The 70793-nt window shown below is 36.8% G+C and overlaps 2 protein-coding genes across 6 annotated transcripts; one reads left to right on the top strand and one right to left on the bottom strand.

The window, feature by feature from the left end:
* Nucleotides 1–10319: 10319 nt before the first annotated feature.
* On the top strand, nucleotides 10320–49848 carry LOC149848062 (DNA-directed RNA polymerase 1B, mitochondrial-like). The gene is made up of 19 exons (XM_090017242.1): nucleotides 10320–11904; nucleotides 12110–12319; nucleotides 12396–12529; nucleotides 12625–12691; nucleotides 13407–13465; nucleotides 13790–13907; nucleotides 30576–30689; nucleotides 31084–31215; nucleotides 31299–31715; nucleotides 39244–39294; nucleotides 41437–41507; nucleotides 43846–43930; nucleotides 44944–45093; nucleotides 45271–45345; nucleotides 47995–48084; nucleotides 48360–48407; nucleotides 48518–48632; nucleotides 48707–48810; nucleotides 49265–49848. Exons 1-19 carry the CDS (start codon nucleotides 10957–10959, stop codon nucleotides 49373–49375), a joined length of 3099 nt encoding a protein of 1032 aa, XP_089873368.1. The 5' UTR covers nucleotides 10320–10956; the 3' UTR covers nucleotides 49376–49848.
* A 7660-nt stretch (nucleotides 49849–57508) lies between these two features.
* LOC149848061 (amino acid transporter AVT6A-like) lies at nucleotides 57509–63505 on the bottom strand. Of its 5 annotated transcripts, none has more exons than XM_090010310.1 (6): nucleotides 63098–63505; nucleotides 62084–62540; nucleotides 61131–61283; nucleotides 59966–60169; nucleotides 58930–59413; nucleotides 57509–57876 (listed from the first exon to the last, which is right to left on the bottom strand). In XM_090010310.1, exons 2-6 carry the CDS (start codon nucleotides 62511–62513, stop codon nucleotides 57735–57737), a joined length of 1413 nt encoding a protein of 470 aa, XP_089866436.1. In that variant the 5' UTR covers nucleotides 62514–62540; nucleotides 63098–63505; the 3' UTR covers nucleotides 57509–57734. The 5 variants fall into 5 exon arrangements, with proteins under 5 accessions (XP_089866436.1, XP_089866465.1, XP_089866444.1 ...); XM_090010339.1 differs by having other exon boundaries at nucleotides 58948–59413; XM_090010318.1 differs by having other exon boundaries at nucleotides 62084–62532.
* Nucleotides 63506–70793: the final 7288 nt, after the last annotated feature.

Genomic DNA, 70793 nt, shown 5'->3' with positions numbered 1-70793 from the left:
ACAGCTGAATAGTGGTTCAACTATTTGGTTTAATGGCTTGAGGCACTTGCTTCTACAGTGAGACAACGAGTTAACCATACCTTCGTGATGCCTATAAGCACTTTCATCTTCTAAATCCTAGAGGCATTGCAAATTTTATTTTCTTAGCTAATACAATTAAACATTGTTTAATGATTTTTAAGCAGATTTTTTTAATTTAGCTTTTCAGGACTACATACAAACATTGTTTGATGGCTATGTGTACTTTTATCTTCTAAATCCTAGAGGCTTGAGGCTCATGTGTTTAGTTTAGTTCACTGCTTAATTTTCTTTAAGTTGTTTTGTATGTTGTGGTGTCGTTGCTGGTGTGTAATGATAACTATGACTAATAATTTATTCTCATTGATAAATAAATTTTGTACTTCTTAGTACTGTGTATACTTTAATGTCAAGAGTTAAATTGTGTGCTTCTTAGTGTTGAGCTTTTAGAGTTTGACACAATGTGACAATTGAGAAGTCTGAGGTTATCATGACTGAGGAATCACATTGAGTGCAGCAAGACAAGGAGAATAAAGGAGAAACTATCATGTTGGAGTGAATGCCAATATCGGTAATATCTATTATAATGAACTAAGAGCATTTGTGTTGTACTTCTTTGACACGTGTATTCATCAACAGTGGTGAAAAATTGATCCATAGTTTGTATATTAATTAAATCAGTGAGAGACTTTGATGGCGTTGAGCAATTCGCATGGGGAGCAACCACATATGCACACCTCTATGCAGGTCTAAGTAGCAAAAAGACTGAAAGAATGAACATTACTGACATGTTGGTGTTGTTGGATGTAGTTATTCTTTTATTTGTACCTAAATAGTTTGTTTAAACTAAAATATTATTTAACATTATTTATTTAATAAATTATGTATTAATATGTGTTAATCTTTGTATTAATCTCTGCAGGTTTGAACATGAAATCACATAAGGTCACATTCTCCTTGAATTTTTGTTTGCTACAATTTGGAGTCGGTCAAACAATGAAGAGGAGATTGATCAAAGAGCAACCGGTTGTCACGTAGACAATGCCCATTGCTTAAAATTATTGCAAACAATGACCATGGCAAATGTAAGTATCCGCGATAATATTTTATACTTGTTTTTAAGTAATGCAATACAGAACTAACCATGAATAAAACTTTGTTATGTAGGTAAAGTGGTGCCCCTACAAAGATGCAGAGGATGGATAAGATGTGGTTGTGCAAGCAAAGACCATCACTAGGACAAACATTTGGCAAAAATGAAGTTGAGTGTCAAATGACCAACTGAGTGGTTTGGCAATTTGACTATATTCAACAATCAATTGCTTGCCTTGATGCAGTTAGCAAAATTGTTGCACTAACAATAAAGGATAAGACAAAGGATTACCCCCATCTTATTCTTCTCCAAACTTAAAAACTACTGAGACAACGAAAAACACATCTGCTTGTCCTCCATAGTACTTGTCAGTAATGCCGAGGATATATCCGCTCAATCTCAACATTTTGTAGGCAGACCCTCCAAAAAGTGGGTCATTGAGGAGGAGGAGGAAGAGCATGGGTTGATAAATAAAAAACACAGAAGGATTGTAAGTGAAGTTGATATAGAGTGAGCTATTGCACAGGATGAAATCCATGTGGTGAAGGATATGTTTGTGCAAAGGAGTCCATTATACATAATCAAGTTGAGCTTATCGATAACTATGTTAGGGTCATCCAGAAGCTACGAGTACGCTGGAAGCATCTATAAAAGTGAATTGTGTTTTTTTAATTAAAAATCATTATAATTAAGTAAACAATGCTTTGTAAATGTCTATAATGCAATTGTAATTGAATTTCTATTTCACAGTTTAACTTTGAATATCTATAACAGTCTAAATATATGTTGAGAAGAAATATATGTAGTTTTGAATATTGAAGGTGAATTGTATATAGTTTTTAATTTGAATGTTTGTTGAACTATAAGAATAAATGTTTGTTAAACTATAACAGAAAATGTCAATTGAATTACCACCAAAGTGGTATCTCATGTGGTAAGCCAAACATTTGCAACACATAAGTGTTTTTCCTCTTATATGATTTTAACACAAGATATGCAATTTTAACCTAAATGTTTTGCAACAAAGAGTTTTGAGGATGTGAAATTCCACAAAAAAGTTTTGCGAATATAATGAATTTCAAGATTTTTGCAAAATTATTTTGTGAACAAAGAGTTGTGATCATGCAAAAGTCTGGAAAAAGTTAAGAACAATGACGAATATATGCGATTTTAAAAAATATTTGGGACTTTTGCAATACAAAATAAACATTTTTCTTCATATGTGATTTCAACACAAGATATAGGATTTTGTGAGCATAAGGAATTTTAGAACTTTCACAAATTTTTTGTGAACAATAACGAATATGTGCAATTTTGTCCTAATTATGATAATTTATATGTTTTCCACATCTTTTTTAAACATACAAAATTTTCATAACAATAAACCTAAAATATTTAAAGAACAATGACAAACTCATAATTTAAATCCTTAAAGTTTGATAATTCATAAAGTATGATAAATTTAATCTCATTAAATATGAAAATTTTAATCAACTAAGGTATTTATGACTGAGCAATTCACACGGTATCCCATGACTTTGGTATAAATTATGCGATTTTACTAAGGTATTTATGATTTTATGATTAACAAAAAAGACTGCATAAATAACATAACTTTTTGCATGTTTCTTGAAGTTCGCAAAAAAAATGTGTGGATCTCATTTTAAGTGGGAGTTTGTGATACCCGATGAGCAAAGTAATGTATCAGGCAAACTTCATGAGTTTAGCACATGCAAAGGGTAAAAAGGTCCTAACAATTGACTATTTACAGTTTTGGTCATCGAACGAATTTTAACAAATTTGAAGGTTTTTAAGGAAAACATCTCATTTTTACTGTACAATCATTTTCCTAAAACAAATGCCTCATTGGATCCTTAGTGGGGTTGTCAACAAACAATTTTATTGCCAAACCTTTGGCTGTTGGTGGTTGTTAATATATGTTACTCAAGTCTGATTCAAACACTTGTTCTTGGTGTTTGGCTTGTAAGGCCAATTTCATGAGTTTGAATGAGCTATTTTCAAGCTAAACTATGAGCAAACTAATCTCATTCCTAGCCCTACTAGTTGTTAGCTCATGCAAAAGATCAGTGTTAGAAATGTCTTAGTGATGGTCACAACCAATGTTATAAATATTGGTGCGTATAGGCATAAAATCTATATGTGAATCAACTATTTTTTAATAAATATAAAAATACTAAAATTTATTTTTGAATAACTTTTTTTTATAGTTTTAACATGTGTCACATTATGATTGACACATAATACTTTTTTATTATTTTTTGGTGGATGCAGAATGATTTAGTTGAGTATCGGTATCTAGCTAATACTGTTGAATCAGTGGCCAACGATTTTGAGCTAATACCGATACTGACAACATTGGTCACAACTGTTGTTAAAGGGAAACAATAGATCAAACAATGCATGTTGATGAAATACTCATAAAAATACTAGGATAATCCCTCATTAGTTTTTCGAAAAAAGATTTTTGAAAATTGGCAGACTTCACATCTTATCCCTCTTAAAAGAATTTTGCCCTCAAAATTACAATTGCTAGTATTACTCGAAAAGGTCAGGGTATTTTTCTTTTATATTGGATTCTGGTTCCCAAGTACATTTTTTGATCTCATGATATTGCCATCAAATTTTGACCAGAGGAATGATATTTATTCTCAACACTTGTTTTCATCAATCCATGATTTTTAGTGATTTTTCTTCAATGGTGAGGTCTTCTCGAGCGTCCATGTCCTCATATTGAATGACCTACGATGTATCGCCGATATATTTTCTTAACATGGATATGTTAAAGACGTGAAGTTGTTTCACCGATCCGATATAGGATTTTGAAAGGTCCAACGAATATGAAACTTCGCTTTCCATTCTTCTTTAATCAAAAAATACTCTTGGTCAAAGATACTGTGACAAACACTCAAGCTCTGACTAAGAAAGTAAGCTATGCATGTCATTGATTTGCGTAGCTCTTTTGTCAACTTTAAGCAGTCTGCAACCTTTCTCGAATCATCTGAATTTGTTGTGTGTAGTATTGGAGTATAATTGACAAGTTTATCTTTTCCAGTCTATCATACATGCTTGTAGCATGTCCTCTAGAGTTTGTATTGCTCATTTTGATTGATCATCAGTTTGGGGATGAAAAGTCATACTAAACTTTAATTTTGTACTAGGGCTTGTTATAACGGTCCCCAGAACTGAGAAGTGAAATGAGGGTTATGATTAGAAATGATCAAGACCGGTTCTCTATGCAACCTAACAATCTCTCTGACATATAAGTCTGACAGACTTTTCAACCATTAATTGATACAAATCAACAGAAAATATGCAAATTCGGTGAGTTTCTCAATGATCATCCAAATCACGTCATGTTGATTTTGAGTTTTTGGTAAACCCACAATAAAGTCCATGGTAATATTCTCCCACTTACATTATGGAATTTTTATCTGTTGCATAACTCTGTCAGGCCTTTAATGTTCTATCTTGACTTGTAGGTAGGTTTAGCATTTTGAGACAAAAGTTGTCATTTTTTTCTTCACACCGTTTCACCAGTACTTTTGTTGAAGGTCCTTGAACATCTTCGTGCCTCCAGGATAAATTGCACATTTGGTCCTATGAGCTTCTTCCAATATTTCTTATTTCAACTTAGGATCATTTGGTACACAAAGTTGCTTCTTTATCTAAATTCTTTCATCCTCCTTAAAACAAAAGGAGGTATCTTCCTGTTGGGCTCTTGCTTTCATCTTCTGATACCATGTGTCATTTTCTGACTTGCAATAATCCTGGCGAGAATCTCAAGTTGGATAGTCAACTTCAACAATCTAATAGTATTGTGTTTGTTTGCAAAAGCCTTGTATGCAACAAAGTTTTCAACTAGCTTCTATCTTGTATATATAAGGCTAGTGAAAGTGCCTTGAGCCTTATGGCAGAGGCCATCAGCTACAACTTTCGCCGTTCCTAGGTAATAAGAGAGGGTGAACTCATAGTCTTTGAGAAACTTTAGCCAACATTGTTACCTCATATTCATTTCTTTTTACGAGAATAAGTACTTGAGGTTCTTGTAATCGGTAAATGCTTTGAATTGTTCTTCCTATAAGTAGTGTTGCCAAATTTTTAGTGCAAACACTACGACTGCTAATTCCAATTTATAAGTTAGATACTCTGAATCTTTAGTTTTCGCAAAGCATAAGTGATAATTGTACTATTTTGCTTCGGTGCACAACATAAGTCTCTTCCGGAGGCATTCTTATATATAACATAACCACTATAACCAAATGATAAGGCCAAAGTAGGGGCAATTGTGAGTTTTTTCTTCAGAATTTAGAAACTTTATTCACACTTGTCATTTCATTCAAACTAAAACTAAACTCTTTTTTTAGTAGCTTAGTCATACGCAAAGTGATCATTGAAAAGTCTTGGATAAATTTTTTGATAATATCCGGCCAAACCAAGGAAGCATCAGATATCTCGAACATTCATTGGTTGCTCTCAGCTTAGCACAACATCCACTTTGGCAAGATTTATGAACATTCCATCCTTTGAAATTATGTATCTAAGAAACATAACTTTCTTGACCCAAAACTTGCAATTATAGAACTTAGCAAAAAATTATTGTTTCTTCAGGACTTTTAGAATAATTCTCAAGTGCTCTTGATGTTGTTCTATATTTTCGGAATACACCAAGATATTACCAATAAAAACAATCATGAATGTGTATATGTATGGTTTAAATATTCAATTCATTAGATCCATGAAAGTTGCAGATGCATTAGTGAGTCCAAAAGGCATTATTACAAATTCATAATGCTCATATTTCATCCAAAAAACCATCCTAAAAATATTATCATAATTGATTCTTAGTTAATGATAACCAGATCTAATGTTGATCTTTAATAAAACATTAGCTTTTTACAATTGATTAAACAAATCCTTGATACGGGATAGTGGGTATTTATTTTTCACGGTGGCCTGGTTGAACATCTTGTAATCAATGCATAGTCTCATCGATACATCATTCTTTTTTACGAACAATATCAGTGCTCCCTATGGCAATATACTTTGATCCATCAACTCTTGCAACTGTTTCATGAGCTCCTTGAGCTCTGCTAGTGCCATCTGATTTGGTGCTTTAGAAATTAGTATGCTTCCTGATAATAGCTCGATGTTGAACTCCATTTCTCGAAGTAGAGGAATACCTGACAATTCATCCGGGAACACATCTAGGAAAATCAATGACTACCTCCAAGCCTTAGATTGGTACAAATATTGGTTATGTGAAAATGACACTAACTAGAAAGGCAATGCATCCTTTTCTTATAAAACTCTATGCTTAGAATGATGTGATTATCCAACCCTTTAGTGTGTGCCTAGATAATTTGAACTTCGTTTTAGAAGCTCAAGAATATGAAAATATTACCTTCCCTTCTCGACATAGAATTTGAGCATGATACTTGTATAACAAATCCATGCCCAAAATGACATGAAACTCGGTCTTGCCAAATAAAATTACATCAGTAGGCATATTCTGATCATCCAACACTATACTTATAATGGAGACATAATTTACATTTATTTCTCTATCCCTTAATGGCTTATAAACCTCTATATCTTGCTCAAGTGACTTTATGTATGCATTTAAGTTTTTTAAAAAAATTATGGCAAAAAATGAATGAACGACACCATAATAAAATAGAACGAGGCTCACTTGACCAACAACCAGAACCTTATCTTATACTAAGTCTCCCTTCATCAGTTGCTTGACAGAGGTGACATAGACATGCCCAACAATCTTCTTTTGAGCATTATGCGGCTATTGTTGCTACTAAGGTGGTAGAGTAGGCTAAGGTCCTCCTCAGTTTATCAACTGCCTTTTTGTGACACTCAAGGGCATAGTGGCCCATCTTATCGTAGTAAAGGCAGTCTCTCTTCTCATAAGGGCAAGGTTGCCTAATGTGAGACCTATTGCAACCAGGGCAAATAGAGTTTGGCTGCTGAGACTGAGGACCATCGTGTTGTCTCTACTTCTTTGTCTGAGGGGAAAATTTCTTTCCTCCATCGAGAAAAATAGTTACAACATATTTACATATATATAATATATATGTAAACACACACATATATATATACATATATGAATATATATACTTATTCAAGTATGTATACATATAAATACACACACACACACACATATATATATATATATATATATTATATAACCAAAAGTTTGCTAAGAAGAAAGTGAAATCTAGGAGCATCAAGAGGTTTGGTAAAAAAAAATTGCCAATTAAGTATTATGATGTTTCATAAGCATCAATAATCTAAGGTGAAAGTGATGTCGTGAACTAGCAAAATAAAATTGAAGAAAATGGACACCTGCTGTCTTAAGAAAGAAATATCATGGATTTTGCAAAATAGTGGATTGCATCAGTAATAGGTCTTCCTTTGAAAGAGCTACTTTAGTGGGAAAGTTCTTTCTCATAAGAGAAGGTATGATCCCAGATTGACAGAAAAGTTGTTTGCCCACCATGGAATAACATCTTGACGACCCCACCATTTTGAACTGGTTTCTTCTCTTGTTTTCTCTTGGAACATTCCTACTCTTTGCACAATAGGGTTGCTACTACAATGGCAACGGAGAAAATCGAGAGCATGTTGGTCATGACCTGGTAACAAAGCCCGTCTTTAAGTCTTTGTAAATACTTATTCACCTTTTTTCGATCGTCACCCTAAAGATCAGAGTAATATCACTCCAGATTCTAGAACTTGATGGTGTAGTCCACCAAACTCATATTTTCTTGACACAACTCTAAGAATTCAATAATTTTTTTGTTCTTGACATGCAGGGAAAAATAATTTTCCAAGAAGGCTCCCCGGAACGCTTTCCAAGGAACTACTCCTACACTAGGAAAATAGACTCATTGAGTCATGTTTCACCATTTTCGAGCATTGTCGTTAAGACGATATATGCCAAAATCAAATTTTTTCTCTTTAGGCATAGACAACACTCATAATGCTCATTCGGTTTCCTTGATCTAGCTCTTAGTCAACCTTTCCTACAAAGGTAGAGGGGTCTAGTTTTAGGGATTTCTTATAAGTGATCATGCTTTGGTGATGGTTTGTCTTCCTTGACGCAACAGGCTATTGCTGGTTCTGTACTTGGTTTTGTACAATTGAGGTCGAGCTGATGAGGGCATCTTGATGAACACTAGTTGATTTGCTCACTCGTTAAGTGATTCGCCATTCGTTTGTCGAGTCATCCTTGATTCGAGTCCGTAATTTGCAATCAAAGGGTGACCAAATCATGTTACAACATAACATTCAAAACATAGAAAGAAAATAGTTTTATTTTATTCATTTGTATGCATTACAAAAACTCATCACAACTAGTTCTTACAAAAGGGAAATCCAAAACAAAACTCTTTTTGCCCCCACACTCCTAAGAATGGTTCGAGTATTGTTTAACATAGTTATTTGTATTACCTGTGCACCTTGGTTTGCACTAAGGAGAAGGGGGCAAGGCTGAAGTGTAAATAGGTGAATCTGACGTGTAGAGGAGCATAGCTAGTTGTGATCATCGCAAAATTTTTTCTCTGGGGTGTTCAAACTAGTATAGATAGGTGAGTCCAATGCATAGAGGGGTGAAACTGGGGTATGGATAGGTGAGTCTGGCATATAGTTAGGTGATCCGTTGCTTCACACACCCAATGAGTTTGATGAGGTCTTAATTAGCTCATGTAAGTTGGGAGGACCACTAGTGTATGAGGTTTAAATTTTAAGGCTTTTGTGCGACCAATTGTCTCCTGTTGTGGCCTTGTTTAAGGTTTAAGATGACATTAATAAACAAAATGACCTATCTCATTGTAGAATAAGTGTTCTACTTCACATGAGCATATCGAATCTAGTTGGGCATGGTGACATCAACACCATTCAAGCCTGTTGCCTGATCGTCGATCATTTGTTATTGCTTAGTGGCCCAAGTCAAGGCATTCATCACCCCTAATATCTCATTGTATGTCATGTATTTCAAAAGTGATTTTTCTTATCAACGATAGATAAAAAAAGGTTTAAGCAAAATACTTATAGTGTGATGCAGATATGAGATGATCAAGAATCGTAATGGGTCTGTTGCAAAGAAATAGTAATTTGAAAAAACTAAGTTAACAAACTGCAAAATTTTTAACAAATGGATTTGGTCTTCAAATGTTTTGGATTTGGGCACGTATTTCTACATAATTATTCAAAACCAATAAAGATTTCAAAACCAGTGATTTAGATAGAGATATGCTTAGGAGCAAATAATAGAGAGATTGAGTTTTTGATATCGTTGTATTATTGCACCGTTACGTTAAGTAATAGTCTACTCGTCACCCGGATCCCATATAACATGTTAGATTCATAATTGTTAAATAACTTGTTAAAAATCTAAAATCTCATTGGTAATTAAGTGAGGATGAATTACTTATAAAATTATCAATATAATCCCTTATTATATTTTATAGAGAATGTTTTTGAAAAATTTGCAGAATGTTTGATGTCACGTTCCGCAGGATGAAGAGGCTAGTTTTCACCGACGACGGGCGGAGGAGGGGAGGCGAGGCCGGCGAAGGGTGGAGGGGAGAGGCGAGGCTAGTGGCCAAAGCTCCACCACCCACCTCCATATGTGAACCAATTTACGACATCGCCGGAGCCGACGACGGTGATAAAACTGGTGTTGGTTTTCTGGGGAAGAAATTGGGCAGTGACGTTAGTTTTCAATAAAATCAATGAGCGGATTGGCCATCCTGGCATTAAGAACTGGCTTTCTCTGAGCGCATTGGCCATCCTCCTAGCATTATTCATTGCGGACGACGTCGTCGTCCTCAACGAGGAGAATTTCAAGCAGGAGGTCGACAAAGAGAGAGGCGTCCTCATGGAGTTCTATTCCCCGTGATATGTTTCATCCGTCTTACTTTTCCCAATTCTAGGGGTTTTCACTGGAGTTTCCCCGTTTCTAGTGTTGATCCGTCGGATTTAGGGTGTTATGCATCTTTTTGTAGTGCGGTCCGCTTTTAGATCCTGACGTTATGTGCAATTGTGTATGTGTTTGCTTTGCTTGGGATTTTTGTGTAAAATGTGAGATCTGGAGCTCGACCAGGCTTGGTATTGGGGATACTCTGTTTCAAGCTGGTATGGAGCTTTGTTGTCAGGAAAAGAAGGCGGTGAAATGGGTCGGGATATTGCTTTTTTAGGGTTTTGCAGTCATCGGGGATGTTGGTGAATTCCTGAACCATTGCGGAAATTGGTGGTGTTCGTTGTGAGGACGATCGTCCGCGATGGCCTGGATAGCTTTTTGTCGCTCTTGGGGATGGCCAAAGCCCCCTTCCCTCCGTCACCGGGCCACTGTTACATGATCCCGACAGGATTGTGGTCGTTGAAGCTCGAGGTCTCCGGCGAAATCCCGATCCCTAATTGTCATCAAACAACTAACATTTGGAACACAACCTCCTAATACGATTCAAACAAACATTGGATACAACATAACCATTTTTTTTTTTCATTTTGTCCAATTCTCGACAAACCATCAAACATATCCTTAAGTCGGCATTTCGATGCCGTATCTCATCCATTTGCGCCTTTATGCCCATACCCGGATATTGGAGATCGGGTCAGGTCGATTACCTATACAAACCCGACCCGTTGATAACCCTACATAGAAAGGCAAAGACCAAGGTCTGAGGGGCTTAAGGAGGGTTTAAGCCGCCTCCTTCGTCTCTCTCGCTCAGTCTCTCTCATGGCTTCTATCTCCTCTGGCTTCGCTCCATTTCCATCTTATTCTTCTTCTCCTCTTTTTTCCCCGCATTTTGATGTATGATGGCCCATGTTCCGCTGCAAATTTTGGGAGTCGCTCTTCGCAGAATCTCTGGCCCAATCTACTTCGCTCAAGAGCCTTAGAAAACCCTAAAACGATGTGGAGGATTGCCAAAAAACACCACCCCCTTTCGCGGGTTTTGGGTCTAGCTCATCGATCTATTACTCTCCAAAGCAGCGTTTCGGATGATTTTTCGTCGTTAGCTTCATCTTCGCGTAGATATATTCATTCTCGGTTCGCTTTAGGGTTTAGGAATCGGTGTTCTGAAGTGGGTACCCGACGGTTTTTGGGATCGATAGAAGGATTAGGAGATAGAGGCGTCGGATTGTATAGAAGAAGTATCGAAGATCAAGCGAGTTTCTTGCGTTTTATGAATGCTAGTTTTAGGTGCAGGGTAGGATCGGTGCAAGGTTTTGCTAGTGTTGCAGAAGCGGTGGCTTCGACGGACGAGGATGATTCGGCGATAGAAGAAATTCAAGGGCTTTTGGAAGAGTTCTCTGAGGAGGTGGCCAGACAAAAAACAGGGGAATTTGACGCTAAAAACAAGCCGGATTTTGGTGATTTGGGCTTTGGGAAGTATAAAGCTCTGAAGAGGAGGCAAATTAAGATTGAGACGGAAGCGTGGGAGCAGGCAGCAAGGGAGTACAGGGAGCTCTTGGTGGATATGTGCAAGCAGAAACTGGCACCAAATTTGCCCTATATGAAGTCACTGTTCCTTGGTTGGTTTGAGCCTCTTCGCGATCGCATCGTTGCTGAGCAGGAGTCTTATAGGAAGGGGAAGAGCAGGGCAGCCTATGCCCGCTATATCGATCATTTACCCGCAGATATGATGGCAGTTATCACCATGCATAAGTTGATGGGGCTGATGATGACTTCGAATGACAATGGGTGCGCTCGAGTTGTCCAAGCAGCTTGCCAAATTGGTGAGGCGATTGAAAATGAGGTGGGTAAGCTCTAATTGTGTTTGCTTGGTTGGGAGTTCTGATCCTAATCTTCTGAATTTCATGCCTTTAATCTGCCACGATAATTAAGCATTTTGGAGTTGTCATTGATCATGAACAATTTGAATGCCTTTGAACAGTTATCTTAACTTCATTTGTCCACTTAAAGTGTAAGAATTGTAGCAATAACATCTTTTGCACTTTCAGGCTAGGATTCATAGGTTTCTTGAGAAAACGAAGAAGAAACCTGCTAATGCAAATAAGGCCGAAGCAGAACCTGAAGCTGTTACCAAGGAAAAAGAATTTCTAAGGAAAAAGGTGACAAGTTTGATAAAGAAACAAAAACTACGGCAGGTGACTAAGATAGTGAAGGGAAAGGATGATTCGGAGCCGTGGGGCACAGAGGGTCATGCTAAGGTATTGATCAGGTTACATAAATCAGGTCCATGTCAAATTGACATGAGTTTGTCTAAGCTGCATTTGTCTTTGGCAGGTTGGTTGTCGTCTTATTGAGCTACTGATGGAAACCGCTTATATTCAGCCTCCGCTCGATCAGACAGCAGATGGTCCACCTGATATTCGTCCTGCATTCAGGCACTCGCTGAGAAGTCCGTCAAACCATCAACAGTAAGATATATCTTTGACATTGATGGTTTGGATATTATTATAACTACTTTTATGTGATAGGTAAATATTCATGCTTCATACTTTTTGTTTCCCAGGAATAATTCGAGACGATATGGTGTTATTGAATGTGATCCTCTAGTTCGTAAAGGACTTGATAGAACTGTAAGTGCAAGAAAATTGTTGGTCCATTAATGGCTTATAACTTAATGACAGAATAATGATCAGTTGTTCTGGTGTTGCTAGCCTTCCAACTACTATTTCTATCTTATGATTTGCACTTTTCTCTCCACATAAAATTATTGTCTCTGTGCTATCTGATAACCTTGCATTTTTGCTTTTCAAAGTATTTAATACCCGGATATGACAAAGTTTCTTTTGAAATGCTAGTTAGTTGCGAGATCATGGATTGACCTTTTATAATTCTTTTAACTACTGGGGATTGAAGAAGCATCTTATAGTTGCCTGAACTTTCGACTATGGGAAAGTCTTTTTTGGATAGCCATTTGTTCCATGTTTGGAAGAAAATAGAATCAATCTATATTCTGTGAAACTCCCTGAATGTCATATCACAGGTGGACCATTGATCTTCCTGAGCTTTAGTAACAACTGAGACAAGTATTGCTTGTTATCATACAAATTCATGTAAAGCATCCATCGGTCGCTGGATTTGTTATTTTCTTCTATGTTTCAGTTATCCTCAGAATCCAGATAAAATATGTAACTTTACATAAGAATATGTTTCTATTCCATGTTGTTAGCTGTGATCCTTAAGATCTATTGGCAACTTGACGGAGCAGAGTATCAGTTGTGAAAATCATCTGATCAAGTGTACTTTTTTTTATACCTCTTCCCTTTAACATTGTATACTTTTTGACAGGCCAGGCACATGGTGATTCCTTACATGCCAATGTTGGTGCCTCCACTCGGTTGGACAGGGTATGATTGATTCCCGGTGCTTTATTTTATTTTATTTTTTCTCAAGAGGGTTATCCTTTGACCATAGGATAAGTTGGTTTACTTTCTGCTTGCAAAATGTACATGGGATTTACAATAAGCTGAACACACAATCTATATTTTGATTAACCTTTCTTGGAACCATAAGCCTCATCTTAAATTGCTGGCTGGTTGGAAGGTCTTGCTTTTATGGCTTATTCCCTGTTTTTTTTTTTTTAAATTTTCTGTAGGATCATTTGAAACTCTGAAATTTTTAACCTCGTCATTCTTTCCAATCGTCCTAAATGATCATATGCTTATCAACAGCTATGACAAAGGTGCACATCTATTTTTGCCATCTTACGTCATGCGCACACATGGAGCAAGACAACAGCGTGAAGCAGTGAAAAGTGCTCCAAGGAAACAGTTGCAATCTGTCTTTGAGGTCTGCATTTATAAGTTTACCTTTTGGCATCCTAAAGTTATGTGATTATATTATAAGTAATTGCATTTGAGGAGCTTTTCATCCCTTTATTAGTTTCTTGTAATTTACTCATTAGCTTTGCCTGTCCACATGCACACACATATGCAAACAAACTAAATCCTATAAAAGAAGCATAACTGTTGGGAAGGCTTTTTATCAGGAACCAATGTTTTTTTGGAATGGATTTGGATATTGCCATTTATGTCTATGCAGTCTCCCTTCAAGGGAGAACACACTCTTCCATACATTGACATAAAGTAGCCTATAAGACATGAAAATAAGTAGTTTCCTAAAGCTCAACTGATGCTAGGTTACATTGTTAGACACACACAAGTGCGTGTGGTGTGCACAGATTGCATCCTTTATTCAGTATGTATATATCAGTCATAGTTACTATTATTGTGTTGACAAATTTTCTGTGATGCAACTTCTAGAGAGAAATCTAAAACTATAGAAAATCTGATATGATAAACTCAGAAAATTTTCAAAGAACAAAAAATAGAAAGAAAAAGAGAAAAACAAATGTAAATGATTTTCAAAGTTAAAACATGAAAGCATATGGACTTAAAAACACACAAACTGGAAACTATTTCATGATAATATTTCAACAGATTGAAAAAATAATAGTATTTTCTGCAATTGCAATAGAATACGTTAACATCATTTGATGAAATTCTAATGATAATGATTACAATTTTTGTCACTGTGATATGACATAGTGGAAGGAGTATAACTTAGACTGGTCTTTCATTGGATCCTCAAGTAGGTTTTGAACTATTTAATGAGAGAAGACACTTTAAAGATGGTCTATCTGTGGACGTAAGGTGACAAGTATCACAGAAGGCCTTGTGCATGTGCACACGTTCTATTTTCTCCGTGCAAGAGGACTGCCATGTACAGACGCATGATCCCATCTATTTCAATGTGCTGCTGAAAGCATAGCTGTCAGTCTTTCATGTTCTCTTGAACAAGAGCTACCTCTCTTTTATATCCTATGTAACATGGTGTGCTTCTAGAAGGGCTGCTGTACCCATGTTGACACAATGTGATGCTAGAACTTGTAACACTTGTGTATGAGTGTGCACAATCTTAGGTGCTGTCAACATGCATCTGTCTATGATTGTCCATTTTCTGGGCTTTGATCAACATTGACTGGGCTATTTTTATTCTGTTTTATTTTGTTTTTGCGTTGTTGCCTGCTTGTGTGTGCAGATGTATGTGTACATTAGTATATACATACATATATGAGTGGTTTTGTGTCTGCATCTCTGTATCCATCTTTTCCAAAAGTTGCATGTCATACCTTTTCTTAGTTGTGGTGTACCTTGTACCTGCAACTGTACCTATATGACATACCTCATATCCTTGCCAAATTCTTAGGCAGTGTTTGGACTTATTTATTTCTATTTACTCGCTTATCTTTATTTTAAAGAAGAAACAATTGCTTGGAAACAATATAAAAAAAAATTCCTATAAATTTGGGGCCAGGGCCTTTTTTATGCTTCTTGTTTAGCTTGTGTGTTATGATGGGTTCGACCAAGGTCACAAATCTTGTTGTCTTAATCTTCTGGCATGGGAAATCCCATGATAAAATGGATTTTTTCTTTTCTAGGAAAATATCCACCTATATTTAAAAAATTGAAATAAATATATGAAAATAATGAAACTAAAAATATAGAAAATTATAATAATATTTCCATATATTGGAAATAGGTGATATTTTTTAGAGTTTCATGATATTATCAGGATTTTCATGGCTTGTGTATATTTCACAAAAATATCACGATATTTTCCAAGTCTTGACAATTTTTATGACTAGAGTAGAGTTTCAACATTCAACTTAATTTGGCTTAATAAAATGTTCAAGAGTAGAAACTAACATGAATTGATATAAAACCATTTATGTTGAATTCTAAATCACCAAAATCTGGACTGTGTGAAATCTGTGCCCCTCGAGATTTGCGCCTTATAACACAAGAAAGAGACAAGAGGAAGAAAAGAAGAAAGGAAGAAAAATATTAGGGCTCATCCTCTCTCTTGGGACGTCCCTCCTTTTATAAGAATAAATATGGCCAATTACAACAGTGCCCCTCTACTATACACAACACAATACAACCTTCTAACTTGAAGGACAAAAGTACCCCTAAAGTTTACAATAACAAATACATCAATTTCTAACACTCCCCCTCAAACTGCACATGGGTCCTTGATGACCATGGACAATTTGTCTTTCAAGAACCAATGTCTTTATGGAAGATAAAGGCTTGTTGAACAAATCTTCAACTTGATCTTCTCCTCTGACAAACAATGATTGGATTTCCTGACTCTCTACTTTTTCTATGACAAAATGCTGGTCTAACTCCACATGTTTCATTTTCCTGTGCTGGATTGGATTGGTGGTAATCATCACTGCACTCATGTTATCACAAAAAAGTAATGATCTTGATATCCTTTGATGAAGTGCAGCCAAAAGATGACATCACTGCCGCCATTGCCTTATACTTGACAAAGTTACTAGGTGAGATATAAGATAAATTACATTTCCAGTCACTGACCCTTCTAGCAGAAGGGTCACTCGCCCAGTCTGCATCTGAATATGCAACTACCACCAGGTCTCCTTGTAGAAAGCTTCCTGTAAATTAGCCTATCTCTGGTGGTACCCTTAATGTATCTGAGAATTCTTTTGGCAGCTTCCATATGACTCATTCTTGGAGTGCATAATTTGAGAAAGAGGATAAATGAAGAGAGATACAACAAGAAAAAAATACAGCTACACAACTAGCTATATTAAGAAGAAGAGCATACACAAGGCTCTGATACCATATAATGAAATATGCGGAAAAGCAAAGAGTGCATTAAGCACTTACAACATCCACTAATGAACAAACAAAAGTGCTAACACCCAAACCCACAAGAGACAACACAACATAAAAATATAAATGTCTCTTATTGAAAAGAGAGAGAGCTCTCAAGAGTGAAAAATACAAGAGGGGTTCACCCCTATTTATACACAAAAAGAAGGAGAGGAGGAGTGGCCTTATGGCCTTAAAAGAAGAGCCACCTAGGGGCTCCCATGGAGTCGTTGGGAACCGACCGTTGGGGGCCCCATCGACTCCATGGTGGGGACCCTTTTAGGTGGGCAAAAATATAAAAAAGAAAAAGTAAAAAAAGAAAAAAGAATTTACAAAAAATAAAGAAAAGAAACAAGTACCCCTATCGGGTACTTGTGAAATGACTAAAATACCCCTATCGGGTATTTTAGATAATACATATATATATATATGTATATAAACATATACATATATATGAATTACATATATTTTAACACTAAGCATTCTTTTTTGGAGCTTATGCACTCTAAATTCTTCAATACAAATTCCTTATTTTTTATGCTTGTGTGCATTTGTGAGATTTGGTGGATTGTGCCTTTGTGCACAAGTGTTCTAAAGGGTTCTTGTTGTGCATGTGTGCACTCGTCAAGAATATTAAGGTCTTGATCATAGTATCTTGTTGAAGATACTTTTACAATAGCTACGGCTGATTCACAGCAGGGTGATATTCAGGAATATGCAGTTTCAGCAATTGGTATGGAGCCTAGTATAGGAAAAATTGAATCTATAGTGGAGACTGCTCAGCCAATACAGCTTAGAAAGTCATCATGTGTCATACATCCTATTCAGCGCTGGGTAAGTTATGAGAAATTCTCTGCTGAATTTTTGACCATTGCTGCATCCATTGATAACAATCAAGAACCTAGATTTTATGTTGAAACAAGTGTCAATCCTAAATGGGTTGATGCTATGAATGAGGAGATATCGTCACTGCATGAATGTGATACTTGAAAAGTTGTACCTAGACCCACTAACAAAAAAATAGTTGGGTGTAGATAGGTGTACAAAATAAAGTACAAAGCAAACGATAGCATAGAAAGATACAATGCGTGGTCGGGTGCCAATGGATACACTCATGAGCATGGATTGGATTTCGATGAGACGTTTAGTCCAATAGTGAGAATGGGAACCATCTAGATTGTGTTTTCCTTGGCTACCACCTATGGTTGAGAACTCAATAAAATGGATGTCAAAAACGCAATTTTTCATTGAAACTTGCATGAAGAAGTATATATGGAGCACCCACTTGAATATCTTGAAGCAGATGTTCAGACCACAATCCTTCGCTTAAAGAATCCATCTACAGTCTAAAACAAGCATCTCCTACATAGTTTGAGACTTTTAGCATAACTATTCAGACCACGGGTTTCATCAGGAGTTAGTGTGATTATCCACTCTTTGTTCATTTTGATGGACTGCATATTACCATCGGTCTTGTGTATGTTGATGACATAGTCATCGCAGGGAGTGACCCCAGAAGAATCACCAAGCTTAAAGGCATGCTCAACAGTAAATTTTAGATGAAAGACCTTGGAGCTCTGAGGTACTATATTGGAGTGGAAGTTAATCAAGGTAAGGATTTCCTTGTTTTGATGCAGCAAAATTATGTGATTGATCTTCTTTCACGATTTGGCATGACTGATTGTAAACCTGTCCAAACACCCTTAGCTATGAAAGTGAAGATGACAAATGATGGGGTTGAAGATGAACCAGAGAAGTTCAGGAGTTTGGTTGGAGCATTGCAGTACCCGACCTTTACCAGACTTCATATTGTCTTTGCAGTAAATCATGTTTAACATGATTGCCGGGTTTAGATACGGCAAGAACTTCCTCTATGCTTTTACCCATGCTATGCCTAGTCTCTTCTTGAGTAATCTCGGCAATAGCCTCTTCTAAGGGAGGAAACATAGATCTATGGAGAAGTGATGATCTAACTTGTCTAAATTCGGGACGAAGCCCAAATAAAAATTGAAACAATCTATCTTGTTCCATTTGTTTTTGTCTTAGTACCACATCCTCCATAGCCACCCATTTAGGCTCTAAAAGAGCCAATTCATCCCACAAAGGATTTAGAGCACTATAATAATCTTGTATGCTCATGTCACCTTGTTTTGTGGTTCTTACTTTTTCTTGCAAAAAATAAGCTCTTGCAAGATCCTTTTGGGTAAACATACTCTTCATAAAAAACCAAACTTCATTTGCCCGGCGGAATTTTGCAATATTTGCACATACCTTGAGTTCGACATTATTCATAAACCATGCTAGGATTTTTGCATGGTTGCTCTCCCAATCTTCCATTTGGTGATTATAATCTTCAATGGCCTTGAGACGAGCATCGCCTTCAAGTGCTTTCTCTTGATCTCCTTCCATCTTTGTGAGCTTAAGTTGGGGTTCCGGAACGGTTCCCATTACATAACCCCAAAGCTTCTTGCCTTTGAGATTATTCTCCATTGCGGATGCCTACATCATGTAATTTTCCCCATTGAGTTTGAATGATAGATCGATCTTGACTTCCATTGCTACAAAATGAAGATGTGAGAAAGAAAGGAAGTAGAGAGAGACACGATTTTACCTTAGAAGATCGTATGGCTCTGATACCATGTAATGAAGTATGCAGAAGAATTCAAGAATGCCAAAGCATTCACAATGTCCAACACGGACAAAAGAAACAAGCACAAGAGAGAAAATCCACCAAGGGATATACGAAGGGCCTTATAATAAGGCTACACACATAAAAGAATATTTCTTTTATTGAAGAGGAGCTCTCTAAAAGCCATACCAAATACAAGGGGGGTTCCCCCTATTTATATGAGAAGGGAGACCAAAGGGGGCTCCCAATAGAGTCGTTGGGAGCCCCCAACGACTCCATTGTGGGGTCCCTTTTCGGTATCCCAAAGTACATTTAAAAAATAAAAAACAAAAAATAAAAAACAGCAAAATAAAAGAAATAAAACAAGTACCCCTATTGGGTACTTGTGAAAAGACCATAATACCCCTATCGGGTATTATGGTAAATACATCTATATTTATATATATAGATGTATTATTACATATTATTACATATGTCTTAACAGGGAGTTTCAAGTTGCTCATATAATAGAGATCTCCCCTCCTATGGCCTTGCCCAATCTGCTTCCCGGACCAGAGATCCTGTATAGAGCAATCCTTAGTTGAGAAGGAGATTTCACATCCATGAAAAGTTTAAATTAAGTTGAGGTACAACTCTCATGTTTGGCACAAAGAAATCTTTTGAAAAGTTTAAAGTTCCAAAACTTTTTACTTGTAAAGATGTACCATCGGCAGTTGAAACATAGGAGTTTTTATAATTATTACACAAATCAGAAAGCTCATTTTCAATATGAAAGGAAGCTCCAGAGTCAAGGATCCAAGAAGACATACCTGGAGGAGAGGAAGAAGCTATGGCAGCACCCGAGGTTGATGGTATCTTGACTAGAGTTTGTAGTGCTTTCGATAGTTGAGCAAGAAAAAAAGATTCCTTCCCTTTGATGATTTCCTCTTTCTTTTGAGTAGCTTCTTCAACGGAAGCAACCTTATTTTTAGGTGCTTCATTTAACTTAGGGCAATTAGGTCTTATATGACCCGGCTCTTGACAATGATGGCAAATGGCTTTTCTATAGTTGCCATTATAATTATTTTGCCTTCCAAAATGTGGAGGTTTGTAAGCTTTCATATGGTTGTCGGGTTTTGATACGACCACGACATCATCTCCTCCTTTAATCATGCCAAGACGAGTTTCTTCTTGGCATATTTCGGCTATGGCATCTTCCAAGGGAAGAGGCTTAGATCTATGTAGGAGGGAAGATCTAACTTGTTCATATTCGGGCCTAAGCCCATGTAAAAATTGGAAAAAGTGCTCTTTTTCCATTTGTTCTCTCCTTAATTCCACATCCACACTAGAAACCCATTTTGGTTCTAGTAAAAATAGTTCATCCCATAGGGGACCAAGAGTGCTAAAGTAATCCCTTACACTCATTTCTCCTTGCTTGATAGTCCGGATTTTTTTTGAAGAGAGAATTGACGAGCAAGGTCTTTTTGAGTAAACATACCTTTCATAAAGAACCATGCTTCATTAGCCATCCGAAACTTGGCAATGTTGGCGCAAATCTTGAGCTCCACATTGTTCATGAACCAAGCAAGAATCTTGGCATGCTTACTTTCCCAATCTTCCACTTTAGATTGGTGATCTTCAATGGCCTTCATGTGGGCATTTCCTTCAAGAGCTTTTTCTTGATCACCATTCATCTTAGTTAGTTGGAGTTGTGGTTCCGGAATGGTGCCCATAACGTATCCCCAAAGTTTTTTACCTTTGAGGTTGTTCTCCATGGCGGCGGCCCACATCATGTAGTTGGAGCCATTGAGCTTGAAGAAGAGATCAATCTTTTGTTCTCCTTCCATTTTAATCACTTGGTAAGCAAGGGAATGGAGGAAGAAAAATGATTATATGTCATCATTGTTATGAGCCGGGACATATTAAACCCGTTTGCCCAAAGCTAAATGGGGCATTCAAGCCAAAGGTGGCTTTCGTTGAAGAATCATCCACCAAAGAAGATGACGGCAAGAACGGGGATCTCAAAGATACTCTTGGACAAATCTCCTTGGCTCTCCAACAAATTCTAAAGGCTACTTCTTCCACCTCCGGTGCCGCCATTGCCTCATCATCACCTCCCGGTACGTACTCTTGGATTTTAGATTCCGGAGCCTCTTTTCACATGACTCCTCATGAAAATGCATTAACTAATGTGCACACCAATTCAAAAATATCTTGTGTCTCTACGACCGATGGAACTTTTCTCAAAATAAATGGTATTGGAACTCTTGATTCTAAAAATGTTCAAAATTTTCTTGTTCCAAAAGTTAGAATAGTTCCTAAATTAAATCTTAACCTCTTTTCCGTTTCTCAAATAGCCGACCATGGATGTGAAATATCTTTCTCATCCCAAGGGTGCTTTGTGCAGGATCTCCGGTCCGGGAAGCGGATTGGGCAAGGCCATAGGAAGGGAGACCTTTATTTTATGGATAACTTAATACTTCCAAATACTTCATTTTGTACTTATGTCCAAGACAAAAATATTGAAACTTGGCATAAAAGGCTTGGACATCCAAGTTACTCTAAAATGTATCTTTTTTCTTTTGGAAATTAGTTTTGTAAAGAACAAGATATCAATTGCAAAGATTGCATTTTTGGAAAAATGAAGTCTACTCCTTTTCCTATTAGAACTTTTGTGACAACAAGACCTTTTGAATTAGTGCATTCCGATGTGTTCTATCCAAAGGTGGTTATTCGTATTATGTTACTTTTATTGATGATTATACTAGATATGTATGGATTTATTTTCTTAACTTTAAATCGAAAGTTTTTAACTTCTTCAAAGAATTTCATGCAAAAGTTCAAAATCAATTTCAAAGTCAAATATCTATTCTTAGATCCGATTCGGGTGGAGAGTACTTATCAAATGATTTTCAATCATATCTAAAACAACATGACATTTGTCATCAAAAATCTTGCCCAAGAACTCCTCAACAAAACGGTCTAGCGGAAAGAAAACATAGACATATTTTAGAAACCACTAGATCCTTACTCATTTCTAAAAATATTCCTAAAAGTTTTTGGGCCGAAGCCGTGTTAACCTCCACCTATTTAATCAATAGGATGCCATCTCCCCTCTAACTCTTTTTGTAACCATGTCCAAGATAAAAATATTGAAATTTGACATCAAAGACTTGGACATCCAAGTTTCTAAAAAATGTACTCCTTTCCATTTGGAAAGAAATTTTGTAATGAGAAACATTTTGTTTGCAAGAATTGTATTTTTGGCAAAATGAAATCTACTCCTTTTCTAAACCAAAATTTTGTGTCCAAAAGACCTTTTGAGTTAGTCCATTCAGACGTTTGGGGTCCTTCCCCGGTCATGTCTAAAGGAGGGTACTCCTATTACGTTACTTTCATTGATGACTACACTAGGTATGTATGGATCTACTTTCTCAATTTAAAATCCGAAGTCTTTGACTTCTTCAAAAAATTTCATATGATAGTTAAAAATCAATTTTCAAGTAATATCTCTACTCTTAGATCCGATTCGGGTGGAGAATATTTATCAAATGAATTTCAAAATTATTTAGAAATAAATGGAATTTGTCATCAAAGATCGTGTTCTAGGACTCCCCAACAAAACGGCTTGGCCGAAAGAAAGCATAGGCACATCATGGAAACCACTAGGACACTCTTTATTTCCAAAGAAATTCCAAAGAGTTTTTGGGCCGAAGCGGCCTTAACCTCAACTTACTTAATAAATAGAATGATATCTTTATCCTTACAAAATACATCTCCATATGAAAAACTATTTGAAAGAACACCTGATTTCAATAGATTAAGAATTTTTGGATGTAAATGTTTTGTCCTTACACATAAACGGGACAAATTATGTCCTAAAGCTATTGAATGTGTTTTCTTGGGATATGGAGAAAATCAAAAGGGTTTTAGATGTTTTAACTTGAAAAATAACAAACTCTGTGTATCCAAAGATGTAACCTTTTTAGAAAATGAAAATGACTTTGTGAAAACTAAAGATATTGACCAAAGTGAATATGCTTTTTTATTTGATCTTCTATCTCAAGAAGATGAGACTCCTCAAGAAGAGGAAATCTCTAATGAGTCTTTGAATGATCTAGAGGATATTCCTCTTGACAGTGTTATAGATGAAAGTGATAGACCAATCCAAACCTATGTTAGGCGTGGTCAACAAACTCAAATGAGCGCCTTAGAAAAATACTCTCAAGAGTCCAACATAGAAGAAACTTCTTTAAGGAGATCCGGCCGAATCTCCAATCCTCCTAATAGGTTTGTTTCCTATGAGTCTCTAACTCCAAGATATAGAGCGTGTCTAATTGCGTTGCACTCATTTCATGAACCTTCACACTATAATGAGGCCAAAAACATTCCCCAATGGGTTGAAGCCATGAACTTAGAGCTTAGTGCCCTTTAAAAGGCAAAAACTTGGGAAATAACTTCGTTACCCACTGGAAAGAAATCAATTGAATGTAGATGGGTCTTCAAAATTAAAACTAAGAGTGATGGTTCATTAGAACGTTATAAAGCACAGTTAGTAGCTAAAGGATATGCTCAAGAATATGGTATAGATTATGAAGAAACCTTCGCACCTGTTGCTAAAATGACTAGTGTTAGGACTCTTATTGCCATTACGTCACTGAAAAAATGGCCTATCTATCTACTAGATGTTAAGAATGCATTTCTAAATGGCGAATTAAATGAAGAAGTTTACATGGATCCCTCACCAAGAGTATGTATTGGTAAAAATAAAATTCTCAAACTTAAAAAGACATTATATGGTTTAAAACAAGCCCCAAAGGCTTGACATGATAGATTTAGTAATGTAATGACAAGTTTGAATTTTCGTTCATGTTATACTGACACTGCTTTGTTTGTGAAAAGTGCAAGGTCTTCAGTAGTTATTTTACTACTTTATGTTGATGATATGATCATCACTGGAAGTGATGAGCAAGGAATTTATGATATTAAGAAAGTTTTAAAAGAACATTTTGACATGTCTGATCTTGGTTTCTTAAGATACTTTTTAGGGATTGAAGTGGCGTACTCTCATCGAGGGTACATTCTCTCTCAGATGAAACTAGCTGCTGACATTTGTTCTAGATCTGGTATCTTCGATGATAAGAAGACAGAAACCCCTGAAGTCATCAATGCAAAGTTAAGGTTGGAAGATGGAACACCTCTCGAGGATCCTACTCCGTACCGGCAACTTGTTGGGTCTCTAACCTACTTATCCATTACTCGGCTAGACATAGCTCATGCTGTCCACTCTGTCAGTCAGTTTCAACATGCACCTACAACCGTGCACATAAGTGCAGTCTTAAGGATCGTCAGATATATCAAAAACACCATAACTAAGGGAGTTTTTCTTTCCTTCTCATCACTTGATTTAATTGCTTATATTGATGCTGATTGGGGAAGAAATCCCAATGACCGAGTCTCAATTACGAGATTTTGTGTTTTCTTAGGTGACTCTATGATTTCTTGGAGATGCAAGAAGCAACACAAAGTATCCTTGTCCTCAACGGATGCGGAATATCGTGCTATGGCCACTACAACCATGGAACTTGTATGACTAAGAAGTCTCCTCAGTGATATGGGCATTGTCATCTCTACTCCTTCGAAGATGTGTTGTGACAACAAAAGTGCAATTTATATTGCAAGCAATCACACCTTCCATGAGCGTACTAAGCATATTGAGATGGACTGCCATTACGTACGTGATGAATACCTGAGAGGAACCATAGCACTACCTTACGTCACATCGTACTACCAGTTGGCGGACTTTTTCACTAAGGCCCTTGCTGCTCCTCGTTTTTTGTTTCTCCTTAACAAGCTTTCGGTTATATCCCCGTAAAGCTTGAGGGAGGGTGTTAAAATATATGTAATTCATATATATGTATATGTTTATATACACATATATATATGTATTATCTAAAATACCCGATAGGGGTATTTTAGTCATTTCACAAGTACCCGATAGGGGTACTTGTTTCTTTTCTTTATTTTTTGTAAATTCTTTTTTCTTTTTTTTTTCTTTTTTCTTTTTATATTTTTGCCCACCTAAAAGGGGCCCCACCATAGAGTCGATGGGGCCCCCAACGGTCACATTTGTGACCGTTGGGGGCTTCCAACGACTCCATGGGAGCCCCTAGGTGGCTCTTCTTTTAAGGTCATAAGGCCACTCCTCCTCTCCTTCTTTTTGTGTATAAATAGGGGTGAACCCCTCTTGTATTTTTCACTCTTGAGAGCTCTCTCTCTTTTCAATAAGAGACATTTATATTTTTATGTTGTGTTGTCTCTTGTGGGTTTGGGTGTTAGCCCTTTTGTTTGTTCATTAGTGGATGTAGTGGATGTTGTAAGTTTGTTGTCAAACAGTTTTTGGGTTTGCTCCACAATCATCCTAGCATGTTCAACATGCCGGTGAATCTCTTCATTCTTGTCCACATGGGAGGATGAGATCCCTCCATGGTATGAAGTTTGATATGATACCAATCTATTGTACCAGCAGAAATTTTTGTGTTGGTGTTGGATGCAATGACGTTGAAATTAAGAGATGAACCAACAGGAAGATCTAGATCTGCAATTGTCGAGTACTTCAATTAAAGTTTGGTGGACTCAATAGGATCGAACCTGTTATTCCTCGACCTTGGGGCCTGTGGGTGATGTGTCCTAGGTTATGAATCCTGGTTAACAAGATGAGGAATAGGCCAGAGGTTCTTAGTTATTGCGAATAAGCTGGACAAATGAAACATGGCAAATTGAGAAATCAGGTAGGTGCAGTTTTGGCTAGGGAGATGGTTTGGGTATAACACATGATCCAAAATATATAGGACTAGGTCCAGAGGTTCTAGGGAGGCCTAGAGACATATGAGAGGGTATGGGAGTTGCTAGATAGGAGTATAGGTTGCTGACAGTCCATGTTACCATAATAGGCTTCTTGGGTAGGTCGATCTAACGATATGGGTTGATTTTGGATTCATGGCTCTGGAGAACATACACTTGATAAGGGTTGAGATTCAGATATGGAGGTTACTTACACATCTATAATAGGCTGGGAGAGTGTCTCCCACGATCTGGTATGTAGGTACATGATCTGAAGAGTAGCAACACCACTGGCTTGCTGAAGGAGAAGGACCGCATGACCCACCACTCAGGCTCTCAGCAACCCTATTTAGCAGAGAGGTCCTTGGGCAAGAGAGCTCAGGTTTAATTCCATTATTGCTCAAGTAATTTGAAAAGGTCACATACAAATTCTTCACCACCATCACTACTAAACGGTGTTTTTTTTTGTGACGATTGGGTTTCGCCAAACAATTTGAATTTATGAAAGGTCGATGATACCGGGTCTTTAGATTTCAAAAAGTAGATTCAGGTATATCGTGTGAAATCATCAATGAAAATCATATAATATTTCGATTTGGACAAAGACATAATTGATGATGGCCCCAAATATCAGAATGAATTAACTCTAAAAGAAATAAAGCTCTTTTATTAGAAACACCAAAAGGAAGTTCATGACTTTTAATGAGAAGATGACATTGACACCTTTGATGCCTTACCTTTCAAAGAGATAAGGCCTTTATTGCACGCCCAATAAAACTAGAATTACAATGCCCTAGACGTTTATGCCACAACTCGACATTATTTTTGGGGAGATCCATATCAAATACGAGAACTTGAGGACGATGAACAAGTGCTTAATTGACGACATATAATCCTCCATATCGTTTCCCTTCAACGAGGTTCTGCTTCGTCACTTTGTGTGAATATTTTTCACAGAAACAGATGAAGAAGAGAAAGAAATGTGAGAATTAGTTTGATCGGTATGCTGAGATATAGAAATCAGATTACGTTGAATGTTAGGAACAAGGAACGTGTTAGGAAGATAAAATGACCCACTAGGAGTAGGTATAGTGGCGGTTCCTATGTGAGTGATGGGATGAAATTTTCCATCACCTGTGATAATCTTCCATTATCGCGATAGGGAACAAGATTTGTGAGTGACGTGATGAGCAACACTAGAATCTAGAAACCATGCATTTTGAGGCAATGACTGAGTAGTAGAAGTTGTCTACACTTGCTAATTGAAATTCGCTGGCCAAGACAGGCTAATTGAATTGCTCTGCTGCTAGTTTGGGCCTGCTGCCCAAGGAGTACCATGGGAACCACCTTGCAGTCCCATCTGACTTAAAGATGCACTTAAGGTATCCATATCTTGATTTTGGCCAGAGGTAGAAGATGGAGCAACAAAAGGAGCATGTCCAGGATTGAAACCAGCATTATATACTCTTGATCGGGGTCCTCTTACATTACCAACACCGTTGCTTGGTGGAGAAAACTGTAAAAAACAAGCAGGATTTGTCACCGTGGGAGGGCGATAGGTTGGGAAGTACCTCCAATAGCAAGTATAGCATGTGTGGCCTCACTTCCCACACATTCGACAGATCACATTATGATGATTGGCATTGTTAGAAGAATTAGGACTAGGATTATCACACCTGTTGTCGAAGGTGCTCTAACCACATCCACATGAGGTATTGGCTGCCAGCATCACTTCATGTTGGGACCACAAGTCTTCCTTTTTTGGTGGATATGCAAAATGTAGACTCAAACTCCAAGAGCATAGATCTGAGCTGATCAAAGTTCGCCCTCTTCTCACATCCCATATACATAGCTATGAACATATTGTACTTGTCTCCCAGTCCTCGAAGAGTCTGAGTACACACGTCCTCATTTGACACGGGCTTCCAATAGCAGCCAGCTGAATGACAACATATTTGATCTTGTCTAGGAATTCAACATCACTATTGTTTCCTCTCTTTAAAGCACCAAATTCAGATTTGAGGTGGTAAACTTTAGGAGTAGATATTTGTTCATACCATGTGTGTAAAAACTCCCACAACTCACTTACAGTGCCTCCCGTTGGAGTGTGAAGTAGAACTTGCCTTACCATGGTGGCCGTGATTAACGCAACAACGACCTGATCATTCTTGAACTAAGTTGTATTATCTGGATTTCTAACATAGACTATAGATTCAGGAGTTACTTTTTTGGCTGCCTCATTTTCCTTTTCTTTTGTTCCTTTTCGAGTTTTTGCCACAAATTCCAGTGGGGCAGATTTGGGTCCATCGAGATGTCCCATTAAATCATGACTACAGATGAAGGAGTGTTTTGTTTTTTCCAGTTCATGAAGTTTGTCTCATCCAACTTTTCAGTGACAAGCTAAGAAGGGAGGATGTAATTGAATTTGACAATGACATGAAGGTAAAGAGGATAGAAAAACTGAATCAAGGAAGATGAAGACAGAACCTGATACTCCGGCACACAGAACCAGGCTGCTGACATCAGCAGATGATGACACTCCCAATATATGTATATTTTTTCCTTTTTTTAGAAAAAAAATCGACACCTAATATTCCTTTTAAAAAAAAAATTTGACACCTAATATTCCTTTTAAAAAAAAAATTTGACACCTAATATTCCTTTTTTTTAAAACCAGGTGTAGATTAAAATATCAACAGCAACAACAACGAATATGCAGAGGTGAGTCTAAAGAAGACGAAAAACTTTTTGTTGAATCTTTGGGTCAAGAAATAATATAAAAGAGAATAGAAACGATGAATGAGATTTAGATGTAGAGTAGATCTAATAAAAGAAACACAGATCTAGGGTAGATCGAATGTAAAGAGGGACGATATATGTGAGATTCAGACCTAAGGAAGATCTGAAAGAAAGGAAAAGATGGAAAGCAATGTTACGGGATAGAGAAGGGAAAATAGTCAAGATCTAATGGGACTTACTCATGCGTCGCTCTGATACAATGTGAAATTTGCATACCTTGAGATCTGTGCCATGTAACACAAGAAAGAGACAAGATGAAGAAAAGAAGAAAGGAGGGAAAATATTAGAGCTCATCCTCTCTCTTGTGACCTCCCTCCTTTTATAAGAATAAATATGACCAATTACAATGCCCCTCAGCCTTCTAACTTTAAGGACAAAAATTCCCCTAAAGTATACAATAACAAATACATCAATTTCTAACAGACTAATCTGGATCCAACTCATGGATCTAATATAAGGATCATATGGATCCATTTAGCTTTTTGACCTGATATCAACACATTTATTGCCATATTAATTTTCATAGGACCAACAAAGCCCACCATAGGCTTAAATTGGACACATTTGATCCAAATCCGAGCAGATGTGAACCCACAGACTTTCACCTTGGATCCTCATTATTCCGATGCATATTGAATTTACAGTGGATCTGAAAACACATTAAAATTATCGTGCCTATTTTAGTTCTATATTTGATGTAATTGAATCCAATATATCTGCAATCCGTGTACCTCAAGTCACCTTTATGTGCAAAAAGTGTTCTAAATAGTTTACCAAACCATAAACAATAATGTCTTGAATCAAGCTTTTAGTTCAAACACATTAGCATGAAGCATTAAAGATTTTGGTTTTTTTAGTAATACTTAAAAGTATTCCAGTTACTTGCTCCATATATGGGTCTTAATATATGTATATATCAGAGTTACAGGAAGTTTCTTAGATAAGTGGGAAGCTCGCTTCCCAGAAACTTGTTTCGAAAGAGTGATACTCATCACTTCCGAAACTTGATGAGAATCTCCATTCCACGCATCTCCTATGCTTTCCACACACTTTTTCTATTCTTCTTATATGTTCTCTCACTCTACTTTTCTTACTTTTCATGTTTTTTATGTATTTCTTCTCACGCTTCTCACTCACTTCAATGTGTTTTCTCTAAATTGGCAGTCATCATTTTTTAGATTTTTTAAAATTTAATTATTACGTTAAAAAATCATGAAATTTAACAATAATCACTTTTATTTTAGTTTTTATTTGCATCCATTTCTATTTTCATTCAATTCTTAGTGTCTTATATTGCTTTTTTTATTCCTCGCTTCCTGCTTCCTATACATTTTAAAATACATGCTTCCTATACATTTTAAAATACATCGCTTCTCGCTTCCGTTTCCCCCTTCCACTTCCTAGTCTGACAACCTTGGTATATATATGTATGTGTGTATATATGTATACATGCTTACACATCAATATATGGGATTACATGCATATGCACATGTATCTGCCTTTTCTCAAGTAATTATTTCCATGCAGGCCTTGGATACACTTGGGAGTACCAAATGGAGGGTTAATAAAAGGGTGCTTGCAGTAGTAGACAGAATTTGGGCTAGTGGAGGTCACCTTGCAGGACTAGTTGACTGTCAAGATGTAAGTTATTATTCTGATATATGAAAAGATAATTAGTTTTCTTAGAAGAGAAGCTATATGGTTGTTTTGCTTGTCCCTTGGGATGTATTTGGATGCCATAGAAAATGTGGCCTTTCCTCAGAAACACACAAAAAACTGGGGTGTTTCCTTGGGCCCACAGGAAAGCTGGTACTGAAATCAGTGAGAAAATTGTCCCTGCGTGGAGCCTGCTTCCTTGTAACACAAACACACCCTTAGAGATCGGGAAATAGTATTCTTTACAAAAGATCTTTTAGTTTGATTAATTTTTGTTTTTAAGCAAGTATGTTGTTGCTTTTGCACAATATATGAATATACTGAAGTAGGTTTTCCATGTATAGCCTTTGTCTTTATTATCTGGTCAACATACTGGCAGGTCCCTTTACCGGAGAAGCCAGACACGGAGGATGAAGCAGTTCTGAGGAAGTGGAAATGGAGTTTGAGGAATGCAAGAAAGGAAAACAGTGAGAGATACTCACAGCGGTGTGATGTGGAGCTTAAGCTTGCTGTAAGAGTTTGTCATTACGTCTGCTATAATATTTCCAATCTGTTGCATGTTAGTGATGTATGCTGATCTTATGCTCTCCTCAGGTGGCTCGCAAGATGAAGGATGAAGAAGGATTCTACTACCCGCATAATTTAGATTTTCGTGGACGGGCATATCCCATGCATCCATACTTGAATCATCTTGGATCAGATCTTTGCAGGGGGGTCCTAGAGTTTGCAGAAGGGCGCCCACTAGGGAAGTCAGGATTACATTGGTTAAAAATACATGTGGCAAATCTATATGCTGGTGGTATTGACAAGCTATCATATGATGGCCGATTAGCTTTTGTTGAGAACCACTTGGATGATATATTTGATTCAGTGGATAGACCTCTGGAAGGTTCAAGGTGGTGGTTAAGTGCAGAAGATCCCTTCCAGTGCTTAGCCGCTTGCATCAATCTTTCTGATGCTTTAAGGAGCTCTTCACCAGAAACAACCATTTCACATGTGCCTATTCATCAGGTGATAATTTCCAGAATCTCTTAACATTTTAAAGTATTTCCTTGAGTTGCAACAGTTGCAATATGCATTATCTCAAATGCCACTTGTTCCAGTTATGGAGGACATCAGATTCCAACATCTGGATCTGATGTTTCATCACACACTGCTCATTTCTATTTATCTAGTACTCTCTTCTTTATATTGCTGAGTTTTGTTTTCCCCTCCGGGGACATACATGCTGGAATTCATATAGATGTTAATGTAATGAAATGAATATCTTCACAAAAACACAAATGCTCACAAGTGTCTATTAAAGACATCTTAATCATAACCCACAAAAGGGCACAAATGAGAGAACTCGAGAAGAAAAATAATAAATTTATTTCATTCACATAAATTGCTTAAAAAACATTCTTACAATGAGAGGGGAGTTACCCCTATTTACACACTTAGAGGGAGAGGAATGCCTTTAAGAGGCTCTAAAGGAGTCGTCGTAGCAAGTCCAACGACTGTATTTGTAGCCGTTGACTTTTCAAACTAGTCAACATGAAAATGTTGACTAGTTTGAGTCTAGTTAAAAAAGAACTAGACATCCTAAAAAGACAGAAAAAAATAAATAAAGAAAAGGAAAAATAATATATAACTATATAAATAATATATATATATATATATATGTATTATTATAATTATATATACCTATACACTATGTCACACAGACTCTTCTAACAGGGCACCGCACCCGCGTCGCACCCAGGCGGGTGCGACACTTGGACATAACTTCCTTTGTGTTAGGTGAAGTCAACCATACTGAGGCCCATTTCTATCCAAAAGTAGATTCACTTAACCCTAATCAAGTCCATTTTTATCTATATTATATTATATAAATACATAAATGCACACACATACACATAGTGTTAACTTAAAATTGTTAAAAATTATATATATATACACCCTCCCCTCACCCCACACCCAAGTTTTTTTAAAGTGCCGCACCCGCACCTATATGACATAGCCTATACATTTATGTATATATACTTTTTAACACTCTTCAAAACTTATAGTACAATGAGCGAAAGTTTGTTTAGGAGGAAATGAAATCTAGGAGCAACGAGAGGTTTGGTGAAGAAATTTGCTAATTGGTATTCTGCTGTAACATAAGGTAGATCAGTGGTCCTATGTAGATACTTCTCTCTGACATAGTGACAATCCATTTCAATATGTTTGCTGCGTTCATGAAATGTTCGGTTGCTGGCAATGTAGATTGCACTCTTGTTGTCACAGCACATGCGTGAGACTTTTGTCACTTTAACTACCATATCAGCCATCAGTCTTTTGAGCCTGACTACCTCCATCGTTGTGGTGGTCATGGCTCGATGTTCAACTTCGGTTGACGAAAGATAAACCTTCTGCTGCTTTTTGTACTGTCATGAAATCAATGATTCTCCTATGAAAACACAAAAACCAGTTGTTGAGTGTTTGTTATTGGGATTACATCACCAGTCAACATCAATATAAGCACTCAAATCTAATGAAGATGAAGCAGACAAGAAGAAGCCTTGAAAAAGAGAAGACTTAACATATCTAATAATACGCAGAACTGGTCACATGTGAACAAAAGTTAGAGCGTGCTGAAATTAACTAGCTGTATGTATGCGTGCTATATCAGGTCTAGTAATTGAGAAATAGGAAACTGCTCCAATAAGCTGTTTGTAAAGAGTGAGATCTTCAAAAGGTTCTCCATCATCAATTCATATTTTGGTGTTGACAACCTCTGGGGTATCAACTCTTTTATCATCTGTGATTCCGGACCTGAAAACAATATCAAAAGCAAACTTAGATTGAGATAATAAGTAACCTCAAGGGGAATAAACAATTTCAATTCTTAAAAAATTATCTCAATAAACCTAGATCAGTCATTTAAAAATGCTTTTTAAGAAGTTTTTTAATGTTTTCAACTCACAGTTTGTCTCCTTCGGTGATGGTCATGTCATTCACATAAAGAAGAATAATAATAATCCCTGCATAAAAAATCTTAACAAACAAAGCAATGTCAGTCAAAAATATTTTTACCATGTCCAATATCGAGTATAACATGACAAACTGTCATACCAGTTATTTGGTGCCTATTTAAGACCATAAGGAACTTTTTCTAAATGAAGAGCTTTACCTTTAAGAATATTTTTACCAGGTGATGCCTTCATATATACTTCTTCGACTAGGTTTCCATTGAAAAAAGCATTTTTGATATTCATTTAAAATATAGGTCGTTTTCTAACAAAAGCTAAGGCTATTAAGATTTTAAGTGTAGTCATCCTGACAACTAGAGCAAAAGTGTCTTCATAATCTGGGTCATACTCTTGGGAATATCGCTTGGCCACTAATTTGACCTTATGTCTTTAAAAGTTTCATCACTCTTTGTTTTAATCTTATAAACCCACCTACAACCTATAGGTTTCTTTCCTTGTAAAATATCTTGAATAGTCCAAGTGTTAGCCTTTCCTAAGACTTTTAATTTTGCCCTCATGACTTATACCCATTCAATATGTTCTTTGGCTTGAGCATATGATGAATGTTCTATATACGAGTGTATTAATGCAATAAATGCCTTATATTTGGGAAAAAAGATTTGTAGGACACAAATTTATCAGGAGGTTTAGTGACTCTAGATGACCTTTTTTGTACTTTTGAATATTTTTATAGTGCACATGGAATATTGGATTCCCTACGTTTGGAGTATTGCAAACAATTGGTGTTCCTATGGGTTTGCTCTTCATTAATTATATTATGTTCGATATCTATAATATCTTGACCATCATCAAGGTCACATTCATAATCACAACTATCAAACTTTGAAGTCAATTTTATGAGAAAGGAATACTCAGTTACTTCCTTGGCCTTTTCAAAATAAAAAACTTTCCTTCTCCAAGAAGGATCCATTTCTTGACACATGTAATTTTTCATTTTTAATATCAAAACACCTATAGCCTTTTTTGGTTATCTGTATAACATAGGAAAGCACAAGGAATGACACAGGGAGAAAGTTTATCATTCTTGTTTGTCAAGACAAAATATTTGCATAAAAAAAACTCTTAATCTAGAGTAATCAGGAGTTAATTTAACAAGTTTTTCAATTCGGGTTGTATTTTTCAAAGAAGCTGACATTCAGTTAATGAGTTAGTTAGCAGTTAGGGCTGCTTTATCCCAAAATTCTTTTGGTATTTGGTTTGCTATCAATAAGGTCATAATATTTTCCATAATGTGTTTGTGTTTTCGCTCAGCCAAATCATTTTGTTGTGGTGTGGTAGGGCAAGATCTTTGATGTGTGATGTCATGTAAATTGAGATAATCCTTAAATTCTTTTAACAAAAATCTCCCCTTGAGTTGGTGCGAAAGATGAAAATATCATTTTGAAATTTATGTTTAACCATTTTGTGAAATGTTTAAAAATGCAAAAAGACTTTCAATTTATGTTTAAGAAAATAGATCCAAGTATGCTTAGAGAAGTCATCAATAAAAATTACATAATATGTGTATCCACCTTTTGATACAATTGGTGTTGGACCTCAAACATTCGAATGTATTAATTCAAGTGGCTTAGATGAAACAAAAGTTAAGTTCTAGCATGAAATGGTAATCTCTTCATTTTACCAAAAATATAATCTTTACAAGCAAAATTTTCAGAATTACAATTTTTTTATAAATTTGGAAAATATTGGATTTTGAATATATGCAAGTCTTTTGTACCATAGATCCAAGTCCAATTTTTGAATACTATAACAAAAAATATTCTTTGGTAATTCTAAAGAATCCATATAGTAGAGTTCTCCTTCTCTATGACCTTCCCCAATCAACTTCCCTGACTGACGATCCTGTAGCCAACAACCATGAGAAGAGAGGAGCTGTTATACCCATAATCAGATATTTGAGAGACAAACAAAATATTTAAATTTATTTTGGGAATATATCTAACTTTTGGGATAAAGATATTTTTTTGAGTTTTGAGAATTTTTGATTTTTTTTATTCTTTTTATTTCAAGAGATGTACCATTGGTTGTGAAAACATTTGACATACTTGAGTTGTTATGACATTCAGACAAACTATTACTAGTTGGGGTCATATGAAAAGAAGCACTAGTCAAGAAGCCAAGGAGAGTTACCGAGATCGGAAATGATGAAACGACTGTTCCGGTTAAGGCTTCAACTGAGGAAGATGCTTCTTTGAGAAGAGGTTGAAGAATTTCCATTAATTGCGCTATATATACATGTGTATCTTGATTGCCTTGGCCTTTTGCTTCGACTGATGCAACTTTCTTTTCATCTCTTTTTTTTAATTTGGGCATTGAGACATATAATGTTTCGGTTCATGACAATGGTGACAAATCACTCTCTTTTTGTCATAATCATTGCCTTGTCTACCGAAATGATGCGGTCTATAAGTGCACATATTATTTTTCGGTTTAGATACGACTAGAATGAAATCTTCTTCATTCTTTGGAGTATGCTTTTTTATCCTATTCTCCTCCATAGTTAATTCCTCAATAGTGTCAACAATAGAGGGAACTTTTCCTCTATGTAGAAGGGTCAATTTTGTTGTTTCAAATTTCGGCCTTAAACCATTTACAAATTGATAAAAATGTTCTATATTGAGTTGTTTTTGGCGAAGCTCGATATCTTCGGGACAATGTCACTTTGGCTCAAAAGGAGTCAACTCTTCCCAAAGTTCGGACAATTCATTATAGTATTCTCTAATACTTTTGTCCCTTTGGGTCATAGTTCGCACATTGTCTTGTAAATTGCACACATGTATAATATCTTTAAGGGAATACATATTTCTAAGGTATTCCTTAGCCTTATTGGCATGCTCAAACTTTGTAAGACTAGAGCATTTCTTGATATCAACACTATTAATTTGTCTTTTCATTTTTTCTCATATGTAGCTAATACCTTGGTTTTTTCTCCTTTCGGGGGGAGGTACCTCTTTCTCATTTTCAATTTTTGTGAGAATCAGTTTTGGTTCCGAATCGTAACTATCTACTAATCCCCACGATCCCTTCCCCCAAATGTGGTGCTTCATAATTGAAGCCCACATCACATAATTAATATCATTTAGTTTTACAGGCATGACAGTGACTTTATCATTGTCATCCATTCTTACAAGGGTGAGGGAGAGAGAAAAGAGATGAGAGAGAAAAAGAAAGAAGAGGAAAATATGAGGGAAAGGAGAAAGAGCAAGAACACAATCACGATTCTACGATCTTTGAGTAGTCAACGATCTTTTGAACCACTTCTTTTTTGAACTATGTAAGAACAAGAATACTTGAATCACGAATAAGGAGACAAATCAACTTCTTGCTAAAATGGCATGAAAAACAAGGCTGCAACTTTCCAAGATCTAGAAGCTTCCAAGCTCTAGAAGCTTCCAAGCTCTGATACCATGTAATAAAATGAAGATCTTCACAAAAGCACAAATGCTAACAAGTGTCTATTAAAGACACCTTAATGATAACCCACAAAATGCCACAAATGAGAGAACTCAAGAAGAAAAATAGTAAATTTATTTCATTCACATAAAATGCTTAAAAAGCATTCTTACAATGAGAGGGGAGTTACCCCTATTTATACACTTAAGAGAGAGGGAGAGAAATGCCTTATAAGAGTCTCTAAAGGAGTCGTTGGAGCTAGTCCGACGGATCTATTTGTAGCCGTTGGACTAGCTCTAACGACTCTTCAAACTAGTCAACATGAAAATGTTGACTAGTTTGAGTTTCATGTTGACTAGTTTGAGTCTAGTTAACAAAGAACTAGACATCCTAAAAAGATAGAAAAATAAATAAAGAAAAGGAAAAATATAAATAATATATAACTATATAAGTAATATATAAATATATGTATTATTATAATTATATATACCTATACATTTATGTATATAGGGGTGGCAATCGTGTCGGGTCAGCGGGTTGGCGGGTCAGAACACCTCAACACGAACCCGACCCGTTTATTAAACGGGTCGGATGTGGCAAACACGAACATGACCCATTTATTAAACGGGTAACCCGACCCGACACGGTTAACCCATTTAATAAACGGGTCGGATCGACCGGACACGATTACACGACATGGCGACCCGTTTATTAAACGGGTCAACCCGATAACCTGATAACACGATAACACGGGTTGCGGGTTGACGGGTTGTGGGTTGACGGGTTGCGGGTTGACGGGTTCGTGTAAACGGGTTGCGGGTTCGTGTAAACAGGTTGACCCACCCGCCTAACCCGTTTATTAAACGGGTCAGCCGGGTTGGCAGGTTGGCATACCCCTAACACGAACCCGACCCGTTTAATAAATGGGTTAGGCGGGTCGACCCGTTTACGACACGAACCCGTTTAAGCCAAACCCGAACCCGGCTAAGAAGCGGGTTGGTGGGTCGGGTTGGCGGGTCATGTCAGATTTTGCCACCCCCTATATGTATATACACTTTTTAACATTTAATGCATAAATAAGCAATTGTAAGCTGGTATAAAATTACTAAATCATGGTGAGGTAATCTAATACAAATCTGTCTATACTTGCAAAGTTATTGGGTCATTCTATCCTTAACTAGAGCTTATATTATCCAATCGAGATTTTCAATTCAAGTAAAATGTGGTCTAATGATTTTAATTCTTGGCTATTCCTAGAATGATAATTGGAAATAGAAACTATGATTAACTTTTGGTTAAATGATTATGAAGGAAAACCAACGTGATAAATTTTTTTCTCCGATTAAGCAAGCTGGGAAATAACTCCATGGGTTTGAAACCCGATAACTCTCCATCATGATACTGCTATGTATCATGAATTTACTGTTCAAAAGGTGAGACTAGAAATTAGTGCACAAATCTTCAAATAGGAGCATAGATGGTCTGGGCTTGAGTCTGTCCTAGTTGATCAGGATCTAATAATATTGCTCATGCTGTTACTTCTTCATGGATATGTTTTGTTATTTGAATTTGGTTTCCATATCTAGAAAGGAAACTCAAACCTGACCAACTGACTTTTTTTATATGCAAGTCTCCACTTGCAGGTGTGCATTGGCCATACACAAATTAGTTAAGGTCTGAATAGGACTTGGATTTACCGGTCCTTACAAGCTAACCTTATCTGATGTAGACTGTCCATTTATCCTTTCTGTAGGATCTGGCTTTGGTTCTGATCTGACCAACTACATTCTTACTTTTATGTGATTGTTTACTTTTTGGAAACAAAAAGGTGCCTTTAGTTTTCTGAGGGAAAGAGCCATGGGTGCATGAATTCTATGTTATTGTTATTGTTCATATGGATCTTTCCCAAACTGATGAACCAAAATATGTCCATTTTGTTGATAATCTTGAATTGATGAATATATATGCATTGGTAATATGTGATATCATACTTTTCTGGGAAGCACACCTAATTGTAGGCAAAGCATATCTGTATGCATTCCCAACCTTTTACATCCTGTCAAAAAGTTAATTTGTCTTTCATCTGATTGTCTTTTCTGAGATTTTTGTCTTGCCGTGGATTTATTCAGGATGGCTCTTGTAATGGCTTGCAACACTATGCAGCCCTGGGAAGAGACAAGGTAATGCATAATTATCTTATAGAACCATTGAAATGCACCTTTCTGAGGTCATTGATGTATTTTTTTTCAAGGTCTCTCATGTATCTGGTGGAATGTGTTCAATTTTTGTTCTTCAATTTCATTGCTTGTGTAATTAGAGGCACATTGCATTCATGTTTTGCAACTTGTTTGATATCTCCACCTGTTGGATAAACAAAAACTAGTTACTTCCTTGCTCAAGGAAATTAATTCCACATGTTTTCCATGCACTAAATAGTAGGTGTAGATATGTTTATTGTGGAATGCTTCAGTTTAACCTTCAAATTAGACAACTACGGTATTCCTTTTGCAATTGTGCAACTCAAAGATGGTGGTTCCTAGTACTTAAAGTAATGCCACTACCCTGTACAGTTTGAATATTATAGTGATGCCATCCAAGGGTGGCCTTCCCCTAGTATATATATATATATATATATATATATATATATATATATATATATATATACATATGGGGTAATGTTTGCTACCCTCGTGGGTAAGGAACCCCCTAGTGAACAAATATAATATTTTCATTTTTTTGCACATCTGAGTCCCTGACCCTCCAGGTGTGATGTACATATTAAGTTTAGTAGAAACTGACTTGGGATCATGTTTTTTTGACATATATGTCAGATTTTATGAGGGTTGAAAAATCAACGGCCTACAATGTACTAAATTTTGAAACCTAAAAAAACATATTTTTATGTCCAAAAACTATGATCCAAGAGTTGATTATTACTATTTTGACCATGCTGAACACATTCATGATGTCATTTGGACAAAGCAAACTCCACCAATGAGTTCAAGCTAGAGGGTTCCTTACCCTCAAGGGTAGCAAATGCTATCCTATATATATATATATATATATATATATATATGCCACCACCCTCTAGTGTCTGAATGCTATAATTATGCCACTCAAGGTTGGTGTCCGTCATGGTACTAATATTGCACTATTTCCGCTCCACAATGTTCTTGCCCTTAGTAAAATCTGAGTTGCTTGTTGCTGTCACAAAATGGTGCAGATTTCAATGCACTCCATGATGATCTCCAAGACTCAAAACATTATACATTTAAACAACAAACTTAAGTAATAAGATACGTATCAAAATGTAAATAAATAATTTCATTCATAATGGACATTAAAAGAAATACAAAATAAAATTACATTCAAGCCTTACTGCAATACACTCAAAGAAAAATAATGCACAATCCTAATACTACCCATCACTCTCTCAACCTTACACATTCACACACCCTTTATTTATAGAGGAGAATGAGAGAAAGAAGTAAAGGAAGTCCTCTCAATAGCCAACAAGGAGAGGAAGCGGATCAGGTCATACTGAACATGAGCGTTTTTGCTCATGCTGACATCGTGGCCATCCGATTTGCATTTTAAAAAGCTCAAAAGTCAACAAAACCACGAGGCATTCATCCAAAATGCAAACAGACGGCCATGATGTCAGCATGAGAAAAAACGCTCATGTTCAGCATGACCTGATCTGCGCCCACAAGGAGAAGCCTCCCAATGGCTAGAATTCTAGCCGTTGGGAGCTAGTCAAACAAGTTTGACTTAGTCCCCAATATATATGTATATCTCTATATATATATTATAATAAATATATATATATACATATTCTACGTATATAGAAATATATATATACGTATACATGTGAACATATACGTATATGCTATACTATGTACATAAGTATGTATATATACAAATAATCAATATACATATACACGTATGTATATACATATATTATACAAAATGATACATTTAACCTTAACAGTTGCTCTATGACTGTCCTTATTTTAGATTCAACATGTTCAGAGTTTTAGTTTTGCCTTTTGTCCTTGCAATACATTGACATGAGAATTGAGATGTTCTTTTTGTTATTTATGAACTCTCTCTCTCTCTCTATATGTGTGTGTGTGTGTGTGTGTGTGTGTGTGTGTGTGTGTGTGTGTGTGCACATACTTCTTTAGGATTCATCTACTAGTTAGTTTGAAAAGTAAATAATTTTTTTGTTAATTAAAGTTGTAATATTATTGTGGTGCTTAAACTTTTGTTTTGTGAGACTGTATCTGATATATTGCATACCACATAATTGTTATATTCAGCTGGGAGCAGCTGCAGTGAACCTGGTTGCTGGGGAGAAGCCGGCGGATGTTTACTCCGGAATTGCTGAAAGGTGTGCAAAATATATATTTTTGTGATCTTTGTTCTGTTCTTTTTTTTATTTCGTTTGATTTTTTCTAATTAGCCTATGTCTGGTTTTGGTGAAAATGAATTCCAATGAAAAATGAGTTCCTTGGAACTTCCCATTCAAATTCTGCAGTGTGTAACTAGAATGGGCACCTACATCTGCTGTTTAATTTCTGCTAACTTGATGGCAAATGGGCTCCTCAGAGCTGGTCCAAGATCATGTTCATGAAAGTATTTTGTGGAGTTCAAAGACAGCTTTCATGTCGTCCTATAACCAAATTGGTTCTTTTTATTTATTTATAGATAGGCTACCCTTGTGGTTCACTTTTATCCATTATTTGTTTTGACTATGTTTACGCAAATGGGGTTCTGTTCATTAAGCCTAATTCACTTATGTGCTGGTAAATTTCTCCTTCATTATTCTTGTATAAATGGTTGCACACAGTTTCTAGTTTGCGTATATTTAAATATTGAGCCCAACTCATGATTTAGTTGTTATTTCACATGAAAGACTACTGCTTATAATTCCCAGATTTGTCTCTACAACTGTAAACACTACATGCTTTTAGATTCCTTCTTACACATATGGCTGGAGCCTGTCCAAATGAACTGTTCTCGTCTGAAGATTACAATTGTCAATATGATTCTTTCACTGGTGCTTTTGCATTTTGGGGATGTGAAGAATGATATGGTTCTCATATTAAGGGTTTTAAAAACCAATTTTGCCTCTTAAGCATCTCTCTCTCTCTTTTCCTTGACAAACATTGTCTGGATTCCTGATTACATGATGATATGGGTTAGCTCATCTTTATAGTGGTTGGTCATTCATAATTTTTTCAGGGTTTGACAGTCAGATTTTTGTGAAGCAGATAACTTTTGCCTGTGCTTGAGATAATAGACGCGTAACACTCTTTTTCTAATATTTGGTTTCCACTGGACTCCTGTCTCATGATCAATTGAATATCTGTCATACTCAGATTTCCTAGTCAACTGTATCATATTGTCTGGGTGAACCCTTATACACAGATAAATGGGATAAGTGGGAACTTGCATTATGTGTTGCAGTAGAAAATTCCCAGCATATCCCATTTATCTAGATAGTGTGCATCCATAACCCCCTTGTAGGAAAAAGAAAGAAAAGAATAATGTCAAATTGGAGTATATAAAATAGGAAGATTCAAAAGTGAAGAAGAAAATGAACAAAGATACACCTGCCAAATTTAAAAAAGATAAAAAACTGAAATATTGGAAATAACAGTGCCTTTAAGCATTTTCTTTTGAGCATCAGAGCAGTTAAATATTGATTCTGAACACTAAAAAGAATGGGAGTTTTATTCCAGTTTCTCATGACACATATATATCAATCTGGTGATATTTCCTCAAAATATAAAAGCCAAATTCTTGTTATATTTGTGGAACCAGTCATTCTTTGGTACCAAGAAAATACACCTTTTTTTATGTGGCAGTTCTAAGAAAATATATCTTCTTAATTCTAGATCAATATTTCATGTCAAAATTGCATCTTAGCAATGCCGATGCATGGTTAAATTAGTCAGAAATTCAGTCTTGACAATATCTCAATGAGGGTTTTTCTTTAGAGACCTGATTTTTATGTTCACATTATTTCACCTGTTGCATCGTAAACAATTTTCCATAGTGTTGCTCCTTTCTCGCTTCCTGAATCCTCTAAAAATTTGAAATAATTTCTTGCGTATTCCAATTCCCATATTGCTTCCTGCTTCTGATTTCTGCTCTAGAAACAGTGTAAATAGCACTAAAAATTCATAACTAAATTTCTCAGAAAATATAGTGATAATGTTGTGATATTTTCATTTTTTCTCTATTGTTTTTTTAAATGTAATGCTTCCATACTATCACTGGTACTAGTGAATTTGGGTTAAAGTCAGCACTCGTGTGAAATTTGAAGAGTGTATTCTGGAAATAGTTCATAGATTGAGCACAGTATTTAGCCAACTCTTTTATTTTTTCCATTTTTTTTAAGACTTGCCTAAATGAAAATTGGATTAATCCAGAGTAATTAATGTGGTTAAAGGAGCAGTAATCTATGGTTCTTGTGAGGCAATGCACCATGTAATATTCTCTCCTTTTGCATGCCATATAAGCTGTATGATTTAAAGTGCGGTGATCCTAATTTATACTTAGGTCAGGATAGCTGAGGAATGTTTTTGTTGATAATTTCCCCATTTAATCATTCATGAATCATGATGCTTATCATCTCAAAATATTGACCAGCAAAATTCCTTTTTATTGTAAATCTCTTACTAAGCTTAGTATCTAATAATAAGCTGTTATTTTTATGGTAGAGTTTTTGACATCATGAGAAGGGATTCCCAAAAAGATCCTACAAATAACCCAAGTGCTGCACGTGCAAGGCTTCTGATTGATCAGGTTGGTTTCTATTCTACACACTGTGCTACTATTTAGTATTCTAGGCTCTGTTTGGGAAGTGGCTGTTAGAAAAAAATCAAGAGGAGCCGTAGACGGTTTCTGGAGATGAAGCTTTCTAATTCAACATAGTGTTTGAGAAAGAAAAATTGTTAAAATAGTCGAAACAAGAAGGTATTTCACATCAACCAACTGGTCTCTTTTTCCCACTTTGGTTTCCTTCTTGGGAAGGAGATAATTATCAATTCTTTAACCAAGAAGAATCTGATGGATTTTGGGAACTTTTGATCGCTAGAAGATAACAGCTGGAAGTTCTACTATTTTCCTTTCTCATGACATGTAAAATATGCCCTGTTCATTTTTTGTTTCACAAATGAAGATGGGCAATCAGCATAACCGTGGCTAGTGTTTGAATTGTAATTGGATTTATTTCAATTTTGTTGCTAGATACAACCAAGCATGTAAACAAGAAGTTGTCTTCAAACAAGATAGAGGAACAAAGAGAATTGGTAGCCTGATTCCTTGGAAGAATTATAAGGTTTCCAAACAAGGTCAATTTCCCATCAGTTCTTTCCAAATCCATTTCCCTCCAATTGGTTTCTGCCAAATCCTCTCAACTATCACCTCTGAAACCGAGCCTTAAACAAACTATGGACAGTTCCAGGAGCAACAACTCTGAATTGGTTCACTGTCTTACAGACCGATTCTATGTTAATTAATTCTTTCATCTATTCTCTCACGTCCATCTATATAAATTGCCATTATAAAAGAATGTGAAAGACAAACAATATATGCTATTGTGTCTGTTTTAATCTTTTTGGTAAATTGAATAAGAAGGAAATGTCCTGTTAGTTATTATTAATACTTATTTCTATTATCAGTGTGGAAGGGAAATGTAATCAATAATCAAGTGTGACTTGAGAAATGTTTTCCGTTTTAAAAGGTTCATTTCTCCTTTTTATTCTTGAATATGTGCAACATAGTGGAAGTATTTGATGTACCTTTTTGCTATGTAGGTGGACCGTAAATTAGTTAAGCAGACAGTTATGACATCAGTCTATGGAGTAACCTATATTGGTGCTCGAGACCAGATAAAAAGGAGGCTAAAGGAGCGGGATGCCATTCCAGATGATCAAGTGTTTGGTGCAGCTTGCTATGCAGCTAAAGTAAGGGCATAAATTAAATTTCTATTGACTTAACATTTATAAGTTTGCTTCACAAAAAGAAAAAAAAAACAGAAACAAATTATTGTCAAGTTATACTGTTAAATTTGTCTTTCATCTGCAATGTTCGTAAGGCAAGGAAACAATGTGGAATGATGAACAAATTTTTGTATTGAATAGACAACCTTGACTGCCTTGGAGGAGATGTTTCAAGCTGCACGTGCCATTATGAGCTGGCTGGGGGATTGTGCAAAGGTTTGTGCTTGTTGTCTGTTAATATGGTAATTCCTTGAAAAGTTCATGATTTTTAATTAACATATTATACCCGAATTCTTTGAACTTCTACATTCATCTGCCATCCTATGTCACCTGGGTGCGGGTATGGGTATGGGTACAGAGGGTACGACACAGCAATTCCAAAAAATGTGGGTACGGGGACACAACTAAACATATACTGACAAATATATATTATATATCTAAGATATACTGAAAATATATATTATATATTGAAAATATAATACACAATATAAATATAATATAGGACACGGCAAATGCCGTGTCCAGGACTCCAGGTACCAGTACCCATGTCGAGACGTGTCAACACGGGTATGGCACCCAAGGTGCCATGTCACGGTAACGTAGCTGCCATATGAACTCATACTGCTATTCATCAATTTATGGTCATTGTACGTTAGTGTTTCAGTTTTTGGGTAATTCTAGTCATATATTGGCAACATCATGAATGTTTTTAAGTTTAGAGCGAAAAGGCACAATTTAGAGGGTTGTATTTATGTTGCCTTTGGTTTCTAGATTATCTCACAGGAGCCAGATAACTTGTAGAATGAATATCTTAGGCATTTATCCGTAGTTTATTTTGAGGTGGGAATTTTTGGGCTTCACCATGACTAGGGGTGGGCATCGGGCCGGGTTTCGGACCGGTTCTTAACAGGCTCGGGTTTGAAGAGAAGCTTGTGGCCCGGGCCCATTAGCCCAATGGACCAATGTGAAGCGGGTCGGGTCCGGCCTGGACCGGTCCAAACCCATTTGTAGGTTATTTTTTAATAAAATTAATACATTAATTCTTAAATTACCAAAAAAAATGAATCAAATAGAAAAACATAAAATTAACAACTAGTAATAGTTACCCATTCTTAAATTAACAAAAAATGAATTAAATGTAATAGTTAATTTATAAAATTTTTATATTATTCAAAAATTTAATAAATAACTCGGGCCCATCGGAGCGGGCTCGGTTGCCCGCGGGCCGGGCCGGGTTTCGGCCCAGTACCTAATGGGCCCAGGCCTAAAATCATGGCACAAACCCAGGCCTATGATGGGTCAGCTTGGCCCATTGGGCCGCCGGGCCGGTTTCCCACTCCTAACCATGACTTAGGAAAGGCTTAACCACACATTTATTTCTCTATAAAAAAACTAAAGTAGATAGATGTATTGCAAGCTTGTAATTGTGTGCCCCGTTTTGCAGATTTATGATGCTTTAGTTTTCCTTATCATCAGATTGGGGATCTTCTGTGTGGAAACCTTTTTGGATTTCTTAAATTCTTTTATGTTTTTTTTTCTCGTGAATTCATAGGAAGATTGATACAAAGATTTGAAAAAAGTAAAGCTTCTCTGAAAGGAGCCTTACCTTACTAGGAGCTCAGAAAGTAATTGTGTAGGCAGTGCATGTTTCATTTGATCATGATGTTGCTGAAGTTTCTCTCTGTATTCGATACCTTCAATTGATTTCCAACTATTGAAATATTATGAAAGTTGGAAGGAATAAAAAATGTTTTTTTTTGGAAATATGAAAGTCATTTAGAATGGGACTTGCAGCATGCTTTTTGTGTACCCAAATTTTAGTGGATAATAGCTGGTTCACATAACTGTCTTGATGGCTAACTAGGTTGTATGCATTTATTGATCTACAAACATAAAAAATACAAATGGAAGAATACTGTGATCATTAAGGGTATGCTAAGAAGAATAATGATGTTGAGGAGTAATGCATGAACCAGTCCTGCTTGTTTGCTTGGATTCAATAGCTATTCAAGCCTCTGGTGAGGGCTAGATAAAAAGAAATTTTGAATTCTTATCAAACTATACTCTAACCTTCACCTATTTCTATTCTTGCTTCTAGCTTGCTGAACATCCATTGGCTGATACAAGCAGATGACTGAGTCTGCTCATGAGATGTGGCTATGTTGTAAAATGGCAGTCATGAGCTAGGTGACTAGGGTCTCTCCATATGGAAGCAGGCTAGGTCTGATCTTGATGGCTATGGAGAAAAATGATGAAAACTGTATAATAAAGTTGGTGAAAGGAAAACCAGTAACATCATATAATTGGCTATTAATTGCATAATATACGGGAATATTCATAACCAGACGTATCAAGAAGCATGGAATGATCATAATATGCCTAGGTAGAGATTGGACAAGACTAGGCTAGAGTTGGTATGCTGGGTGGAGACTAGATTAGCTAGTCCTTCACCTAGTTTTCTTGAAACTAGCTGAACAAAGCAGGCTTGACTAGTTGTCATGGGGTTCATCCTGACCAGGTTTCAACTAGGGCACTGCATATCTTATAGTTGAATAAGGAGTGTGGGATAATTGGTAGTTTGAGCAGAAATTACATCTCTCTCTCACTCGTATGTTCGACAATTATTGGGTCCTTCTCAAAGATTAGCATTTGGGATTTCTATTGCTACCCTGAATGTCATTTACAATATGGATGTGGAAAACCTTGATTTATTCTCCTCATTTGAGATCCTTGAGTCCCCTTTATTCCAAGCTAGCACCATGTTAACAGTTTGGAAGTCAGGTTGCTTTGTAGTAGCCAAGATCCTATGTTTGAAGTGGTTGTGGAATCTTCATCAAATGGTGGCTATTTTATTATGCTTGGCAGGTGATTTCTTCAGAAAATGAGCCTGTGAGGTGGACTACTCCCCTTGGGCTTCCGGTTGTGCAACCTTACAAGAAGAAAGGAAGGTGTCTTGTAAGCTCTCTCTCTCTCTCACCCATGTACAAAAAGTCGGTGAACAGTTTCTGCAAGAAGGTTTGTACCTTGCATTCTTAACCAGTTTCTGAAAGAACGAGAAGGTCTGGCTGAATGGAATAAAAGTTGTGTGAAGGATGTGAGGTTTAAAAGCTCTTTTTCTGCTAAAATGTTGCTCTCTTTGGCACTTGCGAGAACTGTTCACTTTCTATTTCACATCATGCATATAGTGTGCTTTCTCCATTTCATAAATTGATGATGAATTGGTGTTGCAGGTAAAAACTTCTCTTCAAGTTTTGGCGTTAAAAAGAGAAACAGATAAGGTCATCACTAGATTCTTCTTTACCTGAGTGTCTAAATGGAGTTCTTTAAATAATATTGATGTCACTCTCATCTTTGTTTGTGATATTGACTACATAATTCTACTACTCAGGTCATGATTAAGAGACAGAGGACTGCTTTCCCCCCAAATTTTGTACATTCCCTCGATGGATCTCACATGATGATGACAGCTGTTGCCTGCAAAAAGGCAGGATTAAAATTTGCAGGTGCATTTTCTTCTTTCATCTATTGACGTTTGGGCTGTTTGAGTTGGACTCTTAGTTTTGTGACTTTGCTTCAGGAGTTCATGATTCATACTGGACACATGCCTGCGATGTGGATGAAATTAACAGAATACTGAGGGAGAAATTTGTGGAACTCTATGAGCAGCCGATACTGGAAAATGTAAGCACAAACTTTTCAGAACCAACTTCCATATATGATTTGTTAAAAGTTGTGAAGGGCAATAAGGCAAAAAATGAGCCAAAATTCCATTTGAAAATGGCCGAGTGTGGGTGAGTTAGCTTCCATCATGTCAACAAACCTTTTAGAGAATGGAGCAAAAAAGACCAGAAGGCCAAGTTTTGAGTTTAAATATATCAAATAGATTAAATGTGTTCTGTGAGTCGATTGTCATCAGCCAAAGTTTTAGAAATGAATTGTTGATTCATTTGTAGAATAAACTGCATTATGTAGTCATTTTCTGCTACTGCATCATGTAGTCATTTTTCTACAACCCAAAATTTTGTGATCAGCTTAGAAAATGTGGATTCCTGTCTTTTCAAATAGCAAGTGTTCGCTCGGAAGATTCTTCTTGTTTATCATGCTGTGTTGCTGAACCATACTCATGCTGATGCAGCTCCTGGAGGGCTTCCAGAAATCATTTCCAAAGTTTAGTTTTCCTCCTCTTCCGGATCGTGGCGATTTTGATCTGAAGGAGGTTTTGCAGTCAACTTATTTTTTCAACTAATTTATATCCACACCAATTCTTTCTCAAGGGTGGCGAGGGGTGGGTACCTGGCTCTGTATGATTGGTCCAATTCTATTTCTGCCGTCACAGTATAAGATGGCAAAATTTCATTCTTTTCTCTAAGGCCTCACCAATGGAGAGATGAGCCTTGCATAGTCTCTGCCACTGCTGGGCATGCTGAAGATGAATGTAAATAGCACCTAGAGACACCTCTTCAAGAAGGTAAAAGACGTCCGTGACTGCAATTGTACATCTGCTCGTATGTCATTGACCAAAGAGGTATGCCTCTGGCATTGTATCTCAATATGGGTTGCCGCACAAACCTTTTTGTGCTTGGTGTCTTCACCTTCCATCTAGTGCCCATTTTTCATTTTGGAGGAAAAAACAAATTGTATGTCAAATAGAGAACATATTACCTACCATAGCTACTGTTTGGAATGGACAGTGCAATAAAGACGTAATGTTGTGTAGTACTGACCGAGTTTCAGTTGTAATGTTATGTTCACCGAGTACTAGCATATTCGCTATTGTTGATTTTCCTTAATGCAATCAGTGGCTTGATTTTCAGCATTCCTGCGAGTAATGCACATCGGCAGGGTTATGTATGTCTGAGAGAGAGAGAGAGAGAGAGAGAGAGAGAGAGAGAGAGAGAGAGAGAGAGAGGTGATCTGAATCATCTACCATAAGTTGCAGCAAAAGACCCTGGATTTGCAGGAAAAAGTCCTTTAAACTTTGTTTTCTTACAGGGAGTTGCGTATCTGGCTAAACTATCATTCAAAATTTCATAGTTTGGTGATGGAAATATCTATCACCAAAGAAAAAAAGAAATTCTGCCTTCTATTAATTTCTTAAAATCATTAAGCAAGAAAGGAGGAAATATTAGCAATTCAATGTCATTTTCAAAAGTCTCTCTCTCTCTCTCTCTCTCATACCCATAGAATCAACCACAGTTAATTTCAAACGTTGGCCAACAATTTCTTTCTTTTGAACTTGACATGCTATAACAACGCCAACATGATCCGTATGGACATTATTTCTATACATCGTCATGCGTTGGCTCATATCCATAGCTTCCCAATCCCATCATTTGCACGCCATGGTTTCCATCTTTTTTTATTTATTTTGAGCAAACTTGAAGTTAAAACACCGTACTGATATGCAGTTCAAGCTTTGAGTTGAGCTGGCTTTACAGAAGTGCAGTACTTAGGGCTGCTGATCGATCGCGTTGACCAGATCTGAGCTGGACTATCCAATTGGACCCTCATTTTGGCTTTAATATGATATATACGATTAGCTTACATATGGACCCTGTCAGGATATAAAATTTCAATCCATTACCAAATCCAACTCGAGTTCCGGTTACTATTCTGGTACTTTTAATAATAATAATAATAAGACTTAACAAGATCTGATTCATACTCTGTAGCTGAATCTGAAATGGTACTGCATAAGTTGGTCCAGTTAGACAGTCCCAGAACCTCAAAGTTAGACTGACACAGGTCTAACCCGTTCACAGCCCCGGCCCCTGCGTGGGAGCAGGGTTGCAGAATACTGAAAGAAGCATATATTCAAATTTGGTCCTGGGGAACCTTGAGGCTTCACCAAGGGTTTAGGAAAAAAAAAATATTGAGTAGAAATATATAAAAAAAACTATAAACCAACCACCTTAAATTTTCCTACCTAAACCAATGACATGATTTAGTGTATCAGCAGTGAGGGTTGACATAATGCATCCCAAGCTTAGTGATTGCAGGCCATTGGAGCACTTCGGCAATTACTAGTCCAAGCAGGGTTTCCAAGAGTGGCAACTTATAACAAGACTAGAGGATCCATTACAAGCTTGACCAAGAATGCTTGACTGTTTAATCCAAAAGCAGCAATGAGGAAGAAACAGAAAGGCCGAAAGCCTCCCACAACTTAGAAACTGGACCAGAAGACGTACGCCTTTAACACCATAATACACGCAAAAATCTGAATGAGTCCATGATTTTTTGCAAAACCCAAAATGAGAACTTTGGTCGAGGTAACCTTTTCAATGTCTACCTGTATTCATTAGCTCTTATGTACATCTTTAAGAACCAAAATCCAGATGTTACAGCCGAACAAGAATACAAGTGTGCTTATGATTGTGATTCGACATCTCATTTCATGTGTAATATCACGTAGTTAACAATAAATAATTAATAATTAATTAAATAAATAAAAAAATATCAAATTCTGAATTTTATTAGATAAGGTAGTTAACAATAATTAGGGTTTCTAAATGGTGGCGTCACCCTCTAGAAGAACCCCATTTAGTTGATTTAGAAAGGGGTAAGTAATTAAATAAGTAAGTTGAAAAGTAAAAAAAAAAAGAGATTTGAAAAGAAGGGTTGGAGATAGAGTCCCATATGAGAAAGCTCTATCTCCAGCCCATATGGAAAACCCTGGAAAACCCTAGAAGAGCATCACCCTTGGAGGATCCCCTCTAATATAAAAACTCAAAAAAAAATATGAGAAAGAAAGAAAGAGGAAAGAAAAAAAGAAAAAGAGGGAAGGAGAGAGAGAAAGAAAGGGAAAATCATGTGATAGGAGGAGGAAAAGAAAAGAATGAAAATAAGGAAGGTGGAGACAAGTCTTCTTTCTCTCCGATCGTTTGATACTTTTTCTGGTCTCTTTATTAAACTTCAACAAAGGTATGAGTTTTTTTCTTGATTCGAATAGGGAGAACTAGTCTAAATTAGATTTATGTGGAGTTTTTAGATCAAAACCATGAATCTAATTCTTTTTGCATGTTCAATCAATGTATCGATGCACAAGAGTAGGATCTATGATTTTTGAAGTATTCATGACTTGTGTTATGTATTTCAGATTCAAGCTTTTGATTTCATGACAAGAACGTGCGTTATACGTGTTTATATATATATAAGATTCGGCCTATGCAAATCATAGCCACGGTTCGGGCCAAATTTGACCCAAACCGGGTCTGCCGCAGTATCCCATATATATACATATATACATGTATATATATGGATGAGTGAGTTTTCGGCTAGGGATATCCTTAACCCATGATGGACTGGTTTGGATCAAATCTTATCCAAACCAGACTGTCACAAACTTAGCAGATTGATTTTTTTTTTTTTACTGTTGGAGTGTTTTTGTTTTGGACTGTCATTAAGACATGATCACATAGATTAAATCTTCGGCTTGTACATACTTAAAATTTTGTCCTGTACATGTATTAAATTTTTGGCCTATACATACTTAAATTTTTGGCTGTGTACATGCATTAATTTTTTAGCCTGTACATACTTAAATTTTTAGCATGTTATATGGCTGATTTTCACCCTGTACATAATTGAACTTTTGGCATGATATATGGCAAATTTTTAGCCGGTACATGACTGAATTTTTGGCATGATATATGGCAAATTTTTAGCTGGTACATGATTGAATTTTTGGCCTGATAGGTCGAAAGAGAGAGGGGAGGCTGAGGGGAGTTTCAAGAACAAAGCCCTCTGCTAAGGTCGGAAGCCCTATAGTCGAGTCTCTTTTCCCTATTGAAGCTATATCAACATAGCCAACTAACAAATCCGAATACTCATCACTTGTAAATAATTGGTGTAAGAAATTCTCACTGATCAAGTGCGATTAGTCAAACCCATGTAAAAATTAGGAATTCCTCTTCCAACTCATCCCAGAATGTGCGTTATGGCAAAAAACAAGAAGAAAACCACGAAAGGAATTTGTCCAATAGTAACAAATGGTGCCTCCACAGGTTGACATCCGATCCAACCTATTAGTAAGTGATCCACCAAAAGCAACCAAAACATTCCTTAGTGAATCAGGCAAAGACTTGAACTATGCATATACATACCTTTAACGAAAGGTAGAGCCAACACAGATATAGAAACTGGTGCAATTGCGGCTATACCTCCAGCTTTATCAGGTATACTGTGAAGAATGGCATGGATCAGTAAGAAATATCATTTCAACACAATATGAGGCGGGGTGGGCAGGTATATAATTGTCGGGATGCCCCAAAACATTAAGAGCATAAAAAATCCAAATTGAAGAAAAGATGGTAGAAGCTACCTGACCTGCAAGATCCTTCACATAAAAATAAGGGTAAGGAGCAATTTTATCCATCTCTGAATGTACACCCAATAGATTATTTGATCCATATGATGCAATGCGAACAAATGAAAAAGACAGGTGCCTACTAAAAGAAAGAGGAGTAAATGATAGGGACTAAAAAAACTATTTAAGGTGACATTGTTCACGGAGAAACCACTGCAAAGCCAAGTCACTATGGTATCTCCTACTATGGTATGGCGCTAGCTAAGCCTGTAATTACAGTAGCTCCCCAAAAGCTCATCTGACCCCAAGGTGGTATGCATCCTGTAGAAGCTGTTACAATCATTAATAGGAAGATTACAACTCTGAGACACCGAACAAATTCCCTAGGACTGCTATAACTCGCATATATAGATCACGAAAAAGATGATATATGGCAGATTTTTGGCCTGTTATATAACCAAATTTTTGTCTTATCATATAACTGATTTTCAGCCTGTCACATGACAAATTTTTGAACTGGTTAAATACATTTTCATGTGACGGTTTATGTATGTTATTATAATACTGTTCATGTATATCATTATAAGACTGTTCATGCTTTATAAAATGTCATAAAATGCATGCTTTTATATGGCGATCATGCCTTATGAATGTTACTAAAAACATGTTATATGACTGATTAGGCATGCTTTTATATGGTTGTTCACGTGTCATAAAATGTCACAAAAAATATATGGTTTAAGAGACATCACATATGTGCAGAAAACAACTAAGACTACACATGGTCATCGGCTGAGACTGTGATGGCTTTGCCTAAGCCCAGCCGATTGCCAATGGGGTCTTAGTGCTATCCTATGTATGGGACAACATAGCTTCAGGCTCGATATATTTTGATTGGTATCCTGAGCTTGCTCGAATTGACAAAAATACTTGTTATTTTCATATGATTATGAGATTTAATACAATGATGACATAAATATGGATTTTATGTACACGCAAATTTTGAAGTTTTAATGTTGTTGGATTAACATGATCGTGTGCACATTTGCATGTTATATATGATATAACCATGAAAACAAAAATGTATATTCCAAGCATGTATTCATATGCATAAGATATTTGTTATTCATGTACATTTGCATTGTGTGAGAATGAATGTACATTTGTGGGCATGTTGTATGATTGCATAGTTACATGTTCACTGTGGTTTTTGCATGAGATGCATCGGTGGTTCGAATGTGAACCGGTGTAGGTTATGTGGGCTATGAGCAAGTATTGCTCTAAGTTTTATTTTATGCATTGAAAAATTCATTTAAAACTATTGATTTCTGAACTAATTTCACTATTAAATGTTGTAACGGGCTGATGTTCCGTATTGTATTTTACACGTTGATTTTCAAAATGAATATTGTATAAAGAATTTATCTTTTGATAAAAAGATAAAAGAGACAAAACAATGTAATTAATGTCTCTTCTTGTATATCTCTTCCACAGTGTGAAAATTCTGGATGACAGTTTTAGAGAATCGTGAGGATACTAAAACTCTATGTGAGATTGTGCCTCTAAACCTTTATGGTACTTCACCTCTCAACCACAATTTTAAGGAGTTTTTGACACTTTGCCTAGAGGTAGTGTGTAGACATAGTTGTTGTTTTGGTATACTAAGAAAGTGATATCAGTGGATGTTGATTTTCCTGGTGTCCCGACATTAGATGTTGATTTCTAATATTAAGATAGATGATGCTGATTCCTGATATCGATCGAGAGCCAAGTGTGAGACCCAATAATAAAATAAAAATTATGTGTTAAGCTATAAATAGAGACCTAACTTGAACATAAAAAATTTGTTGTGCCATTTTGATTATCTATAGGTTTTAATAAAAAGTGAAACTAAGTTTGTGTGTATTTAATATGAACATACATAAAAGAAAACTCTGATAATAATTTAATAAGTTATTCATGCGCGTTCATTGATATCATGCATATTTACTGTTATGCATTAGTTCATACAATTTTACTTGTTTTATTCCTTGTTAGTTATCGTTAATGCATGATTTCTGATTCTAAATGCTTAAATGGTAAGTGAATTATAGAATTGTTATAGTTATGTTCCTCTAAAAATATTACCTGAATTTGATTTATGCTTTTCTTGCCTATTTGAATTGCCCATGAAGACTCTGCTCTTCTTACTGGAGTGACTTAGAAGGTATCAACAGATAGATTTGACTCAGACTCGATCCACATTAAACCTGATTCAGATATGGTTGGTGATAGAGAAGGATGTCTGATTAGAATTAGAGTCGATCTAAAGGGTCAAATTAGTATATGGAGCTTTCATGCCTGACCATGGTCCAACTTGATTTTCAATTAGTATCAACAAAATTTCAATGTAAAAAAGAAAAAATATATTATTTTATCATGTATGGGTGGGTTTTTCTTATAGTGGGTTCAATGGGACCCAGGTACAAACCTGATAATAGGGTTCAGATTTGGGGTGCAAATGGGTCGGAAGATCTTGTCAAATCAAAATATGAATCCCAAATGCAAACATATGATTCAAATCTAGATTTATATATGAATAAGATATGATGAAGTATGAATCCGAATCCAAAATCTATGTGGTAATACTTGATCTGAAAAACAAATAGCCATTTACATGTAAAAAAAATCAATCAGATGGGATTGTGATTTGAATCAATTCTAGATCCGACTTGAAATATTGATATGAATGTGACCCAAATTCAATAGTAATCCAATTGAACCGATCCAAATCCGATCTGAATGCACTTTCAGAATCTATTTAAAGGATTCAATCCAGAAATAACATGTCAGACTCAGATCATATATCTAGGGGTGTCAATGAGACCCGACCCTAACCAAACCCTATAGGGTCAGGGCATGGTGATAAATAATTAGATCCGATTAAGACCTGGGTCCGGACACAAAGGTCGATTAATACATAGACCAAATTTTATACCAGACCTGGACCTGATCCAAGTTTCAATTAAGACCCACAAATTTTCAATGTAAAAATGATAAAAAATATAGTTTTACAGGGTCTGGTTCATGTAGTTCTTATCAGGTCCAGGTATGGTTTTCGTATAGTGGACCCGATTAGACTCGGGTCTGGACCCAATACCATAAACAAAAACTGGGTCCAAGTCTGGTTCCACCTGGGTCTGAACCAAACCCTACCCGTTGACACCTCTACATATATCTGACCATATCTGAACTATTTTCAGCCCTATTTCTGATCCACTCGGGTTAAAATCAGGTTAACACCACTAAGTGGCTGTGAACATCCCAAGTTGGAGGAACTTCATGAGTTCAAAACCCACTGGTATGGCCCCTTGTTTTGAAGCCAAAGCTGGGTGTGATCTAGGGTTTTTACACGCGACTGAGTGCGATGGTTATCGCTGATTATAGGAAAAAGAAATGATGGTTATTAGCAATTTTTTAATCCTCAGTACAACAAAGGAGATTGGGAACCTCTGTTTGTCAAAGTTACGAGGGTAAAAGCATAATTTGCAAGGATTTTTCAACTAGTTTTTTTTGAAAAAATTACAAAAATATGCCTAACGTTTGTGATATTTACAATAACATGACTATTTTTCTACGAACGGGGCCCCACTTGAGTTTGAAAAATAATTCTCAAACACAGGACTCTAAAGCCTACCATGGTTACTTTTTGGGGAAATGACTGTATTACCCTCTAAGGTCCAATGCAATCAAGAGGGCGTGGTACTAACTGGAACCTAAAGTGAACTAAGAGGGGCATCAGGAAAATTCTTGCTTCAAGTTGTCAAAGAGTAACCGACTCTAGCAATGCAAACACAGCTAGTTCTGAAATGGCCAAACAGGTCCATGTCTAGTGTCTTTGTGTTCCCATGAATCAACTTGGGCAAGTCATCATGCTTTCATGTTGAATCTGAAATGAACTATCAAACAATATGATTCAGGAATCCCAAGAGTTAAGGGTTCCCAATTTCCACATTAACAACCAAACCTCCGCAATGCAGGCATTGAAAAAAAGGAAACGTAAGTAATACCAATCCAGGAGCCAGGGCCTCACAATGTCCAAAAAATCCTTTTATTCCAAACAACAGATTTACAAGAAAGCTGCATATAGAACAACATCCTGATTAATATTTACCCAATATTTTGCATTTAAATATCTTATTTTGAAACTTCTTAAGTTAATATTCGCTGTTGAACCGGCCAAACCTTCCTTGAAAACCATGATTTTCTTTGTGTTCAGCTGATTCCATCTGAATCGTATGTACAGAAGAAGGAGACCATCCTAGGCCCGTGGAGAAACCTCACTCTTATTGATCATGGAGTAGGCATCACTGTATATGGCCACCACGTTGGAGAAGACGGCAAGCACAATCATAAAGACTGACAAGAATTTGTCCCGCTTTGTTGCAACACCATGAGGATCCCTACGCGCCAGCAAGGAAGCAGAGAGAATGATTAGGACCAGAAATGATAAAATAAAGAAATCAAATTTTAATTATGAAAAATCAGAACACTGTCGTGAATCCCTTCAATGAAAATCAATATCTTGATCAAACAGCATTGTCAACTGAAATTCAAGCTAAATTGTTTAGTGGATTACAATAAGAAAACAGCCAGATCCCAATCTATCAAATATCACTAAGATCTCAAGGCATGTGACTTCAAAGGCAGAAGTTTAAAAAGTTCCAAGATTTTCATCATATCATGAGTTTCAAAACAAGACAGGTTAACAGGAATTTTTTAAATTTCCAGATAAATAGAAACAAGAAGAAAAATTTTCCAGTATTGTATAATTGTCTGTGCCGCCATCACAAGCATGGACGTGATGGGCAAGAGTGTCCTGGTAAGACCACGATAAATACTTCATTAATTTCTATTTATTTTTGCCTTTGAAACTTGCTTTTATTTGCTGTATTTCTTTTGAAATTGCTGACCGCAATGCAAGCCAACCCAACTGGAACCTAGGACAAGACCAAACCTAATTAATCCTGAGTCCAAGTCAGGCAGGGGACAATTATGAAGACCCATTTTGACTCAGACCTGACAAGAGAGATTATAGGTCACCTCGACCTGAACCAGAAAAAAAAAAACCCTTCGCAGAAACACCAGCCCTTACTGCAGTCGCTCATCTGAACAGGTCTGATCCCTTCACCAACAGATTAGCACCTCGCACATCCAGCTGATGCTTCACCCAGATTGGAACTTGCATTAAAGACATGATTCCATCAATGGCTAGGCATGAGTGGGGATGCAGAATCAGACAACAAGACATGCAACCCTAGGACACTAGATGATTCATTTTAGTAGAACATAACAAGTAGATGTGGAAAACTAATGGGAACTTTAAAAGCCATATATAATGAGCAACTTGTCAAAGACGCATTACTGAGTTCTTATCTAAGACCAGTCTTTTTATACTTTCGAGAAATAAGAGATAAACCAAATAGAGAACAAAATCAGTAATTATGTTTTCCAACTTCAAAGAAGGAAAGTACCGGAGTGCAATGGCTGCAGGGAAGATGAAACCAATACAAACAGCAGCAGTTGCTCCTGTGAACTGGAATGCGTCCCAGATGCTTGGTATGAAATTTGCTCCCAGAAAGATCATTCCAATAAGTGCCACAGTGATCAAAGCAAACCTACGGTTATCCAGTACCAGGGGTCTTGCAGATGGAAAGAGAAGTCCATCCAAGTTGAGCCGAAGGGCAAAGAAGATGATAGGGAAGACAAGCATCAGGTGAACAGCATAGCTAACACGGACAACGTCATTCAAGATTGAGCTGTAGCGGATCCCAAGGTTGGCATCAAAGTTAGCCAAGACATCATCGAGAGTGGCCTCCCCAAATAGAAGGAAACCAAAGAAGCTGGTTGCAATATAAACTGTGGAGCAAAGCGCCAGTGAGGTACGGACTATTGAATGCATTTGTGAAGGGTCCTCAAGCTCATTCTCTATGCTATGGACTGCACATCAACAATGGGAGACATTCATAATATGTTACATGACAAAATAAGACTAAGAATAGATGATAAAACAATGATCCGATTAAGAATCAGTGGTCTTAAAAGGTTAAAAAAGATTAGAATTTGCACTAAATTGGCATGAAAGATGCTAAATCATCCAAATTGAAGAATAATTGACAAGAAAACACTGCAAAAAAACGGACTCCAGATCGGCCATTTAGGCTTCTTGTAAACAACTGTTTTACATTACAAGCAAGCACACAATTTTTGGAACTTGCAAAAGCAAACATCAAAGAAGCCTTATCATTTGGAAACTGAAAGATTATTCTTCATTTTCATTTTTTTTTCTCAACAACCTAAAGGCAAGAGACAATTAGGGACAAACTTAACCTTAAAATTGTTCAAACAATGTAAAATGGATACTATGGCTTTCTCAAAAGTACTGTAATATGCACCAAAATAAATAAATGAAGTTTTATTTCACTAGAAAGGTAGCCGGCAAACACAAGTAATTCACTTGACTAAATGCCACAAATAGTTCAACTTTCTCACCATTGTAATGGCAGATGTAAGCAGTAACCAGAACAGGAACAACTGTGAAAAGCTTCCAGATGGATGACAAATTGGTAACATGAGGTATCCACCTAGGCATTGCTATGCTCCCGTTTAGCAATTTAACGATAGTAATGCCAGCTGTTATAACAACAAAGACCACAGCAAGCGCTACTGACAATGCAGAAGTAAATCTCAGAGAATCTGAAAATAAAGAAAAAAACCATTTATGTCAGAAATTCATCATAGTCCATACTATATTCATCTCTTTCTATCAAATAAAAAAATGTCTTAAGAAACAAACTTAAAAATAGCAATAATTAACACTGTATGAGATTACAACTTAAACACAACACTGAAGATAGCATTCAAAGAAACTGCGGAATTCAGACATGTTGGACAGGTTCATCAACTATAAACTACATTTCACAATGAAAGTTCAAGTTGCCACAGCCTATATCAGAATCCCTACTGTGTCAAGTACTGGATCAATTAGAGCTCGGGATCAAATCCAATTAGTCACTACCCTGGGCTGTGTTTATGATCCCAATCCTCAGCCTGCTTCACACAGATCTACTATGACCTGGAGGTTTTCAACCATAGTGATCGATACGTGTCTCATAATCGATGAGAGCTTATCTTGGGAATTTAAAATGATGTGGTTTTCTCAGAAAAATCTAGGGGGACTTTTAAATGATGATGATGGTGATGATAAAGTCAAAATCTCTGAATTTATTAAAAACTATCATGATAATAATATGACTTCATTTTTTAAGTTTTTCTTTAAATGTCAAGTTATCCTCCCATTTTTGTTGATTAACAAAGGCTTAAAAAACATAACAATTCAGCTTATTGCAAGACTTGGTAAAGATGGTTTTAACCAAACCCAAAGGTGAGTGTCACTACAGGATTCTATTTGTAGCTTTCATGCCACCACTGATCCCACAATAACTATTAATTTCGCTTAATGAAAGAAAGGAAGAGCAGATATATCTAATAGTTTCATGTGTTAATCTAACATATGAATAAATTTGCTCATAGGTTAAAAATTTTACATTCAGAGCATAGGCAAAGAAGGAGAGAACGTCCACATGTTTTCCAACTTGTGAAAGTCAAAATTTTACATCAGAGCTTTATTTCAGACAATTGGAAAATGGACACATACCCACACGTTTAAAGGATGCCAATGGTGCAAATATAGCTAGAGTTGTAACTAGCAAAACAAATGCACGCCCATTCCACCAGTGTTCCCCGAACCATCCTTCCAATACACCAGAGTGATGCACACCGCCTGAAGATGTTCCAGAAAGCACGTCCCCTGCAAAAGGAATTGCGAAGAACAGATGAAACTTATCCCAGTATGCGATGACTAGGAAAAGCAATTCTGAACAGTACTCATGAAACACTGCTTGATGCAATGTAAATAAATAAATTCTTACTGGAATAACATGGGATTATAGAAGTATAATATTCATCAGATGACATGCACAAAGGAGTTTGACTCATAAAAAAACCGAGCCAAGGGACCACCTAATAAATTATCAGGAGAAGAATTGTTGACATGACATATGACTATATAAAATAGCAAAAAACAAAACAATATACCTAAGATCTAAAAAATTGACCCGAAAATCAGATATTCCTTTTCACGGACTGGTAGAAGAAGCTTATTGGAAGGAAAATTGGTGATTGGATATGATATCTGCCTTCACAAATAGAAGTTTAAGTGTCTTTTGAGAAACAATGTAGAAAAACACACAAAAACTTCACCCAGGAAAATGTTTTGATTGGTCCAAAAGATATCTGAGATGAACATCGTACAGTCAGTAAAATTCGTGATACACTATCATCATATCAATTCTGTCAACATAAACAAAGACATATTCATGACCAAGTGTCGGAGAAAATTAATAGCTTGAGTGATGGATCATCACAGCTCCCCCATTAACATGGAATACTTGCCCATAACGAGTAAACACAAATAAACCTACAGAGAATAACAACAGAATTTGAAACCAAATTCCACGATTACTAACACATCTGACAAAAAAATTTATAGAGAAAGGTAAAAAAGAAATAGCCCAAACAAAGTGAAGAAGAATAGTAATGGATTATTACCTATAATGATCAGGTAGACAATCAACACACCCACATTGTTAATAATGACGCAAATCTGCAACAACATCCTCCCAGTTCTCCCAAAAGCTTCCCCCATAAGTCCCCCATACGAGACCGTATTCCCTACCCTGCTGAACCTCAACAGCATATCGATTGAGGCCTCTGTCAAAAATGCCATGAAGATGATCATCGCAATTCCAGGACCAAGCCCAAGAATCTTCATGGTGGCAGGTAAAGCCATGATCCCAGCACCGACAACTGTGGTAGAGAGATTGAACACAGCACCAGCATATGAAGCCCCATTGAATCCGTCCAATTCTCCCTCAAACTCGTCCTGTTTACGCGGAAGCAGAGGAGCTTTCTCATTCACCACTTGCTTGCTCTTCCTTGATTTGTTTTCTTTTGCAGGGGCCAAACTTCCGATTGTCATCCTACTTTGCTTGTGTTACCTAAGAAACTGAATAAAAAAATGAAACAAAGGAGGGAAAAAGATGAATACTCCGGAAAAAAAACAAGTTTTTTTTCTTTGTTTGGTTTCCAATCTACAGTTAATGTGAGATATACCCTATTTCACAGGCTCTTAGTCCCAACAAAATTTATCCGAAATCAGAGAAAAACGAAAATAAATAGAAGAGCACAGATAATAACTAAAATCCAGGAAGGGCAAAATGAACAAATTAAGAATTGAAAAGGAGGAAATTAACAATACAAAAGTTCCAAAAACTTCACAACTTTGGTAGTTTGAAGAAAAAACATCACATATAAAGAACTTCAGCTAAAGAAGAATTGGCAACCAAAATCACGATTTGGCAACCAAGAAGCAACGCGACATTGTGATTTGAAGAAATTTGATCGAATTTCTGCAATTGGAATGTCAAGAAACTACAATTAAACAAAGAAATTTCATAACCACACAAAAGATCAAAGTTAACGCCAATTCTAAATTCTAAAATCACGAACAAATTACGGGAAAAAAACGGAAAAGGGCCAACAAGCAGAAGCAGAAAACTGTACCTACAGATGCACCAAAAATCACAGTCACGGAAAGATCACCGCAACCAGAAAACTGTACCTACGGACGCTCGATTGCTCAAAGATTTCACCGCCTCCGTTCGTTCAAGCAACCAAAATCCCTCCAAATTAGACCAAACCAAACCTTGATGACGAACAACCCTAAAACCCCAAAGATGGACACTCGATCCAAGAAGATGGAAATCCAAATTCAGTAATCCGAAAGCCTTCAATCCACGAATTTATCCAACAAAGACCCGAATCCGAGCGATAACAAGAAACTAAAACCTATATATCCACATAAAATCTGAATCCCCAATACCCAAGATGGGAAGAAAATCACCGAATCGCCAAACCCTGAGATGGGCTGAGAATCAAAACTCAGAACCCAAAAAAACCGGAATTCACAAGAGAGAGGAAGAGTCCCAAATAATAAATATGAATTATGAGAGAGAGAGAGAGAGCTTGCGTACAAAGTAAGAAAAACGTGCGTACAACAGGCGATGAAATCTTTTTTGACGAAAGGAATTGACCAAACGAGAAACAGCCAGCCAATAAGGAACCGTCAAAACAGAAAAAAACTTATATAATTATCACGCCGTCTTCCGAAAATGATTAAAAAATTAGCAACGAACCAATGATCATCTAGAAAACAAGCCATTCGTATCATCGCTCCACGTCCACGATGAGAAGGGCTTTTCTGTAATTTTAAGTGTTGTGGCAGGAAAATGATCACAGAGCTTTTTGTTTCGTGTACGCGGCGACGTCACGTAACGGTTTTCCTCTTTCTAAATTCACAAATTTTCTTTTTTAACCTCATGCACTATATAGTATAGGGAACAGAGACAGAGGGCGTGATACTGATTCTTTGGTGGAGAGGGAGAGAAACATCAGACATGCCGACAAACGAATAAAACGGCAACTAAACGGCCGTTAATTTCTCATGAGAAATTTAAAGTCATCATAACTTTTAGCGGCAGAATCGTTTGCCAAAATAAAGCACGTATAAAAGTTAGAAAACTAAAAACATAAATATCATGATAAACTTACCAAAAATTGTGGAAAATAAAGATATAGTGATATTTTGAAGTATGACCATATTCTAGCCGTTTAAAATAGCTAACAGAATGCCACAATATTTTCACGATAGTTTTGAAAATATCGTGAGATATTTGTCACGCTGAACAAGGGAATTGGTGGGGCCGCAATATAAAAAATGGTGAAACCGACAAAATGGGGATGGTGGTAGTGGGATCCACAGTTAGCAGGAATTTCAGAAAAGGCGGTACCTGAAATGGAATATCAGGTAAAAGTCAGGAAATTACCCTAGCATTATTGGTGTTGTAAAAATAATAAATATTCATTTACAAAGAGACAAAGTTCATAAATGCAGGGGGGAAGAGCAGAAGCTTGTTTGATGGATCTGGTATCCGACCCGGTCCGAATAACGCAAGAAATGGTTGTGAACTGGGCCAAACATCTTTCTCCTTTCTATACTGGACACCTGGACCGACGCAAACTTGCTTCAAGTAAATAGAAGAACAAGAAATAAAGAGAATGGGTTTTGCATTTGGTTAAGATCCAAATCCAAAATCTTAGGATCGTTATCCAACTCCAAGAGAAAATCGAACTTAAACGAATTTTCATTAAATTAGAACTTGAGAGAGGGAAAAGAGGGCAAATTAGGGAACCTATGATTTGCGCTCTAATTGGCGGACTAGCCCCATTTGTTAGTGTTCTACTAGCATCATTAAAAAATCCATTGAGTCTGCCTCTATGGTCCAATGAGATGGCTGATGGTAAGACTACACGGCGGTGTTTGAATGCATTTTTTATCCCGAAAAAGAGGGATAATTTGAGATTTTGCAATACGAAGTGCATTTACAGCATCCGACTTAAATTCCCAAGGATGAAGAATGGGGTATGAACCAAGGTCACCAAAAGGTTAGAAACGCTACAAGAAGATGGGAAAATGCTTTTTTCGAGAAACCGTTTCGGAAACGGAATACACTGTGTTTTCGAAACGTTTGGAAAATGGCAAAAAATTTACAGGAAACACATTTCCCACCCCAAGGAAAATATGTTTCCCACTCTATAGAAAAAACATTTCCCATACTACGGGAAATATGTTTCCCACGTGTTTTTCACATGTTGTCCATGCATTCTCTACTTGTTTCCCAAGCATTTCTCTTTCGTGGGGTACGTGTTTCTCATGTTGGATTTCATTAATTTGTTATGTTATCAGCGCCTTTCTTTTTTCTTAAATGTTTCCCGTTTCACATGGGGTTTCTAATTTTCATTTTCAAAGACGTTTCCTGTTTCCATTTTCCTTATTGGCAACCCGTTTTGTTTTTTTAAACAGAGAAAGCTGGGGTTAAGCAGGTCCCTACCAGTTATACAACCATACCATTGGGATTCGAACTTACAAGGCTCAACACAAGGGTACGTCAACGTGCACTAACTGCTCCTGTCAGACAAGCTGAGTCCCCCGTTGGTCCTCAACCTTGGTATGGACGAGTGATCCGATTTGACACTTGTCATATGTTGGGCATAGTGACAAATGTTAAAAAGGGCAAAATCTTGTTCTTCAAAAACTTGCGAGAATTTGATTTTTTTTTTTTTTTATAAAATCTTGCGTTTTTTTGGAAAATTCTTGGCAATAAAAAATAAATAAATAAATATTAATAAAAATTATTTAAAATAAAAACACAGTTTTTTCATGTTAAATAGCCGTTTAAAACGTAAATATTGTATTTAAATCATGGTATTTATGTTTTTTCATAAATCTCATGATATTTTGAAAATCTGGGGAGAAATTGCCTTTTTTAACTTTCAGGCAATTTCTCGCGATATTAGCACTAGATTTTTCATAAATCTCCCAATATTTGTCACTATGGTTATGGGACCTCCAGCCACTTTGAGAAATCTCATGATTTTTCATAAATCTCATCTTTATCATCATGCTTAGCTTGTAAGGGTGTCAACGGGTCGGGTTTACCCAGACCCGACCCATACCAAACCCTATAGGGTCTGGGTATGGTCATAAATAAGAATACTCGATTAAGACCTGGGTTCGGCCTCGAAGGTCCGATTAATACATGGTCCCAGGTATAGTTTATGAAATTTTATATTAGACTGGGGTCCGACCCTAGTTCTGATTAAGACCTGCAAATTTTCAATGTAAAAATGATGAAAAATATTGTTTTACTGGGTATGACTCAGGTCTGGTTCATGTAGTTCTTATTGGGTCCAGGTATAGTTTCTCTTATGGTGAGTCCGATACCATACCCGAAAATCAGGGTCAAGTCTAGTTTCAGTTGACACCCCTACTAGCTTGTCCAATAGCCAAGTTGACAAAAGCCTCAATTAAGTCTAAGCCAAGCTGTGCCTCGGGTCGATCAATTAGATGAACTGATGGGATCCAATCATCAGCAATTTCAAGTCTCCCTTCCCCCTATGGGAGTAGGCCCCTAATGGGTTTTGAACTATGGGCATCCTATGTCAAGTGACAAACCATAGTCGCCTCCAACCAGGAAGGTGGAGCACTCATGAGCTATTTAGTGAATAATCAACTGGGCCAATATTAAGCAACTTGAAGAGCTTGACATGTCTTTTCTTTCTTACTTTGTACAAAGGGCTGGGGTTGGATTAGAAGCCAACCAAAGTCCACGAACTATAGTTGTTCAAAGATCCATCAACTTGTATCTTAAAATAACAGATTCTTATCTGATCCTCTACGTTACATGGGTTTGGTCTTGAGAGCAGATCAAGTGATCTGTCAAATCACTTTAAGAAAATGATTTGACATCTTCACCGTCCATTGATTCATCTCAAAGGACCTCATGGTCTTTGTGCATATTGTAGATGGTGAGGATGCCAAATCACTTTTCTAAAAGTGTTTTGGCAGATCACCGGATCTGCTCTCATTGTCATGACCATTTCTTGCCAAACCCCTACATGAAAATGATTTGGATAGTTTCACCTATAGTTCAAAAGCTCAGTGACTCGTGACTCGGACGAGTCAACTCAGTGACTTAGCCAAGTTTTGCTAACATTTATTATATATAAAAATAGTAGAATATTTTTTAAATATAAAAGGCTGTACATGATGGAAGAAATATCTATGACAACAAAATATTAACATGCATGAAAGTAATGAGCATATCAAGCATTACAATCAGCTAATTAATATGATATATAAATTATCCAATTGAACAATTAACTATCACAAAGAAAACAAAATAATCGGTATCTTCAATGTAAAAAATAAAAATAAAAAATCTAAAATAATAATAATAATTAAATAGCAAGAACGCTATATCTTAATGAAAATGATCATGAGAACAGGTTTGTACAAACAAAACCCATTTCTGTCATCATGTATAAGTCTTGTATATGCCCATAAAAAAAATATGTATAAGTCTTGTATATAATGTTATTTATGGCGTAATTAAAAATAAAAAATGGATTTATCTAAAAAAACAAACAGATTGAATGCAAAATGAGTCAAACAATTGGGCTAACCGAATAGAAGGGAGACTCGGTTAACTTGGAGGATTACTGCTGGGTTTTAAACTATGGTTTAGTGTTAGTGGTGACAATGATGATAGTATGAGAAGTAGTGCGATGACAAATTGATGATGATAATATAATAAGATAAAACTGATAAAAGATGATCACCATGATGGCTTTTTTGTTGATGGGCACGCTTGAAGATAACTCGGTGGATTCGAACCCCAGTCCACTCGATTGTGCAACCTAAACGTCCACATCTCTCATTTGACAGCATTGCTTTGAGATGAAAGCACCGTTTTCATGTGGCCACCAAACATGATTTTGCTGAAATGTGATGTTGAAGTTGGAGTTGCTAAAAACATCCTCCTGTCAATGATGCCAACTCCATTGTCAAAAAATGTTTTAGCAATACCACTTCTCCCAAACAGTATACACCATGATCCCTTGGGAAGACCGCAACACACCTCCAATTCAAGACTCGCAAACGGAACTTTAATGATTTTGATACAGGAGAATAATAAAACCACCACTAGAGTCGGTCAGGTGGCCAGAATGGTGGTTGTGAGGGTGCTGAGATGAAGGCACCGGATCCACTGACGCATGGGTATGTCCGTAGCTTTCAGAGGTGGGACACAAAAGGCAGGGGGTGGTCGTGGGGCTCCACCCGGGTTTTTTCTCGCCCAGGGTTCTTGTCATCAGAAAAATAAAGACAAATAAGATTATATGATGATCACAATGAGAGAGAGAGAGTGAGAGCATAAAAAGTTTTTTTATGACTAGGCTGAAGCATGAAAAACCCCAAGTGAGGCCTCACGACCACCTTGCCTTACTTGGCCAACCTTTGAAAGCCACAGACACACCCATGCGTCAATGGGATTTGATTCGGTGCCTTTATCTCAGCACAATCACAACCACCCCCTTTGTTGAATCGCTTTTCGGATCACACAGTTTCACAATCAACATCATGATATAAAACAGAAAATACAATAGTATGAACATCATGATTAACAGTTGATCAAAACAAGAACAAAGAGCAAGCATATCAGGTTCTGTATTACATTAAAATTCAGACAAAAGCAAACAGACAAACAATTACATAGAACACAATAAAAACAATAGGAACATGTTTAGATTATGTAATAGGCTAAGGCATACGAAAGTACTTTCCTTAGAGAAGATTCGCCCCCACATACAGTGCAAAACAAGGTCCGACGTCTTTCTCCCAGGATACAATAGCCTTGACGATCAAAACCGGTGCATTCCGACGGATCGTCCTTCAAAGACAACCTCTACGAACCGAAGTTGTAGAAAACCCTTTCCGGCATAACTCAGGAGATAGAGAGAGCGAGAGAAAAAGGGAGAGAAAACGCAGAGCCTTCCTCAGAATAATTCATACAGCACCCTCGTAACCCCAGTCCTAACCACGTTTTATAACCCACGAACGGTTACAAAACGTGGAAGGGACCTGTTACAGAATCTGAGGAGCCGAGACCCATTAACGAAATCCGAAGAATCGAGATTCGTTACAGAATATGAAGAGACAAGACCCGTTAACAAACACAGACTACGAAAAGTCGTGACCCGTTATCATTTCTCATAACCCATTAATGAATCCAAATGTTCACAAAAACTTTAGGCAAAATGGTACTTTGGTCTTAATTGGATATGGCCTAAGCCCGAGCCCGAGCTCGACACAATGGGCACGTGCGCGTATGCGTGATAGTCGTCACATCCTCTTGTTCTTAGGAACAAGGGTAAGAGTTTACATGTAGGTTATAAAGCCCACAACAAACTCAAATATCATCAGTATGGGACTATTCCACATCATCAAGTCCAAACCTTTTTCCAAAAAAAAAAACAACTCACGTTTTTCTTTATTTGAATTCTCTCTCACCTCCACTTCTTACACCCAACACTCCTGGCCCAACCCCGCAGTGGTGAGAACATAACAAGAAGCCACATATATCAGAAAAACGTTATGTTTTTTTTAGGTTATCAACTGACCAAACCAAAGATGTTTGGATTAACTCTGGATATACATAGAGCTGAGATTGGGCTAGACCCAGCAGTCACTCTGGGCTTGGAGGATAAATAGGCCCAAGTAGGACCGCTCCAGTTGTTTGCACGACCAGGTCCAAATCAAGCCTAGGACTGAAGTTTCACCTAATTACTAGATAATTTTGGGTCATGTGGAGCTGGTATCCAGCACAGAGCTTTCAACTGAGTCCAACCGATGGATTACCTATCACACCAAGCCCAGGTTGGGGAATGCCTAGCACATTTGCAGACACAGTTGCCTTCTGGTTTGCAAATTTGTAGAAGTCTAATAATCTAATAGCTAGAGGTGACTCGTGAATGTCAACAAGTTGACAGGACATCAGGAGTTCAACACTCACAAGCATGCATCTCTTGGTTCAACGTTGAAGCTGGGTGCATTATCTGGCGGGCAAGGGAGACGTGGGATTTTATGCCGATGAACTTGGTGAACGATCTCCAAAAAACAAAAGGCATTATTTTCACATGTGAAAAATATACCTATGATGAAAGTTCTCTCTCCTTTCTCTGTTAAAAAAAAGTACTCCCCCACTCTTGGTCTTGAAGAAGCAACTTGACCACTTACGAGCAACAATCTACTTTAAAGAAAATATTTTCATCCCTTTTAAGAAAGACGTGCCAAAAGTGAGTACCATCTACGTCATTGATGGTAAATTAAAATACCTAAGGGGGCATTTGGAAGACCCCCATGCCCAAATCTGAAGGTTCTCAAAAGCAGGATATCAGATCGTGGCTTTGAAATCCCTCATATAAAGTTGAGTAATGGGGGATCCTGAGTTCAAGAACGAATTGGGAGGTAGAGGGGGGGGGTCCGTTCTCAGATCCTGAGAATCTAAAATGCCAAGATCTCCCTTGGGTTTGAGATCTGGAGGACTCAAACTCAGCGTAAGGGCGTGTTTGACTCGCGGGACACGCCTCGGCAGCGACCGACCGGTCCCTGCCCGGGTGCGGTCCTGCGTTTGCTATGCAGGGTGTGCGCTGTTCAGACAGCACAAACAGCGTTGTAAAGCTTCTACGACAAAAGTACCAATGAAAATGAAGTTTTCCAAAGATAATAAAGAAGGGCTCATGCACGATGCAGGCTATTCATGCACTACATGCTTATGCAATTGACCACCATGGACCTGAT

This window comes from Nuphar pumila, chromosome 1 (assembly GCF_984573655.1).
Source record: "Nuphar pumila chromosome 1, dmNupPumi1.hap1.1, whole genome shotgun sequence".
Taxonomy (NCBI): domain Eukaryota; kingdom Viridiplantae; phylum Streptophyta; class Magnoliopsida; order Nymphaeales; family Nymphaeaceae; genus Nuphar; species Nuphar pumila.
This window is presented reverse-complemented; position numbering and strand designations above follow the sequence as displayed.

Bases quoted from the DNA above. Each gene is read 5' to 3' on its own strand.
- LOC149848062 (XM_090017242.1), top strand. From the start codon at position 10,957: ATGTATGATGGCCCATGTTCCGCTGCAAATTTTGGGAGTCGCTCTTCG. The intron at 13,908-30,575 runs GTCTGCATTTAT...ATTTCCATGCAG, and splicing joins AGTTGCAATCTGTCTTTGAG to GCCTTGGATACACTTGGGAG. The intron at 30,690-31,083 runs GTAAGTTATTAT...ACATACTGGCAG, and splicing joins GACTAGTTGACTGTCAAGAT to GTCCCTTTACCGGAGAAGCC.
- LOC149848061 (XM_090010310.1), bottom strand. From the start codon at position 62,513: ATGACAATCGGAAGTTTGGCCCCTGCAAAAGAAAACAAATCAAGGAAG. The intron at 61,284-62,083 runs GTAATAATCCAT...TTCCTTTTGCAG, and splicing joins TGTCTACCTGATCATTATAG to GGGACGTGCTTTCTGGAACA. The intron at 60,170-61,130 runs GTATGTGTCCAT...CTTTATTTTCAG, and splicing joins GGCATCCTTTAAACGTGTGG to ATTCTCTGAGATTTACTTCT.